Source organism: Oryctolagus cuniculus, chromosome 6, assembly GCF_964237555.1.
Source record: "Oryctolagus cuniculus chromosome 6, mOryCun1.1, whole genome shotgun sequence".
Classification (NCBI taxonomy): Eukaryota; Metazoa; Chordata; class Mammalia; order Lagomorpha; family Leporidae; genus Oryctolagus; species Oryctolagus cuniculus.
This window is the reverse complement of record NC_091437.1, coordinates 1,145,538-1,217,170: the sequence shown is the minus strand read 5'-3', so window position 1 is coordinate 1,217,170 and position 71,633 is coordinate 1,145,538. Positions and strand designations below refer to the sequence as shown.

General features: G+C 46.2%; 4 protein-coding genes and 1 non-coding gene across 5 annotated transcripts; 3 read left to right on the top strand and 2 right to left on the bottom strand.

Annotated features, from left to right (window-relative positions):
• Nucleotides 1–5,684: 5,684 nt before the first annotated feature.
• Nucleotides 5,685–6,623, top strand: LOC100340117 (olfactory receptor 2L8-like). Its single transcript, XM_070075708.1, has one exon. The coding sequence runs from the start codon at nt 5,685–5,687 to the stop codon at nt 6,621–6,623; it is 939 nt and encodes a 312-aa protein (XP_069931809.1).
• Nucleotides 6,624–10,644: 4,021 nt separating this feature from the next.
• Nucleotides 10,645–11,583, bottom strand: LOC127486269 (olfactory receptor 2L13-like). The gene has a single exon (XM_051830049.2). The coding sequence runs from the start codon at nt 11,581–11,583 to the stop codon at nt 10,645–10,647; it is 939 nt and encodes a 312-aa protein (XP_051686009.2).
• A 13,283-nt stretch (nt 11,584–24,866) lies between these two features.
• On the top strand, nt 24,867–26,159 carry LOC127489554 (olfactory receptor 2T33-like). The gene has a single exon (XM_051841113.2). The coding sequence runs from the start codon at nt 24,867–24,869 to the stop codon at nt 25,809–25,811; it is 945 nt and encodes a 314-aa protein (XP_051697073.1). The 3' UTR covers nt 25,812–26,159.
• A 24,840-nt stretch (nt 26,160–50,999) lies between these two features.
• On the bottom strand, nt 51,000–51,106 carry LOC127489558 (U6 spliceosomal RNA). Its single transcript, XR_007917465.1, has one exon. It is a non-coding gene; the product is annotated as a U6 spliceosomal RNA (small nuclear RNA).
• Nucleotides 51,107–57,236: 6,130 nt separating this feature from the next.
• Nucleotides 57,237–58,193, top strand: LOC100339620 (olfactory receptor 2M3-like). The gene has a single exon (XM_017339477.3). The coding sequence runs from the start codon at nt 57,237–57,239 to the stop codon at nt 58,191–58,193; it is 957 nt and encodes a 318-aa protein (XP_017194966.2).
• Nucleotides 58,194–71,633: the final 13,440 nt, after the last annotated feature.

The window sequence follows — 71,633 nt, the reverse complement described above, 5'->3', positions numbered from 1 at the left end:
CTCTCTGTAACTCTGACTTTCAAATACATAAATAAATCTTTTTAAAAAAGAAAGAAAACTACATACTCGATACCATTTTGTTAATAGTAACTACTTGCACTGACTTGGTGTTATATAAAGCATTTGTATCAAAGGCAAGGCTTCACAGACACCGGATTGCCCATATTTCCATGAGATTTTAGTAACAGCCATGTGATTAGCTCTGGGCAGTGAACGCTGGGACAGAGCAAGAGGCATCATTTCCTGTCTCCTCTGTCTTTTCAAACAGTGGAGCCCCTGGAACTCGTGGGGCAGAGGAGGGGCAGACCCAGTGGCATCAGAGTGTGGCTCTGTATGCCAACACCGCCTATTGCCATGGTTAATGCCAGGTGCCCTCACTAGCATGGCCAAGTACACTAGCAGGCTTTTTCTGATGCTCCTTAGGCTCAAGGGGCCACACAGAGCCAAGTTCTGCGGCAAGCACACGCCCTTGTTAACGATTTTGATGATTCCTCTGTACATGTGGAAGCCAACGTTCATGTTTAGAAATATAAAAAACTAGACCAAATCAACACATTTCTAAACTTTCTGGGGCTTCCCAAGACAACAGGAATTTTCCCTGTAGTTAAATACTGGCAGATTATTTGTCTAGACTTCCCTTCATGCCTCGGAGCCGGTGTTTACCAGTGCTGCAAGATTGTCTGTGGTTTCATCTGCCACGGCTGTGTGTTGTGTTGAGGACTTCGCTGGCTTGGTGCCTGTGTTGGGATTTTCCAGGTCTTTGGATTCTGTTCACTTTTATTTCATTCACACTTTGCTTTCTGAAAGGGACCACTATGAATTAGTTTACTGTTTCTCAGTAATTGAATCATCTAATCTCAAAACACTCCACTTTGACTCACAGAATGAAAATGAAGTAGCAAGCTTGCCCCTGCCAGGTGTCTGAAGGCCATCTGGAGGTGTGGTGGGTCGGCACGGGGTGCACACTCGGCCTGTGAGAACTCCTCTGCCCTCCTCTTCTTCCTTCTCCCTGAGACCCAGCAAGGACACGCATGGCTGGAGCGTGCAGATCTCAGGATGGGGACTCTTTGTGGTCTCAGAGCCACCTGGGCAAAGTTATCTAAATAGGAGCATGGGGCCCACTACATGCATAAATTAATGGAAAGGCATCCTAAGTTCATGGATTGGAACACTCACTGTTGTTCAAATGACAACACTACTCAAAATCATTTACAAATTCGATACAATCTGTATAAAAATCTCAATGCTACTTTTTACAGAAATAGAAAATGATATCTTGAAATTAATTTTAAATCTCAATCAAAGCATTAAAGCAAGTTTACAATGATTAAAGTAGGACAGTTTATCCTCCCTGATTTCAAAACTAACTGCAAAGCAACAGTCAAAAATACTCATTGCACTGACTTTAGCAATGATTTCTTGGATTATATCAAAGTCACAGGTCATGAAAGACAAATAGTTAACTTGTAATCCATAAAAATTAAAAATGTTTGTACCTCAAAGAACGCTTTCAACAGATTGAAAAGATGACACATGCAATTGGAGAAAATATTTGTAATTAATACGGACAACATACAAATATCCAAACTATATAAGTAACTCTACCTTAGTACCAACAATGGTCAAAAAGATTTAAATGGGCAGAGGATTTAATTACAGATTTTTCCAAAGAATATACACAGTGGGGCTGGCGCTGTGCCGCAGCAGGTTAATCCTCCGCCTGCATTGCCATCATCCCATATGGGCACTGGTTCTAGTCATGGCTGCTCCTCTTCCGACCAGCTCTCTGCTATGGTCTGGGAAAGCAGTGGAAGATGGCCCAAGTCCTTGGGCCCCTGAACTCTCACGGGAGACCCAGAAGAATCTTCTAACTCCTGGCTTTGGATCAGCACAGCTCCGGCCACCACAGCCTTTGTGGAGTGAACCACAGATGGAAGACCTTTTTATCTGTCTCTCTGTCTCTCACTGTCTGTAACTCTGCCTCTCAAATAAATAAAATCTTTTTAAAAATATACACAGTGGACAAGTTCATGATAAGATGGTCAATTTATGAGCAATTAGGGAAATGCAAATGAAAGCCACAATGAGATAAACCCTCATCCCTTTAGGAAACCTATTATCAAAAAAAAAAAAAAAAAAAAAAAAAAAGAGGAGACAATGAGTGCTGGCACAGGTGACAGGACTTGGACAAATCGGGGTCCTTGTGCATTGTTGATGGGGATTTTAAATGATAGCCACTGTGAAAAACAGCATGGTGTGTCCTCAAAGTGTTAAAACAGAGCTAGTCTATGGCCAGAAATTCTACTTCTGGGTGTAAATGAGACTTGAAAGCCAGTGCTCAAACATACTGTAAACACAGTTCATAGCACTGTGACCCACGGTAGCCCAAGTGTGGACAGGATCCAAGTGCCAGAGGACAACTGGAGAGCATGTGACGAGTCAGTGCTGTGGAGCATTCTGTGGCCGCGTGCTGCCACACAGGCCAGACTGGAGAGCACGTTCCCAAGTGAATGAGTCCTGTTTTGTGTGGAGGAGCGCTCAGAAGAGGTGGTTCCCACAGCTCGGACTGAGGAACAGGGAGCAGGACTGGGGCGGGGGCAGCAGGAGGCCCTGGTTCAGGGCGAGGGGGATGGTGCTGACCAGCACACAGAGGTATGCATCTAATGTCATGGAATAGAACAGCACACACAATTACTGTGCAAACTTATGTGATGTGTGTTTTACCACAGCAAAAAAGCTAGGGAATAGAAAGGTTAAACTGTACCAATAGGCACTTCTCCAAGAAAAACACACCAGTAATTCAATTACTGGAAACCATGGGAAAAATATAAGACCATTCAGGGCATTATCTGTAATAAAAAATGTATAATGTTTGATAGTTTCTAACTAGTATCTCCCAAAGTGATTAATGCTATCCTTTTATTACCTATTTTGAAACTTAAAAAATACTTTAATCGTTTACTAGTGATTTTTGACATAATGAGAATAGTACCTAATTCTTTAATTATTCCCCAACTCAATATTGTAAGAATTTCTGGGAATATATTTGTATTAAATTTATCACATTCACTTTAATGTACTAAACTGGCTAACCAATAAAATCACAGCTGACAAATAAATTAATATATGTAGACACATTCCTGCATGTAATTACTGAATTAAAATGTTACAATATATGACTCCATACAGTTTTGAGATATATTGGAAGACACAGAATAAATATATCAAATTCTCCATTGAGTTCACAGTTAATATGCCTAGGAAACATTTAAGGAAATTAGAAGAACTCAATCCGTGACCTTGGTCTTGTGTTATTACTGACTTATTCTCAGTGGACATTCCTGAGGGAACACACACACACACACACACACACACTCATCTCCACCTGAAAAGTGCTGCAGTAGTGGCTGCTGCGAGTCTTCGTGGGGAAACCTAAGATGTCAAGTACAGGGGTGAGAGGTGAGGACACACATGGGGCTGAAAAAAATATCCAGAGAAATTCAGCGAGAAAAATGACTGTTCGTATGACAGCAGGATGACTTCAGCTATCCAATCCTGTGAGTCTGAAAGTGCAGAGGTACAAAGAAGCATAGGCTAAATGCATTTTTATTTATTACGTAAAAGTTGGGATTTTTTGAAAGAGGTTAAGAGAAGTTTTATTAGAATTAATTAAGTATTGTTATTTACAATTTATTAAGTAGTAGATTAAGCAATTAACTTAACAAGAGAACTTGGAAAGAAAATTATATTTGACTGAGATGAACATAAAAGATAGGTGGATAGATAGATACTTTTCCCATCAAAATTGAAAAAGAAAATGGGCTACTCAAATACTTATAAACCCTTTAAAAAACAGGACACTCATTTTAAACCTAAAGCAAAGATTACTACACAACTCTTTAAAGAGTATCTTTTGGTTCCTTAATGCCCAGGGTGATATAACAACAAAACTGAAAACACAGCAAATGACAGACATTATCTAGACAATTTTTGACTAGTTTTACAGTGAATAAGATCAATGTCTGCACCAAATTATACTACATTCATTTTTTTTAAAAAACAGGCAGAGTGGATAGTGAGAGAGAGAGACAGAGAGAAAGGTCTTCTTTTTGCCATTGGTTCACCCTCCAATGGCCGCCACGGCTGGCGCGCTGCGGCCGGCGCACCGCGCTGATCCGATGGCAGGAGCCAGGAGCCAGGTGCTTCTCCTGGTCTCCCATGGGGTGCAGGGCCCTAGCACTTGGGCCATCCTCCACTGCCTTCCCGGACCACAGCAGAGAGCTGGCCTGGAAGAGGGGCAACTGGGGAAGAATCCGGTGCCCCGACCGGGACTAGAACCCGGTGTGCCGGCGCCACTAGGTGGAGGATTAGCCTATTGAGCCACGGCACCAGCCAAATTATACTACATTCTTAAAACATCGTCCATTTACACATAATAATGAAAATGAGTGAGGATATGTGCTAAAATATTCATGAACTCTAATGGTATTTCAAAATGTGAAAGAATTTATTTAGCCTTAAATGCATGCAAAATACTGAAAGAAAGAATAAAGTTTGGGAGGCAGATGCTGTGCACCATGTCCAGACCTGAGACAGACCCCTGGGCAAGTCACAGTCACCTTCAGATGGGCCGGGGTCGTGGATGATGTCCCCAGGAGTGGGCGCCTCCGTGTCAGTGCAGGGCATGGGAAGACAGGTGCCTGTATCTTTGGTGGATTGCCGTCTGCACTAAAATCATTCCAAACCACAACGATCTGTGCAAGGAAATGCGTATATAACCTGTGTGGCTGTGGTGATGTTCAGAAGCAGATCCGAGCTGGAGTCTGGGTAGGAATGGCTGAGTTTGTACAACAGGAAGAGGTTCAGGAGCTAACCTGTAAAGACACTCCCTGATTAAATGGAGCTGGGTTCTGAGGCGGGTTGGGTCCTAGCAGATGAGGATTTCTATGGTTCCTGTGAAGAGGTTGGAAGCTAAGGTATGAGAGCCCAAATCCTTGGCAGTGGTTGTGGAGGCTGCGACTCCTGCTTCTTCCCTGGAGTTTTGTAGCTTTTTGCTCTGCAGTGAGGGCACAGAAGAGAACAACTTTACATATCTAGAAATTGGCAATCAGAATTCACCATATATTTTTAAAATTATGAGTGAAATAATGCCCCCTGATTTTAAGAGAGGTTGACCCTGCCCTGTTGTGCCAGGAACACCCAAGAAAGGGATTTTATTTTTCAATGTGAGTGATAGGTGGCTGCAGACTTGAGGTAAGCCTTGGCATAAAAACATGGAAGAAAGATCACTCTTAGGGGTTATAAAAATATATTCAGATACGAGTCCATAATTTATTCATTTACATCAATTTCTATGCATATGCTTCTAGTATAAGATGTGATATTGATGACATTTCAATCTGCAGGGAAATAAAATACCCATATCATAATAAAGTCATTTGGAAATATATTATTCTCTAAATTCACAGAATACCATAAAGTCTTGTGGTCATGCACGTTTGCTTCCTCAAAGTTTATTTATGAGGTAGAAAATGGGATGCCTTTTTCAAACTATTCTGTTCTTTATAGAAAAGCTGAACTATTTCATGAATGAGGAAGTCAGCTAAAACAGTGAATTATAAATGGATTAGTGCTTCACGTGTAACTGTGGACTCTGCTTCCAGGGAAACCTGAACAAACGCTTCATGGAACACCACAATCACACGTGCCCTGATTTCATCCTCCTGGGCTTGTTCCCCCGCTCAGGGGCTGGGCTGCTCCTCTTCCTCCTGGCTGCTCTCGCTTTCCTCGTGGCCCTGCTGGGCAACCTGTGCATGGCCCTGCTCATCCTGCTGGATGCTCGTCTCCACTCCCCCATGTATCTCCTCCTCAGTCAGCTCGCCCTCACCGACCTCAGTTACAGCTCCACCATCGTCCCCAAGATGGCTGCAGACTTCCTGTCTGGGAACACGGCTATCTCCTGCACTGGGTGTGGCCTTCAGAGTTTCTTCTTCTTGACTTTAGGCGGTGCAGAAGCCCTGCTCCTGACATGCATGGCCTACGATCGCTACGTGGCCATCTGCTGCCCTCTCCACTACGCCGTCCGCATGAACAGGAGAGTGTGTGCACTGATGGTGACAGCGTCCTGGATGATGGGCTCCCTCAACTCCTGTGCTCACACTGCCTATGCACTGCACATCCCCTACTGCCGGTCCCGGGCCATCGACCACTTCTTCTGCGACGTCCCAGCCATGCTGACCCTGGCCTGCGTGGACACCTGGGCCTACGAGTACACAGTGTTCGTGAGCACCGCCCTCTTCCTGGTGCTGCCTTTCCTCGGCATCGTGTGCTCCTACGGCCGGGTCCTCCTTGCCGTCTCCCGCATGCACGCAGGGGCAGGGCGGAAGAAGGCCTACTCGACCTGCAGCACCCACCTCACCGTGGTCACGTTCTACTATGCACCTTTTGCTTACACCTATCTACGCCCAAAGTCCTTTCGTTCCCCGGCAGAGGACAAGGCCCTGGCTGTCTTCTACACCATCCTCACCCCCATGCTCAACCCCATCATCTACAGCCTCAGGAACAAGGAAGTGACAGGGGCCTTGAGAAGGGCGACTCAGAGAATCTGCCCTGTGAACGTGTAGACCAGGTTCTCGTCCGAGGTTCCCAGGACTGAGTGCAGAGTCTTTCAGAAGTGTGTGTGTATGGAAGCTGTTATTTCCCACCTAGAGTGGAAGGACTAACAACCACATGGAGAAAAAAATACCACTCACCTGGACAAAACAGCCCTATACATGCGTGTCTGCCTCCAGACTTAGCCTTCATCTTCATGGAGTTTTTGTCTGTTGATATCAAATGTATTTATTTACCACTGATACTCCTAAGTTGTCAATGAAGGTTATTTCTTGCCCTGTAGAAATGATAATAGAAATTGCCTAACAGAAGGGGTATTCAGCATCATTTCTGCCTTCCATTTCTTTTCTGATAATTTTCCATTTTGATTTTTAGTAAATCTAAAACAGACTGATGGCTGTTTTCTGAATGACTAAATCTAATTGAAATCATTAAATTCATTGTTTCTTTCCTTGTAGTCATTTAGCTTTCCTGGACCAGTTCCTCCTACCTTCAGTGTAGGCAACTTTTCCTTTTCGCAATTCAGTAGAGTTTGCCAAGATTCTGGAGTTCTTATGCTCTCATGGCTGGGAGAGGACGTGGCTTTGCTTTGTGTGGGGTCATGGATCTTAGTGCTTCGAAGTCTGGTCTGCTCTAGTCAACAACCCCTTCAAAAACATTGCGATAAATTCCTGATAAATTATTTCATTTATTTATTTATTTATTTTTATTATTTTATTTTTGACAGGCAGAGTGGACAGTGAGAGAGAGAGAGAGAGAAAGGTCTTCCTTTGCCGTTGGTTCACCCTCCAATGGCCGCCGCTGCAGCCGGCGCACCGCGCTGATCCGATGGCAGGAGCCAGGAGCCAGGTGCTTTTCCAGGTCTCCCATGGGGTGCAGGGCCCAAGCACCTGGGCCATCCTCCACTGCACTCCCTGGCCATAGCAGAGAGCTGGCCTGGAAGAGGGGCAACCGGGACAGAATCCGGCGCCCCGACCGGGACTAGAACCCGGTGTGCCGGCGCCGCAAGGTGGAGGATTAGCCTATTGAGCCACGGCGCCGGCCCCTGATAAATTATTTCAAAATAAATATTTTAGTACATCTATAGCTGGTAATTCTCAAAAATGAAGCTTTTCTTAAGATATCTAACTTTATACAAATCAATTTCATGCATGCAAACTTGAATTCATTTGAATATAAACTTAATCACTACCATTTCAATGATTTTTTTCACTTTGGGAGTGACTTGGAGAAATCAGACAAAAAAATAGTAGTTGCACGCTTCAGATGCCTTTATGCATTCCATCACTGTATCTTCCATTGCAAGGTAAATTAGTTTACAAAATTTTCTTTGTCATTAACAATTAGTTCACCTGGATCTTAATATGAAAAGCATTATTTTCCATTAAGAAACCTTCAGTTTTAATTGTTTCTTTTGAAAAGGATACGGGCTCTGAGGGAGTTCCCATCTCCTGCCCCCCGCATGCCCACAGCATCCATGACGGGCTGGGCTGAAGCCAAGGGCTGAGAACCCGGTCCTGGCTTCCCATGCAGGTGGCAGGGGCCCAACTCCTTGAGCAACCACCTGCTGCCCCCCAGGCTTTGCATTAGCAGGAAGCTGGAATCCAGAGCACAGCTGGGACCCAAACCCAGGCACTCTGAGTGGAATGCAAGCCTCTTAAATGGGTCTTAACCACTAAGGTAACAATCCACCCTAGTTTTCTTTTGTTAATTTGTAAATATTTTAAAAATTTATTTCTATTTCAGAAGTTGTAGCTATTTCTTTGCAATGCAGTGGATTTTAAAGCCATGGACTTGCAATGAACTCTGAGAGCCTGCCATGCTTTACTACAGTGGTCATGTGCACACTTTCATTTTCTTCTAATTTACAAAATAAATGAAATAGTTATTTTTAATTTTTATCATTTTAATTTTTGATGAAGAAAGTCGAATATCTAAGCTCCCTGGTGTGCCCTGCCTTAGCATTCAGATCAGGGAGTTAATGTTAAAGCAACACTACAGGGATGGGCTCTGGGCAGAAGAGTCATCCTCCCACCAGGAGTCAGTTTGCTGCCCACACGAGCCCTCTTGCATCCCAGCCAGTGCCTCTCCCACCCACTCTGCTACACCTGCTGCTGCCATCACCACTGATCTCACCACAGCCATTCCCTTGGGACCCGTGGTGTCCAGAACTGTTTGTTCCGATGTGGATGTGTGTATGCGCATGTGTGTGCAGTTGGGGAGCCCAGGTGCAGGCACCACAGCTGGACTGCAGCCGTGTGCTGATGCTGCCCTTAAACTGCTCCCGTGCACGCTCAGACATGGAGTGAAGAATTCCAGTCTGGCAACAGCAGAGCCATCAGTCTCATCCGGGTCCCTTCTCACTGCACGTGCACATGTCCCACACTACGGGGACTGCCCCTCATTCTCTAATTGCATCGTGGCCTCAGACAACAAGGTGTGCCGCGTCAGTTTGGATGATTTTGTTGCTGAGTGCAGGTACATGTGTACATTGTGTAAAAAGCCATAACTCAAGGGCGAGGTGCTGAAACAGAGAAAGCAAGTTTATCAGAGTACTGGTAAACCTAGGAGAGGGGGACGAGCATCCTGCTGAGACTGTCTGTCTGTCCTTTATAGCTGGTTTTACATCCCAGTGGCTGGACAGAGAGGGACAAAGCCAAAAGGTGAGAATGGCTGCAGACCCTTAGCAATGGTATCACTGGAACTCTCTGTCCTTCTTGAATTGACTTCAAAGATGGGGTCAGGTGAAATTGCTTCTTCTCGAGGTTCTATGTTGGTGTTTGCTTGGTGTTACGCTAAAGTCACAAATAATTTTAATTAAATGAAACTGATTCATGCCCATGGTACAAATGTCATGTGATTGAAAGATTTTGAAAAAGACAGGAAAAATATTTTAAATCTTAGGACACATAAAACCTTTTAAAACCATGATTAAAAATTCATAATTTAAAACGATGAGGGCAAACACTTAGCACAGCAGTTAAAAAACTGATAACACTTGTGATCCAGCTTAATGCTAACACAAGAGGTAATGTCTCAAATTCTGTGGACCTGCGATCCCCACAAAGACCCGGACACCAGTATGCTTTCTGGAGGGCACCTGGTTTTGCCATGAGAGAAGGCCTGTATATGGTCTGTTCCCTCCAATCAGTTCTATGAGCCACCAGTGGCAGGTCCAGCTCCCTCTAAAGCTAATTCCCAAGCCCATTCTTCCACTCCATGTAGTCGCTTGGATTGTCCTGCAGGGGCCCCCCGATTTGTCTCTGTGTCCTGCTGGAGGCTTTACTCCCTGCGCAGATTGAGAGCTGTCCTCGGTAGAGCTCCAAACCTGTGACCTCTGTGTTACTGCAGATTGTATTTCTCCTGACATTTTTGACAAACTATCATTCAACAGTAATATAGAGTAGGTAGGAATCACTTTCATTTAATTAAAAGTATTGGTTAAATTCGGATGCCAGTTGTACACCACTCTAAAACATGAGGAATGCAAACAGAGTGTCCCGGTACCGTGTCCCAGAACACACTGTCTTTCAGGTCTGTTTCATTTCCACTTGGTATATTTCATGCTTCCACTGAAAAGCCAAGGGAGGGAAAATCAACAATTATGTGTGGATTTATGCTAGTGAGCAGTCGCTTCCATGAACTTGCTCCTGCATTAAACACAACGACCGTGGGTCAGATCAGGGAGCCCCTGAACAGCTGTCTCCATTCCAACCGTGGACAGGGTGTGGGATCAGGTGAGCCGCTGACAGGTCCTCCACAAAATCCAAAGACAGTGTTTCAGCTCAGATAAATCCTGAGAGATATCCCCATTCTGTCCAATAACACTGGGTCAGTTCACATGATGCCAATTGTGTAGCATTCAGAACTTGAGGAACACAAGCTGTTTCTAAAGTTGATTATGTCACATTAACACACTAGAAGCTATAAACTGCATACGTGGCTCATGCAATATTTGGGCTGGGAAGCAACAGTCTGGTCTGTTCAAACACCATGGAGAGGGGCACAGGGGATGGGAGTAGGCAGCCAGGACTACTGCTTCTGGGAAGGGAAAATCCCGAACACTCTGGTCATGGCCCCCAGGACCTCCTTGTTCCTGAGGCTATAGATGATGGGGTTGAGCATGGGAGTGAGGATGGTGTAGAAGACAGCCAGGGCCTTGTCCTCTGCTGGGGAGCGCAGGTTCCTGGGACGCAGATAGGTGTAGACAAAGGGCGCGTAGTAACAGGTCACCACAGTTAGATGAGTGGAACACGTGGTGAAGGCTTTGGTTCTCCCCTGTTGTGAGCGCATTTGGAAGACAGCCAAGAGAACCCTACCATAGGAAGCAGTGATGCCCAGGAAAGGCAGGAGGAGAAAGAGACTGGTGCTCACAAAGACCATGTACTCGTACACCCAGGTGTCCATGCAGGCCAAAGGCAGCATGGCTGGGACGTCGCAGAAGAAGTGGTCAATGGCCCTGGACCTGCAGTAAGGAATGTGCAGGGCGTAGGCTGTGTGTGCCAAGGAGTTGAGAGAGCCCAGGGCCCAGGATCCTAGGATCATCTTAATGCACAGGCGCCTGCTCATGCGCACTGGGTAGTGCAGGGGGTGGCAGATGGCCACGCACCGGTCGTAGGCCATGGAGGCCAGGAGCAAGCCTTCTGAGCATGCCATGGTAAGGAAGAAGAAACTCTGCACCCCACAGCCCAGGAAGGAGATGGCTTTCTGTCCAGAGATGAAGTTGAAGGCCATCTTGGGCACAGTGCTGGAGATGTGCATCAGGTCCATGAGCGAGAGCTGGCTGAGCAGGATGTACATGGGCGTGTGCAGCCGGGTGTCCATGTGGATTAGGTGGATCATGGTTGAGTTGCCCGCCATTGCGAGAAGGAACACCAAGATGATGAGTGACAGGAGCAGGGCACCGGTTGGGTTTTGGGGAAACAGCCCCAACAAAGTGAAGTCACTGGAAGTGTGGTTCCATCTCTCCATGAATGCCAACCCCCTGTCTGCCTGAAAGGAAGAAGAGAAACCAGCGGGAAGCACAGAGGGGTGAGGAACCAGGGAACAGAGCCTTGGCTGTCTTTTCTTGGGGTGAACTTCCCTGTAGCTCTGCAGCCGACTGGGATCTAGTTCATTGTCAGAACCCTTGGCCCAGTCCAACCACCTCTAGCAAGTGCCTCAGCAAGTCAGGGAACCCAGGGGCTTCAAAGGGTTCATGGGAAATGGAGTTGAGAGACAGGTTCATTTTGCTGCAAAAACATGGCCTTCATGCATGGATTTCACAGCACACATTCTCCATGGATCATTTGGTGACCTCTGCTCTGACCTGCCTCTGGGCTCTGTGTCTGACCCGCAGCACCAAGGCTGTCAAGATAAACAGAGAGAGCGTCCTCCTGAGCCTCCTGGCCACGCACAGCCCTCCCACATGCTCTCAGGCCACGGGCACTGAGTGAACCAGGATTGCCCACACTGCCCAACCTCTCCATGTATTCATTCACAGTAGAAGCTGCCATGCGTGACTCGGAAACTTGCTGAAGGTCTAGATCCTAGGTCCTCCATTACCCCACCCTCACCTACATCTGAATTCCTGATCTCCCTCAAAGGCCCCAGGGGCTCCTGCCCAATGACCCTGTGGCTGGCCTCTGAGACTCATCCCTTCCCAAATCCTTTCTTTTTTTTTTTTTTTTTAATTTTTGACAGGCAGAGTGGACAGTGAGAGAGAGAGAGACAGAGAGAAAGGTCTTCCCTTGCCGTTGGTTCACCCTCCAATGGCCGCCGCGGCCGGCGCGCTGCGGCCGGAGCACCGCGCTGATCCGATGGCAGGAGCCAGGAGCCAGGTGCTTCTCCTGGTCTCCCATGGGGTGCAGGGCCCAAGCACCTGGGCCATCCTCCACTGCACTCCCTGGCCACAGCAGAGGGCTGGCCTGGAAGAGGGGCAACCGGGACAGAATCCGGCGCCCCGACCGGGACTAGAACCCGGTGTGCCGGCGCCGCTAGGCGGAGGATTAGCCTAGTGAGCCGCGGCGCCGGCCTCCAAATCCTTTCTTTATGGTCAAGGCCCCATAGTCCAATAAGACTCGGTGGACTCCAGGCCAGTCTTCCATGTGGGTGGAAGGGACCCAGGCACTTAGACCCTCACCTGCTGCCTCCCAGGGGCATTGTCAGGAAGCTGGACATCGTCATACATTGACCTGGGTGCTGCTCGGGTTCTTTATTTCCCAGTTGCAAAGAATAGCGAAGTAACAGCTTGTGGTGATCATTTACTTTCAGAGCCTGAAAATCAACTGGACCCTCCTGTGGCTTTGCTAATTTTGACGGAAACGCTGAGTGAGGGTTTGCCAGAGCTAATGTGGAATTGATATTACAGATGAGTGACGGACAATGCTGTCAATAAAGAGTGCACAAGAAAGGACTGGATGGGGCAGATACCACCGGGCAAGGCTGCCTGCTTGGGTGACAGAGTCCTTGCTTCCTCTACCATTTAAAACTGAAAATGCATCCTCCCTGGGGACAGCGTGTGATGAGCAGGTAAAGTCATTGGTTCAGCTCTCCAGGCCATATGGGAGCTACGCATTGAATTGAACCAAGTACTTGCCTCAGAACTACGTTTGTGTGAGAGTTCTCTCTTATAAAGTGAAAGCAGATCAGTTAAGATTATTCTTGCACATAGAAGCCCTGGAAATAAGCAGAGCAGAGCCTCCTCTGGCTGCTTTCTTCATTGCTTTTTAAACTCAGGTTTAGATTCAAGGGAAGAAAGAGTCCAGCAAGGCTCCCAGCAGGTGTGGGCTCCACAGCAAGCCCTGAGCACAAGGGACTGAAAGTTTCCCTGTTCTCAGGCTTCCTGTTCAGAGGGAGACACAGGTTCACGTCTTGATGTCTGCTGTGCAGACTGGAGCTGGACACCTGATGGCTGTCACTACAGCCCCTGTGTTTCCTAGGCTGAAACCACACACGATGCCGGACAATGGAAGCGTGGTTGTTTTCAGGATCCTGGACTTGCAGCCTCAAGACCTGGGTTCTGGAGCTGGGCTCAGGGTCTATTTCCATTGATACCTCACCACCCTATTGGGCAGGGGCCATGACGTGCTGCACCAGAGTCACAGGAAACACCACCTCCGCGGTCCTACTTGCACCTGGAGAATACTGTTCCTGTGACTGTGGAGTGGGCCCAAGCTTAGTACCTCCCTTGGACATCTAGAAAGTTTATCGCTGAAATTTATGTACATTTTAAAAGAAAGAGATGAAAAGATCCATGAGCTATTATATGTAAGCATAGAAAATGAAGGTCCTGAACTTATTTTCCAGAAGTGAAGAGTGATCCACTCTTTCAAAAAGACTTCCAGACCATCAGCCCAAGACCAACAAGCCATTCGCCCGAGGCTCCGCTCACTTCCTGCCGACAGCTTGGCAGACAGAACTGAGTGAGCTGTGCACACAGCTTGTCCCCAGCAAGGGTCAGTCTCCTTGTCATTCCCTACTTAGCCCCTGAGAGGCCTCTTGCCCAGAGAATTCAGTTCTGAGCCTGGCTTCGCAGGCGAGAGCAGGTGCACCTTAGACTCACTTTTGGCGTCGGCAGTTTTTCATGGAGCTGCCTGTTTCCTGGACAGCACAGCCATTTCCTTGTGCTAGAGAAACTGCATCTCCATCATAACTCCTTGGGTTAAAGCTAACCCAGGTGTCAGGATTCAGCAGTGTTACTGGGACCTGCTTTGTCTCAGGTCCAGAGCGTATGTACTGGAAGAAGGAGCAGTTTTAGTGTGACACACTTCGTGCTGACAGCCCATTGAAATTTTACAATGTCCCAGTGCCACACGGTGCTCACACAGCGTGTCACCAAGGCAAAGATGAACGGACGTGTCACTGATCGATGGGCCCCTCATCAAACCAAAATCTGCTACAACTGTGAGAATCTCATAATCTGAAAAAAAATCCATGGAAGGGAAGTCCTGAGAAACGGTGTCATGCCTCCTTCCCCCACCCCAGCCCTTCTCCTTACATTAAAATCAGAAAACACCTCCGCCGCCCCTTGTGCACTCTTCCTCTTCCGCGTGTGCCATGCTGAGTGAACCCATCTCCCTCTCCTTCCACCTTGCTCCTAGAAAACAGACAGATGTTTCTCACGCAGCTTGCTCAGGTCCTGCGTGGAGCCCGGGGGCGTGAGGTGCTGTGCTTTACGTGCAGGGCCTCACCCCATCACCTCGACACATTCCTCCCTCTCCGCTAATTGATCCCCAATGTCCAAGTCCATGGGGACCCACGCCTCAGCCTTTCCACCTGCCCTGCTGGGCTGCAGATCAGCGCAGTCCTAGACTTGGATGGGTCAGCACCCCAGCTCCTCTGCTGCATTTGGCTGCTGCTCAGAGTGAGATGAAGAGAGGACACGGCTACCGCCTGAGCACGTGACCGCAGTGCTTGCGGGGCTTCGTCTGTCAGGGACTCAGGGTTACAGATGCAGAAAGTGTGTGTCCAAGTGCTCAACTGAGCGAAGTGGAGCTGGAACCATGGATAATTTCCTGACCCCTCTCTGCCGGGTTTGCAGAGGAATTACTGGGAATGGCGACTAAATAAATGTTGTTATGACAGAAGTGCTTTCTCCCATTTGTACTAGGGCAAACGGGGACCCATGAAAACAGGGATCAGCTGGTTGCAATATGTGGTGCCATCCAGCACGCTCCCACTCCAGATTGGCGCACCGTGGACAGGGAAGCAATGCAGGCAGGGAGACTGGAGACTTCACGTCTTTACAACAGGGGCTTCAGGGCACTGTAGGAACTAAGGGAGACAGCACAGTGTCTTCTTCCCAGGCAGGGATCAGCAGGCTCCATGAAGTCGAACCATCTCACACAGCCATCGAAAGGATATCCAGTGACACATACAAGTCTGTCTTCTGGATCGTGGCTTGTGCCCTAGGGTCTTGTAACATGTTCTCGGTAATATCAGTGCCGATTAAGACACAATGCCACACAGGACAAAACTGGCCAAAGGAGCTCTGCTGCTTGACACGTGGGATTGGAGGAGCTATGCACAGGCAGAGGTCTCATGGCCACTGTTGTCTTCTACTGGCACCCTCGGCAGTGCTGTCCCTGCATCTACCTGGAAGACTCCAGCTCAGTGAAGGCCACCTCAGCCTGGCAGTAGCCCTGCCCCACACAGGAAGTGAAACTCACCTCAGGGAACCCCAAACCCCGACACAGGCTCTCTGCCAGGTCACAGTCACTAAAAATAGTAATCCAGGCCTCCCCCACGCCCCCCTAAACACCAGCCCACTTTCACAGTCCTTAGAATCAACCGGGAGAAGAAAATGCAGGGGCTGGTGCTGTGGTGTAGTGGGTAAAGCTGCTGTCTGCAGTGCCGGCATCCCATATGGGCATGGGTTCAAGTCCCAGCTGCTCCACTTCTGATCCAGCTCTCCGCAATGTCCTAGGAAAGTTGCGGAACATGGCCCCAGTGCTTGGGCCCCTGCATCTGTGTGGGAGACCTGGAGGAAACTCCAAGCTCCTGGCTTTGGATGGGCTCAGCTCCAACCATTTCTACCATCTGGGAAGTAAACCAGCAGATGGAAGATCTCTCCTCTCTCTCCCTCTTTGCCTCTGCCTCTCTGTAATTCTACCTTTCAGGGGCTTGCACCATGGTGCAGTAGGTTAATCCTCCACCTGTGGCTCCAGCATCCCATATGGGCACTGGCTCTAGTCCCAGCTGCTCCTCTTCCAATCCAGCTCTCAGCAATGGCCTGGGAAACCAGCGAAGGATGTCCTAAGTGCTTGGGCCCCTGCACCTTCGTGGGAAACTCGGGAGAAGCTTCTGGTTCCTGGTTTCAGATCAGCTCAGTTCCGGCCACTGGGACCATTTGGGGAGTGAACCAGAGGATGGAAGGCCTTTCTCTCTACCTTTCCTTCTCTCTGTCTGAAAATCTACCTCTCAAATAAATGAATACATTCTTTAAAAAAAAAAAAAGAAGGAAAGTGCATCCAGAATTCAAATTCTCTTGGACTGAGCATCCAGCCGCCCTCCCTCCAGGCCTCACCCTTGGCCTTGCTTCCGTGGGTGAGCATGGAGGGACTTGCTCTGCCCACAGCTACCCTCTGTAGGGTCCACTCCTCCTGAGCCTCTCCTCACTCCACTCTGTGCTGCACCATCCTCATCCTCATCCACACAGGGACATGAATTCCCAGGAGAACTGTCTGTGCTGCTGAAACTGGTGTGAAGTCGGAGCCCCTGCCCAGAGGCTGAGACTCAGCCATAGCAGTGGGAGTTGTGGTCAGGAAGGGGGGTGCTGGGGGCAGGAAAGGGGTTTCCAGAGTCTCAACTATGAGGAGCCCGAGGGTGAGTGAGTTGCTGCTGTGGCATCTCCATAAGCCCACTCCGTAAGGAATAACCACAGTTGGGTTAACCATGGTGAAGAGGCTTTCTGAGAAGAAAGGAAGGAAGGAGGGAAGGAGGGAAGGAGGGAAGGAGGGAAGGAGGGAAGGAAAGAAAGAAAAAAGAAGAGAGAAGGAGAGGGAGAGATGATGAGGGAAGTATCATTATATTCTTGGAATTGCACCTATGGACTGTATGGAATGTATTCTGTCTGTATTAATAGCATTTTAACAAGAGAATTGGTGAGAACTGTGTTGTAGTAATTATCCCGCATTTTATGTGACCCTGAGAATCTAATATATTAATAAATTTCTTTTTTTTTTTTTGACAGGCAGAGTGGACAGTGAGAGAGAGAGAGACAGAGAGAAAGGTCTTCCTTTGCCGTTGGTTCACCCTGCAATTTCCGCCATGGCCGGCGCGCTGTGGCTGGTGCACCGCACTGATCCAATAGCAGGAGCCAGGTACTTATCCTGGTCTCCCATGGGGTGCAGGGCCCAAGTACTTGGGCCATCCTCCACTGCACTCCCTGGCCACAGCAGAGGGCTGGCCTGGAAGAGGGGCATCCGGGACAGAATCCAGCGCCCCGACCGGGACTAGAACCCGGTGTGCTGGCGCCGCAAGGCAGAGGATTAGCCTAGTGAGCCGGGGCGCCAGCCAATAAATTTCTTTTAAAAATAGAAGAAATCCAGGACAAAAGGGAAATATCGTTCTGAGACTCTACTTTCAACCAAGAAGTACAGTGACTAGCTCAGAAGGTCATTGAATTTTTAACTTTTTGAACTAGTTGCACACTATTTTTCACAGTGGCTTTATCATTTTGCATTTCTTTCTTTGGGTCTTTTTTTGATAGGTAATGAGAGAGAGAGAGAGAGAGAGAGAGAGAGAGAGAGAGAGAGAGAAACTTCCATCTGCTGGTTCACTTTCCAAAAGCCTGCAACAGTCAAGTCTGGGTCAGGCCAAAGCCAGGAGCCTGAAGCTCCATTCTGGTCTCCCACATAGGTGGTAGGGGCCAAGCTCCCAGGCTATCTTCCATTGCCTTCCCATGGTGAATAAGCAGGAAGCTGCACTTGAACCAGCACTCTGATATGGGCATGAACACTGCAGTAGCCTGTTACTCCACATGCAGTCCTTCCATCCACTTTTACATTTCTACCTGAGGTCCCAGACCTCACCAGCACTTGCTCTGTCTCTTCTTCGCACAGTGGCATCCCTGACGCTTGTGAGATCTTGTGATGGCTGTGATTTGCATGTCCCCCATGACTCATGGTGCTCAGTGCTGTGGTTGGACGGAGTTTCCCTCCCGAGATTCCTTGAAGCCCTAAAGTTTGACATGAATGGTTAATGAATTAATATTAATTGCTGACAGACTAAGCATGGCGTCTGCAGGCACTGGACGAGACACCAGCTTCTCTTGCTACTGCCTCCCATTCCACATGGAAGTCGGGAGACTGTGTTCCCTATCTCAGTGCTTCTGGGCTGACCACATGATCCTCTTCGGCTCCTGCCATACCTCAACGGGGGTTCAACACTGTAAATCTCCCTCCCTAGGAAGCTCCTCTCACACACTTAGGGGCGTAAAAAATCTGCCTAATGATCCCTGTAGACCGAGGTTTCTATCAGTTTGTAAATCTGTATATCTGATCTGGATACCAGCAGGCTCTGGTCTCTCAGACTCCTTCCCTTGCCTTGGGGTTTCTTTGTCCTGCTTGGGTGATTGCAAGTCAGCTTCCTGACCCAGCAGCCCACAGTGTCCCCACCACAGGGCTCATGAGGTCAGCTGTCTCCTCCACAGCTAACAGCTCCATGTTAGCTCCTGGATTAAGGATTTTTTTTTCTTTCCACAGGAATCCCAGGCCCTGAAAACAAAAGACAGCAGCCTACAGGTAGCCCCCAAGGAAACCAAAGCCTATTTGCCATTGCTGAAATTCCCAAATGAATGCAATGTCAATGTCACTAACCAGTCACAGGAGGGCCCCACACACAGCAGAGCAACCAGAGCCCCACACAGGAGCGGAGCACGTGCCCATCCACGCCACTTTCCACATGCACAACCCCTCGCTCCTCAGGAAACCTAGGAACTCGGAGACAGCTGTCTGGTTTCTGACTCTGAGCTTTAGAAAATAAATACCTCCTTCCTTCCACCAGCTGCTCAGCTGTGATTAGCTCCACGGTGGGACAGGGGGCTCAGGAAGAGACATGAGACTCATTTAGAATGGCTATTCTGGGTCACGGAATGGGTAAGGGATGGAAGCAAGATTAAAAGCAAAGCAAAACGGAAGGAAAACTAATCACACAGATTTGAGACTTGATTATCAAAGCATTGAAAAGCAGCTCAGGATTCACTCAAAGTTCACTTTTAGGTAGTTCATTTTTTACAAAAAGATTTTATTTGCTTATTTGAGACGTAGAGCTACAGATAGAGAGCGGGGAGAGACATGCCTTCTACAGGCCTTTCATCTGCTAGTTCACTCCCCAAATGGCTGCAATGACCAGAGATGGGCCAATCCAAAGCCAAGAGCCAGGAACTTCTTCTGGGTCTCCCATGCGGGCGCAGGGGCCCAAGTGCTTGGGCCATCTTCTACTGCTTTTCCAGGCCACAGCAGAGAGCTGGATCAGAAGAGGAGCAGCCAGGACTAGAACTGGCACCCATAAGGCAGGCCAGCACCCCAGGCAATCTTAGCCTACTACACCACAGCACCAGCCCCTAGCTAGTTCATTTAAGGTGATGTTTCTCAGCATGCAAAGAACAAGGCTTCAAAGGGTTCCTGGTGTTCCCCTGAAGTTTGAGAACCAGAAAACTAAAGTGATCTGAGCACTGGATTCTTCTATGGTGCTGGTTCTGAGCACCACGGACCTGCTTGCATTGCTATAAGATGGAGACACTGACACGTACAAGGGCTGTTTCGAAAATCAAGTCAAGCGCATGCAAGTTCTAAAATGCCCGGTGTTCTCACTCGCACCTGGAAATGATTGACAGGTAAAACCTATCCGTGTCATCACGACACTTAAGAAGTTGAGCAGTGTCTATTTCAGGCAATCTGGTGACACCCACGGAGGGTCCAGGTCTGCACTTGCCTGCCCCTTGCTCTGCCATTCTCACCTGGCGGGCCTCTTCTGCTTCCCACACAATCTGGGAGCTAAATCAGCTCACCACATTAGTTTCTGCTAGACAACAATTAAATACCTGATCCCCTGACAATGCTGTTTGCCTTTTAAAGTGGCTTTGCTCCAGGGAAGTCGTTCTGGAGGTGCAGGGAGTTAGGAGCAGCCAGAGAGGATTTTAAATAAGGCCTGAGGCCAAGGGCATGAGCAGTGTGAACCGCAGCCACCCTGTGGGAAGACGCCAGGGGAATCCATGGCTCACCGACCTGGGCTGCTCACAGGTGGGTGTGATCAGAAAGCAGTTAGGGTCAGATGTGCTGCTCCATGAACAACACAAGTGTCTCCCTTTCTCTCTCTGAAGGATGCACATCTAGGTGGACAGCTGTCCATCTCCTATTCCTGGAAGAGGGCAGTTTCTCCCACTTCTGGGAAAACAGCGTGTGTGTGTATGTGTGTGTGTGTGTGTACATGCCCATACATATACTCTAAACTGTTTCTAAAAAGTGTCTATATGGTTTTAACTTTTCCTCTCATTTGCAGGCATCTTAATGAATATCAGAATACAGCAGCATCCACATTCTCATGAATTTATTACACAGCCTTTTAGTTAAGGAATAAATATTTCTCTAAAAGCATGAGTGCAGCTGTTTATCCATAATGCCCCAAACACTTCATTTAAAATAGACTTGAATGAATTTTAGCAAGATGATCAAGCTGCATTACATGAAAGAAAAATTAAGTAGTAAATTTAAATTGATTTTTGTATACAATTATTTGATTGCTCCAGCACCCTGAAAAGTCTAATTTATTACATATTACACACAGGGTTTTATCAGTGTAAGAGAACAGAGTCAGTTGTTTGTTATGTTACCTATGTTACCAGTGAATGGCAGGGTTCTTGTCTTCGCGCAAGAAAGAATTCAGGCATGAGACAGAGAGTAGTGGAAAGTAAAATAGCAAGGTTTATTAGGGCAGGGACATCCGTAAGAACGGATGGGCACCTCTCCAGACAGAGCCTGAGAGAGAGTGCCCAGTCGCTCAGATTAGGGGAGAGCGGGGTTACATGGTTGAGTGGAATACACCTGGCCAGGCCAGGCAGGAGGCTCAGCAGAGAGGCACAGTCCAGTTGAGGCTCGGTTTTTTTAAGGAGATGGGTCTTTGTCTTCACAGATCTCCTCCTGAAACAAAAGACTTTATGGATGTAAATACTAAAACTCCTATCTGAGTTTTCCCTTGAAGGTATCAGACAGGAGGAAACCTGGCTGGCACCACCCTGAGTTAGAAGAAGGGTGAGCAAGACCCCCTGGAGAATCAGGATCTGGAGCAGGGTATTTGAAATGCAGATGCTGCACTGCATCTGGAAGATTATCAGGCAGAAGGGGCGGGGACCCCCAGCTGGCAGGTTATTGGGTAGAAGGGGGCAGGGCAGGATGCAGATACTGGACTCCCCCCCCCCAAAAAAAAAAAACGTTATCAGGATGACTTTGAGATGCATAGATGTCTTCTCTTTAGGCCTTTATGTCACACACTCATATCTGACTTCCTACCTAACAGTTACATTTCTGCTTTACAGAGTCACAGTTCCAAATGAAAGTGATAGAGTTAGCTGGAGACACACTTGTGTCTCTCTGTATTGTGTCGGATGCTCCCCTCTCTCTCTCCTGTCCCACTTGTACCTCTAGTCTTGGAATATTTAATTCTGAAAAGGTTATAACCATCTGCAATGCAGAATTTATTCTTTTCAAATCTTTAGATCTTACCTTCTCATTGCAACAGCCTTAGAGCAAATCATCAAATTGCCATTGTGTGCTGTGACTTTTAAGCTTGTGGTATGTAAAAAATAAAAGGCAACATAGGATATAGACTTAAAAAAAGTTGAAATTAAAATAAACTGAGAATATGCTAAATGATTTTTTGCAACTATTAAAAAAATCTTCCATGTGCAAGACATTTATCTCTTCGAATAATCTGTTTAGAAGATTTATAATTTGAAACATACAAATCAACAAAGAAGTAAAAAATAACTTAAAGCAACTTGTTCTGCATTCCACAGAGAATGACAGCCATGATTCTTTGCTTTCCCATGATTTAATGTTTGACTTCTAGCACACAATGTGTATTTCATATGCAGTACTCAGAAAATATCATTCCGTGTTCTTTGCAAGTCCTGTCACAAAGCACAGTTGTGAACCTGCTGTACTTGGAATGCCATGACTCCTAACCAAGCCCTGTCTTCCCAAGTCCCCTGTTCTTTTATAGCAATCAAAGGAGTGGGAAGGTGGCTTCAAGTTATGGTGGAGGCAAAGGAAGCTACAGCCAAGGAGTCAGCGGCTGTGGCAATAAGGAGAGAAAGATGCTTTCAATGCTGTTTGTGTGAGCACCAAAAACATAAAACAAGGGGCTGCGCAGGCTAGACAGAAGGCTGAGAAAGTCAAGAAGACTGGACAAAACATTAGGTGAAGTCTTGGCCTGTTTTGCCTGTTTCCCTTCACTTCACTTCAGCAAGCCACCCCAAAGACACTGGTGGTTTTTTGTTAATTAACAGATAAGTTTATTTTGAAACCATGTGTGGCCTTTCTTTTTCATAAAGTGCATTTTCCACACATTTTTTTCCTGATAACTTACTTTTTCCATGTTATGAGTGTTAGATCTGCTTGCATCTGAATGTACTTGTGGCACACACAGCAATTTTTAAAAAGATTTATTTGATTTATTTGAAAGGCAGAGTTACAGAGAGAGAGAGAGAGAGAGAGAGAGAGAATCTTCCATCTGCTGGTTCCTGCACCAAATGGCCACAATGGTCAGGGCTGAATTATCCTGAAGCTAGGAGCCAGGAGCTTCTTCCGGGTCTTCCACACGGGTGCAGGGGCCCAAACACTTGGGCCATCTGCTGCTGCTTTCCCAGGCACAGTAATAGAGAGCTGGGTTGGAAGTGGAGCAGCAGGGACATGAATGGGTACCCATGTGGGACGCCGGTGCCACAGGCTGTGGCTTAACCTGCAACGCCATATCACCTGCCCCACAGCAACTCACTGAGCCACAGACACTGCCCTTCTGCAGCCCCCGGCTGGGAGGCAGCTGTGCAGAAGCGGGGCTCCAGCTGCCCCAAGCTCCCGAGCTCCCGGCATCAGGGGAGTCACAGCATCAAGCCAGAGACAGCACAGTCCTGGCTTTGTGCAAATGCAGAGCCTCGGGGCATTGTTTGCCTCAGAGAGGAGCTGACTTTTTGCAGCTCTGTGCTCTTCTGTTCCTGCAAGTTTGCAGGTCATGTTCTTACTACGCAGCTCAAAAACCATAAAGAGCTGGTGGGGAGCACTTAGCCTGGCAGCTAAGACGCTGCTTGGGAGACCCGTGTTCCGCAGAGCAGTGCTGGGACTGAGTCCTCCTCCTCTTCAAGTCCAGCTTCTTCTCATGCACACCCTGGGAGGCAGCAGGTGATGGTTCTAGTAGTTGGGTCCCTGCCACATACATGGGAGAACCAGATGGAGTTCTGGGCTCCTGGCTTCAGCCCTGGCCCAGCCCAGCTGTTGCTGGCATTGGGATTGAACCAGCAGATGTCTGTCATCTATCCTCTATCTATCATCTCTCAATCATCTATCTCTGTTTCTCAAAATAAGTAAATTAATAACTTAAGAAAATTATAAACTTCAGAAATGCTTTTCTTATGCTCAATGTATTACAGCCTGCAAGCTGTGAGCCAATGGAACTGTGCTCATCTTTGTGGGCTCAGTAACTTTGCATATCCTTAAACACATGAATAGTTGATGAAATACTGAGATCTTTTTAAAGTATAGGCCTAGTATCAATTTAGGTATTTCTTTTTAAATGCACTTGTTTTTCTTTCTGAATCTGCTCTTCCTCTGTGAGTAACAACAGTGCTCCCTGGAGCTGTGTCCCGCACTCCTCACCATCTCCCTCCTGCCACCGGCAGACAGCCCCGTGCTCCCCTGCTCTGCTGCCAGGCTTCCAGGTCTCCGTGGTGCTGCACTTTGGCACGAGACTGCGCAGCATTTCTCTACAAACCCCTGTAGGCTTGGGAAGAAATCCTGCTTCTTCTGTGAAGTGTGGGCCAGGTGCTGAAGGGTTCAGAGCAGGAAGCATCAGACAAGAATGTCTGCGTCTTAACGATCTGGTTAAAGAGCCGGTTAGTGAGCGATCAGAGAATTTTCATCAATTACTTAGGAAACTATTACAGCTTAAAGGAAGATGCTCTTTTATTTACATGCATATATTTCATTCTGTGAGCATTCTGATTCACATGAAAACAAGTAACTTCTCTTGTTTATTTTTCTGAGGACCCTAATTTAAGTTTCCAAACACTGAAGACAAATCATCTGTGACTCAAACAAATATAAGCAGCATTTTTCCAAGTGACTTTTTTTTCTCAGCTGGTTAATTTTGGTTTAAGCATAGTAAAAACTCAATAATAGCAGTACAAGCAATATAAAAATGGCAAACGTGATCCTCGGCCATTATTTAATCCTGGACAGAGTGGAGTACATTCTCGACATCTGTTAAAACATTATAAAACTGAGTTAGAAGGGTATTCACAAAGTTCTGGAAAAACGGAATTTAAAACTAAGCTTATTTTGGTGCAAAAACTTTTGATATCCATGCATTTTTCACCAGAATATGTGTTTCCACGAACTTTTTGAAGGCCTCTTGTACGTGCAAGGCCAGATGGTGGCGAGTGGGTGGGAAGCCCCCGGGCCTTGCAGTCCACGGCCAGTGCAAGTCCAGCAGTTATGTAAGCACAGTCAGTGCGTCCAGACAGTGACCCTGCCTCTCTGCTCCTCCCATTTGCAGACATCATGGAGAAGAGAAACGCCACCTCAGACTTCATTCTCCTGGGGTTCTTCAACCACACAAGACTCCACCGCTTTCTCTTCACAGTGGTGCTGGCAGTAGCCACTGCCTCCGTGGTGGGCAATGCACTCATGCTGCTCCTGATTGCCCGGGACCGCCGGCTCCACACGCCCATGTACTTCCTCCTGAGCCAGCTCTCCCTCATGGACGTCATGCTGGTTTCCACCACGGTGCCCAAAATGGCTGCCGACTACTTGACCGGAAGGAAGTCCATCTCCCGCACGGGGTGTGGGTCGCAGATTTTCTTCTTCCTGACCCTGGCCGGCGGGGAGAGCTTCCTCCTGGCGGCCATGTCCTACGACCGCTATGTGGCAATTTGCCACCCACTGCGCTACCTGGTTCTCATGAGCTGGCGCTTATGTCTGCAAGTGACTGTGGGGTCGTGGATCCTGGGGGCTGCTGACGGCCTCCTGCAGGCTGCCGTCACCCTGAGCTTCCCGTTTTGCAGGTCACGTGAGATCAACCACTTCTTCTGCGAGGCTCCCGAACTGATGCGCCTGGCCTGTGCCCGCTCGTCTGTCTTTGAGTATGCCATGTACATCTGCTGCGTGTTGATGCTCCTGGTCCCCTTCTCCCTCATCCTGATCTCCTACAGCCTCATCCTGGCTGCTGTTCTCCACATGCGCTCCACAGAAGCCTGCAAGAAGGCCTTGGCCACCTGCTCTTCCCACCTGACTGTGGTGGGCCTCTTCTATGGAGCCGCCATGTTTGTCTACATGAGACCCAGGTCCTCCAGGTCAGCCAGCCATGACAAGGCTGTGTCGGCCTTCTACACCATCTTCACACCCATGCTGAACCCCCTCATCTACAGCCTGAGGAACAGCGAGGTCAAGGGCGCCCTGGAGAGATGGTTTGCGATATCCGTAACTCCAAAATGCCAGCACACTTAGGCCCATTGTTTAAGATGAGCTTAACTGCCTGAACTGAACATTTTAAATGTGACATTTTCTCTATTTTAATAATGAATTAGGCGAAAGTAAAGCTTATGAATCAGCATGAAAAGTTGCTAAGAACTGAGTCAATTGTATAGAGAAATTTAATGTCTGAGCATTTATTTTTATTTATTTGTTTGAGAGACAGAGAGAGAGTCAGAAAAAAAAGAGAAAAAATACAGATAGATCAGTGGTAGCCAGGTAGACATGAACCTATGTCTGTATGAAGGGGCCAAAGAAAAAAAATAAAAATTTCTGTGTGGTAGAATGATGAAAAATGTAGAAACATGTCAGAATTCATGGATCAAAAGCCTTGTCTTTGTTCAGTAGCTGGTTGGGTGGATCCCAGCCCTCTCTCTGAGGGAAGCTTCGAGGAATCTCATCTATCCTTCACCAAGGGGGCTATTATGAAGTTCTGGGAGGGATTCCATATCCAGTAAGCCCTGCACCCAGAGGGATTCTACAGAGAGGTACAGGGATTGTTGTGTCCGGTATGAGACCCTCCTCAAAACAACTCACAAATGGCAGACTGATGCAACAGCAAGAGGATTTATTACCAGCTTCTTACCAGCACAAACAACGTAGCACAGAGCTGAGGTGAAAAGCCCCATCCCTCTCCCTCCCAGCATTTTTATGCACTCGAGTAAACAAGTACATAGGTCACTACACAGGTAGGTGAGTTCCTTATTATCTATGCATTTCATTGGTGCATTTGAGCAACTCAGGGGCTAGGTGTCACACAGGAATGCAGAAGAATCTAAATTCCAGGAATAGTTTCACTCCCATACTCTTAGGCCTGTCTTTTTCTGGCTTAAAATAAAGCCTGTCATGGAGGAACGGTGGTTCTCCCAACAGGTCCTAAAAGCTCCTGAGACCAAGATTTAGCTTGACTTTAATATGTTGCCCCATATTTTATATCACTTAATCTTAACATACTGCACACTATTAAGTCTTCACTCCAAATGTACTTAATCTAAGCTAACTTAGGGTTTGAATTAATTACTCATACCTGAACTCCACAGGAGCAGAACTAGAAGACCCTGCCCCAGCCATGGAAACTGCAGTGAATGCAGACTGGGCTCTTGGTTCTTTACCAAGAGGTCTGCCTGGTCTGTCAGGTGTACTCTCTTCATCATACGTGGCTAGCATGCTTACTGCTTTAAAAAAAAAGAAATACAGATAGAGCTTCCATCCACTGGTTCATTCTCCAAATGCCCACAATGGTCAAGAGTGGACCAGGGCTGAAAGCAGGAGCCAGGTCCTTCAACCTGTTGGTGTCAGAGGTCCACCCACATAAGCAATTATCTGCTGCCTTCCAGGGTGCTTGTTAGCAGGAAACTGGAATGGGGAGTGGAGTCAGGACTCGAACCCAGACACTTCATAAAGATTTTCAGCATCCCAACTAGTGTCTGAACCATCTGGCCAAACACTCCACTCCACGGCAGACCCCGACTGCATCATCAAGCACCCACACTCTGCTCCATGTTAAACAATGTCTGTGTCCTCTGCAGAATGTGGTTTCCTGTGTGTATATTCTTTGAATTTTTGAGAACTGCATTCAGGGACTCTTCCAAGGAAAAATAAGAAAATCTCTCATTAGCTATAATCTAAAATAAAGGCAGGTGATGTCGGCAAGACGGCAGAATAAGGAAGTCAGCCACTGCTGTCCACACATGAACAAGAATCCTGCACGTACACAGCCAATTCTGTTTGTGGGAACCTCAAAAGTTGGGTAGGGGACAGTGAAACCTCAGTGGAGTCCAAGATGTGGGCAGGCTGTTCTGAGGGTGCAGACCCCAGCAGAGGTGGATAGACTAACTGCTGTCAACTTCCAATGCAGAAACAACCCTGCTCCCCAGGCAGTTTGGCTGCGGCTCTTTTGGCCTTGAGCCTGGGGCCAAAATCTTCCACCAAGGGGTGGAGGAGGAACCACGAACGTCAGAGCAGAAAGGCTCATCTATCCGTCAGTGCTGGCAGCTGGCAGTGGAGCTGAGTTGCTCGCACCCAGGCCCCACCCCCTGGGCCATGATCACTCACTTACCCAGGCTTCACAGCAAGGGAGCATCCAGGGCAGGCTCACTGGGCCCCACTCCACAGCAGACCCCGAACTGCATCATCTGCATTGAGCCATCTGGGTGCCTCCAGTGATGCTTCAAGAAGAAAACAACATTCCCCGAGTCATTTATGTCTCCATACATTAACAGTGAAAAATAAGCACACATAGTTTGAAAATCTCTGCTTACACTTGGACCCCTAAATACCTAAAACACTCAGGAGTTATGTCTTGTAAGTTGCATGTGATCCCAATTCTGGAAATTAAAAAAAAGCAGCTGGTAGAAACTTAATGAATACGTACATTGAGAAAGAGTTTCAGCAGTATCACTCTCAGTCTCAGGCTGAACACAGCTGATCTTAATTTCTGTACACCACTTTTCCCAAAAGTTAGCATGACCACTGGAAGAATTATTTTACATACACATCAAGAAATTTCAAGAGGATAATTAGTTTTTCAACAAATTTATACTTTTGATACTGGAGAAATTGCAGGGTTCTTGTCTTCGCACAAGAAAGAATTCATGTGTGAGACAGAGAGTAGTGGGAGGTAAAATAGCAAGGTTTATTAGGGAAGGGACATCCGTAAGGATGGATGGGGAGAGACTGGGTGGGGGGGGAGGGTGGAGGTTACATGGTTGAGTGGAGAGATTACACCTGGCCAGACCAGGCGGGCGGCTCAGCAGAGAGGCAGAGGGCTGAACGCGCAGTCCGGTTGAGGCCGGGGGGGTTTTTAAGGAGATGGGTCTTTGTCTTCACACATCTCCTCCTGAAACAAAGGATTTTATGGCTGTAAATATTAAGAAACTCCTATCTGAGTTTTCCCTTGAAGGTATGAGACAGGAGGAAACCTAGCTGGTGCCATCCTGGGTTCAGAGGAAGGGTGAGCAGGACCCCCTAGAGAATGGGGATCTGGAGCAGGGTGTTTGAAATGCAGATACTGGGCTGCATCTGGGAGATTGTGGAAGATTTGTCAGGCAGAAGGGGCGGGGACCTCCACCTGGCAGCTTATCAGGTAGAAGGGGGCAGGGCAGGATTCGAAGACCGGGCTGCACCTGAAACATTGTCAGGATGACTTTGAGATGCAGCATATGCTGGACATAGATGTCTTCTCTTTAGGCCTTTATGTCACACACACATAAGCTCATAACTGACTTCCTACCTAACACTTTGACTTCTACTTAATAAAATACATGACAATGAATTTTTGAGATGAGTTCTGCCCCTAATCCAAAAGTTATACTCTATCTTTCAGAAAATAAACAGAAAAACAAGCCAAAAAGAACATACAGGATCTTCATGACTTGGGGTAAAGCAATCTATGAAAGAGAGCAGAAAACAAAAACCACGAAAGAAAAGGCTCTAAATTGCACTTTACTAGTATTTGAAACATTGTAATAATCCACAAAGGTCATCACAATATAGGTCATGGGCTAGGGAAAAAGGTTTTCAAAGCAGGTATCTGAGAAAGGACCTACTAAAGAATGCAGAAATAAACTCTGAAAACTTAACACCAAAAATACAAACACAAATTTTAATGGTATATACTTTGAAAAGTCTCATAGAAAATGAAATGATATGCATATGGCCCAGAATCACTTTTAAATAATTAGAATGGAAATGCAACTTGAAGCCAAACTGAGATACTACTGGACATCAACAAACAGGCTTGGCATTTGGATGGGTTCAAGTTCTAGCTCTACTTCCAAGACCAGCTTCCTGCTAATGCACACCTTAGGAGGCAGCAGGAGATGACTCCAGGACTGAAGTCTCTTCCACCCACATGCAGGATTGAGTTTCTGACTCCCAGCTTTGGCCTGGCCTGACCTAGACCTGCCTGTTTGTGGGCATTTGGGGGAGTGAACCAGCAGATGGGAGATCTCTCTGTCTGACTGGCTCTCTCTGGCTCTCTCCCTATCAAATCAATAAAATAAATGCATAAAATTTTTTTTAAAGATTTATTTATTTATTTGAAAGGCAGAGTTACAGAGAGGCAGCGGCAGAGAGAGAGAAAAAGATGTCTTCCATCCACTGGTTCACTCCCCAAATGGCCTCAACAGCCAGAGCTGGGCCAATCTGAAGCCAGGAGTCTGGAGCTTCTTCTGGGTCTCCCACAAGGGTACAGGGGCCCAAGGACTTGGGCCATCTTCCACTGTTTTCCCAGGCCATAGCAGAGAGTTGTATGAGAAGAGGAGCAGCCGGGGCTTGAACCAGCACCCATATGGGATGCCAGCACTGCAGGTGGCAACTTTTCCTGCTTTGTCACAGTGCTGACCCCTGTATAAAGATTTTTAAAACTAACATAAAATATTATAAAAACATGGAGTGGTCAGGGATCTTACTTATTGATGTGAGATAGATGTACAGCCACTTTGGAAAATAGTTGGCTGAAGAAGTAATTTTACTCCAGGATATCCAAGAAAAATAAAATGAAAACATGCTTGCAAATGTACTTGCTAATGAATTTTTATTGCAAGTACTTCATTGGAAAGAGCTCATTAACATGGGACTGAATCAGCCAGTATAGTCACATGGATACAATGGAATCATGCTCTTAAATAAAGCCAGACCCGGGATCTGCACATTCCCCTGTTTCCTGCCCCATCAGTACTGTTTTCAGTCAGTGTTGAGTTCTCTCCATCCCCATGAATGAACGTGGAGAGAAGCCAAGCATTCCCCTGTTGGTGACAAATGCACTTCTTCCTTTCACCAGGCAGCCCAGCTGTGGAAGTACCAGTATTTTGTGGCTAGTGCGGAAAATATTTTTTTCTTTTCTTTCTGGAACTGTCTGATAAGAACTCGGAGTACGTTTGGAGACCAGTGGGACTGCCCAGCTGTGGTTTCTCTTTGAGGAGGTGACATTTGAGCATAGATGTTCAGTAAGTGAGGTGAGGAAACACATTGTGGAGAGAGTTCCAATAGAGAAGAAACCCGAGGCCTGGAGACAGAGCTTTGCATGTGGAAACTCCTGCTTGGCGTGGTAGAAGGGTGTGCACAGCAGGGGACTGTGGGTACAGGGAGAGCCCTGGGGCACCAGCCAGGCAACTTGCTGGAGCAGGCAGTGGCTGTGGGGTTGGTTTGTATTTCCTGAATGTGACAGAAATGTACTGGACAGTAGAGAGTAAGGAAGCGTGCACTCTGCATTAAATCAAATGCTAACCAACACCCTCAGCCTTCTCCCAGGAGGCCAGAATTTTCACAAAGTGACCTTCAGTAAGCCAGGCTCTTGAATGCTGTCTAGCAGATTCCACTTCTGTGAGGGTGGAAGGCAGTCTTTCTCCTTGTTCCAGAGATTTTTAGCCAGGAAAAAACTTCATCTCGATGTGCGTCTTGCCTTTGATATTTAAGTGTGCTTGTAATTTTCTTGCATGCATCAAAACTAATTACTGGTATTGCCCAGCATGAAGAGATGTCAGGAGGTTGCTGTTTGGGTACTGAAGGGTGTTTACTGTTCCTACGGTGCTTAATATGCCTTCGGGAAAGTACCTGAAATGATTTTAAGGATTACAAGAACAAAGAATAAGAAGTTTAATTGGTTGTGTGTCCCATAGTTACTTATTGTAAAAAGCAATCAAAACCAAAGGGAAAATATCCAAATTAATAATGGAGCCCAAGAAGGTAACTGGATCCCCTCACAAAACTTGCTGACTTCACTAATTAATCAGCTAAAAAAAAAACAACAAACAACAACAACAACAAAAAAAAAAAAAAAAAAAAAAAACAAGATGACATTGTCCAAAGAAAGCATCTTTACAAGCTCAAATTAGATGGAGGGCACATCCAGGGGCCTCATTCCCTGGAGTCAGCCGAAAGGAGGCTGTGCCCTCTCCGAGCTGCCACTGCTGGAGGATCTTCCAGCCCCCACATCAGGAAGTTAGAGGACAGACAGCCTCATCAGCAGCCAAGGCACTTCCCAGACCCCCTCCCCATCTCACCCCAGGGATAGGTCCCAGTCTCCTGCCCTCTCCTGGAGGAAGTGTGTCCCTGCAGCGAATATCCCAGAGTTTACCTCTCCCACCCAAGGAACTGCAACCTAAGACACCTGCCCCAGGGAACCGGCATTAAAGCAATACACAGGTATTTCTAGGGGTCACTCCCCAAGACTGGGATCGAGAAGGGGCTAAAATGCTCACATCCCAGTCTCTCCCTGGAAGGTGCGCCTGCATTTTCCCAGCTACTGTTCAGAGCTGGGCTCTGGTCTATGCTGCATACAGGCGCCAACCAGACAAGCATAGCCCTCTGGGGTCCTGACGGGTGTCCCTGCCCCTGCGCATGCCAGCGCTGAAACCAGGTCCGCAGATTTTCCCTGGGAGGAGTCTGTGTACATTTCCAGTGCCACGACTGCCGGGGCCAAGGGTTGGTTTCCTTGGTCTCCTGGCTCTGCAGGCTGCCAGTGGTCTGCACCCCCAGCCCTCCTTGACTGGGAAACTGAGAGGTGGCCTCCAAGGGCCCCTCCAGAGCTTTCCCGGGCAGGACCAGGGGCGAGAGCAGGCAGTAGGCATTTGCTGGAGGTCCTTCCCCAGCTTGGTGCTGGGATAGCAAGGGAGGCACCGGCTGTTGCTCGACCTGAGGACAGAAGGAAGTGGGACACTGAGCCAGCATCCACGCCGTTCCAGCTGGACAGACAGGCCGCAGCTCTGCCTCTGGGAACACTGGCAGTGCTCGGCACAGCACCATCTCCTGGGACCCCTCACAGCAGAGACAGAGTTCTAGAAGCACAGCAACACTCCTCCTGCAATGAGTGATGGGATCCTTTCCTGACAGGTTTGGGAGATGCTGTTTATATTTTATCTCACACGCAGAAATCAACACGGGGAGACGAGCAGAGTGAAGAAACAGGGCATGTGTGCCAAATACAAGAGAAACTGAATTTGTGGAAGCCGTCCTTAATGAAATGGAGGTGTGGGGTTCCTCTGACAGGGAGCTCCATGGACGGGCGCACCAAGCTCAGGGAGGTCAGAAGTGCAGGGCGAACAAATCGAATGTCAGAGACGGAGTGCATGACAAAAAGTGGGGCAGGCATTTGGCCTGGGGGTTACGTAGCGGCTTAAGATGCAACAGCTCATGCAGAGGGCCTGGGTTTGGGTCCTGGCTCTGCTCCCTTCTTCAGCTACATGCTGATGCGCCCTGCACCCTGGGAGGTGACAGGTGACACGAGTGAGTAGGTTTCTAAATCCGTATGGGAAACCTGGTCCCTGGCTTCAGCTTGGCCCAGTCCCAGGCATTGCATTGACAAGTGAACCAATGGGAGCACCCCCCCGCCCCATAAAACCCCATGTGTATGTGTGTCTCCCAAATAAATAAGTAAAATTTAAAAATAAAATATATGCCAGAAATTATGGAGCTGAAGAATACACTAACTGAAAGACCAGCACAAGCTGAGAAGAGTGAGACTGAAGCTAAGTCATCAGGAGTCATGGCGTGGGGCAGACTGATGGGCCAGGGACTATGGGACACCACCAAGTGGAATCCCACATGCATTCCAGAGCTCCAGAGGCCACATGTGAAGAAGCAGCAGCAGAGCACATCCCGCAAGTGGAGAGACAGAAACACATCCAGGAAGCCAGAAGGACACAGGGTGGGATGGATCCAGAGACCCACACTGGGAAACATCAAAATCAAACTGTCGGAGTGCTGTGGCATAGCAGGTAAAGCCTTTGCCTTCAGTGCTGGCATCGCCTATGGGCACTGGTTCGAGTCCCGGCTGCTCGACTTTTGATCCAGCTCTCTGCTGTAGCCTGGGAAAGCAGTAGAAGACCCCTGCACCTGCATGGGAGACCTAAAAGAAGCTCCTGGCTCCTGGCTTCAGTTTGGCCCATCTCCAGGCACTGTGACCATCTGGGGATTGAACCAGCAGATGGAAGACACCCCCCTCTCGGCCTTTCAAGTAAATAAATACAAATCAAACTGTCAGAACCTACAGGGAAAGGGTTTTGAAACAGCGAGAAAAGAAACTTGCTACGCACAAGGGAACTCCACAGACTGCAGCTGGTGTCTCAGCACGAGCTTTGCAGGCTAGAAAGAACCAGGAAAATACACTCAAAATTCTAGAAACTCAACAACCTGCCTTTCAAAACCATAGTGCAGATAGACTTTTTCAGACAAATAGAATCTGAGGTAGCACAGACACAGCACCTGCCTTATTAGCAGTGATAAATAGTTCTTCACAATGAACGAGAGGGATGCCAATCTAACACAAAACTACAAGAAGCATAAAATGCCCTGGTAAAAGCCAATACATCATCAACTTCTTAATATCTCAGCACTGAAATGGTAACAGGTAAATCAACTGGATTCCTAGGATGAGGGCTGGAAGACACAGCTACAAAAAACAACACAGCCACAATAATTTGTAAAGAGGGGAAACTATAAAACAATAAACTGTAACCTCCAAAGCACAAAACAAGGCAGGGAAGTAGAACCGTAGGATTTGTGTGCAAAGTCCACTTGTTTTCAGCCTGAAATCCTCACATACACACATAAGATGTTTTATGAGAGCCTGGGGGTGTCCACAAATGACCGACCTATGGTATACAAACAAGGATTTAAAAAAGACACAGATCATGTTGCTACAGAAGAGCATCAGGCCCTGAAGGAAGACACGAGAGGAAAGAAAGCAGGTACAACACCACCAGGAAGCCAGTGTAATGAGGTGGCACAAGCGAGTGCTTGTTTCTCGCTGCTGACTGCGTGTAGATGGACTTACTCCCCTGATCAAAGATGCAGTCCCAGGGCAGGCCTTCAGCCCAGCAGCCAAGATGCCCCCTGAAGTGCCTGGTTCCAGTCAGGACTCCTCCACTTCAGGTTCAGCATCCTGGTAATTCATGCCCTGGGATGCAGCACCCAGGGGCTCAAGTACTTGGGTCCCAGACAACCATGGAGGGAGATGTAGACTGAGTTCAGGACTCCTGGCTTCACAGCTGTGGTGGGCATTTGAGGAGTGAGCCTGTGTCTTTCAAGTAAAATGAAAATAAATTTTTAGAAAATTTTAAGATGCAATTATAATGTATCCTGATGTTGTGGGACAATGAGGGCAATCTGCTCCTGTCTCATGCCTAAGAATTTCTACATGGATGAGGCAGTGAGCAAAGTGAGATCTGAAAGGAAGAAACAGTCTGCTCCAATCAGTGAGGAGGGGAGTATAAGGCAGGCACTGCCCAAGGGAGCCTGCAAGTGCTGCTCTTTTATACACAAAGTGGCTCTCTCTGATTGGCCCCCTTTTGAGAAATGAGTACAGATTTAACCAATCAGGAAGAGGCCAGAATAACAGCCAGTCAGCAGGCAGGAATTGGTAACTGTATCTTAGCTTGCTTTCACTCACTCCTCCAGCGATCCCCAGGTGAGCCTCCATAGGTTGTGGAGTTCTGGAGCCATTGATACAGGAGCAGTGGCAGGAGGAGCTTGCAGCTCTAGTGGTTCAGGTCTGTACTTTGTCTCTGCGGCAGATCCTTCTTGCCAGATTCTTCAGGAGCAGCACAGCCCTCAGTACCACAGCTCTCAGAGCTCAGTGTCACAGCCCTTAGTGCCACAGCTGTCAGACCTCCATGTCACAGCTCTGTCACAGGCTTCAGTGTCAGTCACAGCTCTCAGTGCCACAGCTCTGAGTGTGATTACCCTCTCCTTCTTGTTGAGTCACTGCTTCTCGCCCCTGCCAGGCATGTAGACCGTTGCCACCTTCTGGGTCACAGTGTCTCTTCTCTGCTGACTCCACAGAGTGATGCTGCTGTCTCTGGGCTGCTACGTATCCTTCAGTGAACAGACAAGGAGTGACAAGGCCCTCTCGCAGCCCATAGGACCTGAAGGACTGGCTGCCCTGAGGTGCTTTGCAAGACTGCCTTATTCAGACTTTTATGCGTTTCTAAAGCTGGAATGTCTCCCTGATTGGTCGATCTGCTAATGAGGCATACTAGGTGAACCAATCAGGGAACTGATATTGGAGTAGCCGGTTTTGCACAGAAGTTTGGGGAATTCTCAATTAGGTCCGTTCAGCAGACTCAACAACTTCTGAAGAGCACATTGCATTTGTTTCTCCAGTCCCTGTCTGCCTTTCCTCAGATCCCAAGAGTTCCATCATGTCTTTTCTTTCCTATGTTTCCTATGTTTCTCTTTCCTTTCCAGGGGCCCCTGGAGTCCTAGCACCATGAGAGTTACTCCACCGCTAAGGACACACACAGATGAAATTCAGGGGCTGAACAAAGATCTGCGAATGAAAGCCAGACAGATCAAACAAAACAGACATTTGGGTAAAAAGACCTAAGAAAGACCACTAAATAATGATGGCTGGGTTGATTTCCCAAGATGATATAACAATTTGGAATGTATATGCTCCCAACAGTGTAACAACTAAATGTATAAAGCAAATATGAATAGATCTGAACAGAGAGATGGGCTGCGAACCATCACAATCATCGTAGACTTCAACATTACACTTCAAGTAACAGGTCATCCAGCAGGAAGATCAATAAGGAAATAAGGGATTTGAATGCACTTTAGACAAAACAAACCCAGCAGACATTCACACACCAAAACTTATGGGATGCAACAAAAGCAGCTCACAGACAGAAGTTCATAGCAAGAAATGCCTAGATCAAATATGAACAAAGAACTTCGAGGAACTAGAAAGAAAAGAAGTAAACTAACAGAAGGAAGAAAGCAACAAAAACTAGAGCAGAAATAAATATATTAAAGAATAGAAAAACAACAGAAACAATTAAATAGTCATTTTTAAAAAGGTAAACAAACACAGAAAATGCTTACCTACACTGAGAAAACAAAACAGAAGATTCAAGTAAACAAACCAGAAATGAAAGAAAATAAATCACAAATGATAAAGATCATCAAAGATGTTTACAAACAATGTAAGTCTAAAAATCAGATAAATTTGAGTAAATCAATAAATGATCAGAAAAAATCTACCAAGATTGAATCATGGAGAAATGGAAAGTGTAAAGAAACCAGTAATGACTAAAGAGACTAAAACAATAATAAAAATCTTCCATTGACAAAAGGCCTAGACTTTATGGCTCCATGGCTGAATTATTTTTAAAAATTATTTATTTATTTATTTATTTTAAAGGGAAAGAGACAGAGAGAAAGAAAGAGAGATCTTCAACTGTTGGTTGACTCCCCAAATGGCTACAACAGCCCAAGCTGAGCCAGGACAAATCCAGGAGCCAGGAACTTCATTCAGGTTGCCCCTGTGGGCTGCAGGGACTCAAGTACTTCAGCCACCATCTGCTGCTTTCCAGGTTCACTAGCTCAGGGCCTGGACTGGAAGCACAGTAGCCAGGACTCAGACTGTCAAAACAACATGAGTGCAGACACCCCAGGCAGTGGCTTAACCTGCTGTGCCACAATGCCAACCCCACAGATGGCCGAATTCTACCAAATAGTTCAATAAGTACCAGCACCAATGTTTCTTTTTTCTTTTTTTTCTTTTCTTTTCTTTTCTTTTTTTTTACAGAGAGAAAGGTCTTCCTTCCGTTGCTTCACCTCACAAATGACTGCTACAGCCAGTGCTGCGCAGATCCGAAGCCAGGAGCCAGGTGCTTCTTCCTGGTCTCCCACACAGGTGCAGGCGCCCAAGTGCTTGGGCCATCCTCCACTGCACTCCCGGGCCACAGCAGAAAGCTGGACTGGAAGAGGAGCAGCCGGAACTAGAACCTGGCACCCATATGGGATGACAGCACTGCAGGCAGAGGATTAGCCAATTGAGCCATGGCACTGGCCCCCCAATGTTTCTCAAACAGTCCCAAAAATTGAGCAGGAAGAAATCTTTGCAAATTAATTTTGCTAGGCCAACACAGCCCTGACACCAAAACCAGAAATGGGCAATACAAGAAAATAAAATTATGGACCAATATTCCTAATGAAGATAAATGCAAAAATGTTTGACAAAATACCAGCAAGCTGAATTTAGCAGAGTATCCAAGGGTCATTGCCAAAATCAGGTGGGATTTCTCCCTGTGATGTAGGATGGTACATCACAAGTAAGTCTGTAAATATAATTTACCATTTTAACAAAATGAAAGGGAAAACAACTTCATATCACTCCAGTAGCTGCAGAACAATGCTTTGCCAATATTCAACATTCATCATGATAAATATTATAAACAAATTATTTCTAGAAGGAATATACTTCGACACAACAAAGGTCATATATGACAAGCCCACAGCCAGCTTCATAAATGAAAATAGGAAGCTGAATGTTTCCTTTAAGTCAGGGAAAATGTAAGGCTGTCCACTCTCATCATTTCAGTTCAACACAGGACTGTAAATCTTAGCAAGGCAATCTTGAACAAAAGCAGCTAAGCTAGAGGGCATCATGCTACTGATTTCAAACTATATACCAAAGCTATACTAGTTAAAGTAGCATGGCACTGGCATAAAATTAAACATAATTACAACAGGGTGTCCAAAAATGAACCCACAAGCTTATGGTCAATTGATTTTTGATGAAGAAGGTGCAAGGACACCTAACATACAAAAATTGCCTCATGTAAGACCTGCAATTGTAAAGCTACAGAAGAAAGTGGGGGTCTGACACTGGGGCAGCTGGTCAAGCCACCACTTGAGATGCTGGCATCCCCTAGTAGAGGGCCTCTCCACTCCTGATCCAGCTCCATGCTGATGTGCCTGGGAAGGCCGCAGACGATGGCCCTGCCTCCTACATGGGAGACATGGATGGAGTTCTTAGAGGCTGCAACCAGCCTGGCCCAGTCCAAGTTGTGACCACTGGGCAGTGAACCAGCAGATGAAAGAATGCTCTCTTTCTCACTCTCTCTCTCTCTCTTTGTTTGTGCCTTCCTCTGACACTCTGCCTTACAAAAAATAAATAAATAAACCTTAAAAACAATAGAAAAAATAGAAAAACAACAGGACATTGGAATAGGTATAAAATACTTGAGAATAAAATAACGGCAAGCCAAGCATGGGATAAAGGATTAATATTCAAAACACACAAGGAATTTAAACAAACCATTATCAAAGAAAATCCCCAATGACCCAACATAAAAATGGGAAATAAGGGCCTGGCACATGGCACAGCTATGCCGGCATTCCGTGCGGACACGGGTTCAAGTCCTGGCTGTTATCACCTGTACAGGAGCAGGGAAGCGAGGGAGCTGATGGGGCGCTGCTGTGTTGAGTGAGGAAAAGCGTACTCAGACAGGTGGGGACTGTCCACTATTGTCCCGAGGCTACTGTCACTGCCCCAGCAGTAGACAGAGGAAAGCAAAGCAGGATTAGGACAGGCCCTGGGCCCTGCTGCTGCCTGCGTCTCAGGCATCTAATAAAGAAGTAGCCCGGGGAGACACGTTGTAGACCACGTGCTAGGTGTCCACGTACTCATGATGTCACCCCCACTCCTCTCTGTGTGTTTCAAACATTCTCAAACTAAGGACTTCTTCCTTTTTTTACATAATTCTGTGCAGCTGATGGGATTGCTAAAATGCTCAAAATCCAGGACAATCATGCTGGATTCTCAGTCTCCGATGCCCTGTGCAACGTGAGCTGGGGAACACACCCCTTGGGAATGCGTGGGAAACAGGCTCTCAGTGTGCAGGGGGCCACCACACTTCTTACGGTAGATGCTACATCTATGACATCTGCAAGGGAAATCTGTGCTTTTCTGTAACAGTGATACACTAGCCTAATTTTCTCTGCACTTGTGAGTCTGAATTAACTTCCTGCCACTCCAGTAGCACTGTGGCTGAAAGCATTTTGCTGTTACAAGCTTGTCCTGTGGCTGGTAACTTTCCTATGCAGGCACAGGCTGGCAGCCGCTGACCAGTTTGGCGCAGAATTCAGAGAGCAGGGACTTCACAGCTCCCAGACTCCTTTCCCTGCCAAGTGTCACCACAGCAACCTCTCAACTTTGTCTCCTGTGCATTTTTGCTCCAAGGATCCCCATGGATCCCTGGGAACTTCCCTAAATCTTCCAATATGTTAAGGCTCCAATTAATCCCAAATCCCAAAGGGACAAATAAAGTTGCAACTCTTGCTAATTGGGAGGCTCTAACAGCCCTGTGTGCTCTGCCTTGCCAACCTCATTAAAAGTTTTCCACTGCAGTCCCCAGCGCCTGACTTAATGAGACTCCATCACTGCTCTCCCAATTAAGGCCCTTCCCACCCCAGAGGAGCAGGGACACAGCACTGGCGGCTTTGCGCCTTTCTTTCCTTGTTAGTCAATGTCCCCAGTCCCGCAGGTGTGGGGAAAGTGAAGCCACTTTTGTGATTACGTCGGCTTGACTTTCAACTTCCTTTCACCAGCTGTTGCTCATGATCTGTTGAGTCTCTCAGACACGTTACCCTGCACAGAAACCAAAACAGACATGTATGGAGGACAGCACAGTACATCCCACACACCCAGGAGTGGCTGGGAGGGACGGGGTGGCAGCCTGGCGGTCAGTGGGACCCTGGGACGTCCAGCCTGTCTTCTTCTTGATACTTCAACATGCAGGCATTGAGGACACTGCGCCTGAAGCCTCTCATTTCACCTGTTCTACATCTACAGAGGGCTGAGGCCCTGTCCAAGGGGCAGCAGGCATCACTGGCATTCTCTCAGGGACAGGCAGGCATCCTGGTGTGGGGGGCACTGTGGGTTCCTAAATCCTGAGACCCCAGATCCAAGAATTCAGGTCCCCAGCTTTCCCGCTTTGACTTCCTGTAGCCCCCGGTCAGCCACGCGGTGCTGGGGGCAGGGCAGAGGGCCCTCTCTAAACACTCGCATTTCCCCAGTCCTGACGAAGCCTCTGGGGCATGCTGTGCCATCCCAGGGACCACTCCTGTTCTTGCAGCACCCTGAGAGGCAGGGAATGTGTCTCCTGGCGCCAGAGGTGAGTGGAGGAACGCCTCTCTGTGAAAGGTTTTGTTGGTTTGGAGACTTGGATTTGAGCTATGCCGTTAGGTCTGTTGGTCACCATGCAACTCTATGGCCCTCATAACAGAATGCAAAACAGGTGGGGACATCTCTCCCTGCAGTCTTGCTCTGGGATCTCTTCCACGGCCATTCCTGAGGGAGGGGCATGAGGTAAGATGCGCTTCTTCCCATGGGCCTCGGTTGTGAATATCTGGCTGCCTCGTGCCTGCTCCGGCAGGCATGCCATGGCCTGCCCGGCACTGGCACCCAGGCAGAAGCACAAGATCTCCCCGTCCTTCTGCTCACCTGAAGGTCTGTCTTCCAGATCCAGAGACTGTGCCACTGCCCAGCCCAGGGCAACCTGCTGTTCTCCATCTGGGGAGTCTGGGAGCCAAGTTCTAATGGCCCTCGAGGCCACATATCCTGACTTTTGCTGCATTTCTCATGAGCTGCTGGGCATTTGTCTCCAGGGCTGTAAAGAGCTATGGCCTGAGGCTGTGATAGGAAATCAGAAGAGAATTGGCAGCCCCGTTCTCACTTCTCTATGGTCTGCACATTCTCACCTGCAGCCTGAACCAACAGGATTTGAAGGCGGTGGGTGAAAGCAGTGGCTGTTTCCAGACTGCGGTGCTTGTGAACAATGATCCAGGAAGGGTCTCCTGCAAGCCCGCAGGGTGCACCTCCGTGGGGCCTGTTTCTGGTTACAGCTGGAGGCTGAGCTGTGGGTCTGTTTATTCATGCACTCTGTCTCACTGCCTAGAGCCAAGCTGCTTTCTCAGAGGGCTGCACCCATCAGGCATCCACCCTCCCAGACCAGCATTCTCTGAGCTTGCCTCTTCACACCAACACAGTAAGCGGCACGCAGAACTGCTGACTGCGTGTGTGCCGTTCAAAAGCGTGGAAGCAGATGAGCTCCCATGGGCAATTTCTCCTCTTTCCTATCTCCCCTGAGGAGGACAGTGCACGGGTCTTCTGAAATCACACCACTAGTGACCTGGTGGTGGCGGGCTAGGGCCACATCTCTTCCCTTCCTTCCCTGGCCGCACCCTTGGAGGGTCCTCTCTGCTGATGTGGCGGAGCCTGAGCCAATGTTTCAGGCTTCACCTTCTGCAGTCCTGGGACAGGGATGCTTACAGGAGGCGTGCTCTGGGAGAAGGTCCTCAAGACGGGATGGGTGTGCCACTGCTGATGGGGGTGTGGTGTCGATGCCCATGGAATGCAGGGGTGCTGAGCTTGGGGGAACGACATAAGAAGCACTGGAAACACAAGGATCTGGGATACGGCATCACTGCCCTCTGATCAGAAGGGAAACAGGAGCACTGCTATGCTGACTGTAATCATCTCTGTGTTAATTTCCCATAGGACACAGCAATGGAATCCACAGAAATGCTTCACACTGTCGCTGTCATCCCGTTGGTCCCCTGAGCTGTGCAGTTAGGGCCAGTGGGATAAGGAAGTGGAAGCTTTCATTACCCTCCCCACGGGCAACAGTGAAATCAGAAGCAACAGTGCATTCCAGGAGGGGCATTTCAGAGACTGTTGTTGTGACATCGGAGCCCTGCTCAATCATAGCAGCATAGCATGGTCCCCACGGGGGAGAGCGGAGTGAGGCAAATGGAGTTGGCAGGGGCTTAATTGCTGATGCCTTGCTGGGTACGGTGCTCTTACTGCAGCAGGAAGAAGTTTGCGTGGGGCTCGGTGCGTGGCCAGCTGCATGTAAACACAAGTGGACGTGAGTCGGCAAGAGAAAGACTCAACTTCTCCCATGCTCTGCCCTCAGGTGCTGATGAGAAACCGGTTTCACCCTTAGCTTCCAGTGACGCCTCTTTTTTCTAAATGGGATTCCTAACCTTAATGTATGGGTGTATCTTTAAATAGTAATATGTCACCTTGGATATTGCCTTACAACAAATGTTATTGTCACACAGCATAGGTGGACTTCCATTATCAATTGGAAATGCACTGTCATTTATGTTCTAGCACTTCATTGTATTTAAGTTGTTAAAATTAGCAACAAATGTATATATCTTCATTGTGCCTATTTCAGATCTGGCCCTGCATGTTCTCAGAGTTGTGTCTATGCGGAACACCTGTCCTCCAGCTGCCTGCCTGGTCTGTGGTGTTGATGTGTGGCAGTGTGGTCAGTCTTGGATGAGAACCACGAGCACTAAGTCATGCATGGACTCCTGGGGCAGAGTCGTGGCACCTGTGTTGGTGCACACGCATTGTGTGGGGGAACAGTGTACTCAGCACGAGCACGCACCAGGGGAGAGAGCGTGAGGAATTCTGCACATGGATTCCTCAGGATTCTTTCCCCTGTGGCCCCCTTGTACATCCTCACTGTTTCCTTGTGGTAAACTTTAATGTGAATAAAGCCACACACGGAGGCTTGTGTGCCTTCCTTGTGAATGTGTGGGTAGTTTGGGGAACCTGCAAAGCAGGTGACTATGGAAACGGCCCCCAAATAAGAAAGCCAAGAACCTGTCCCATCAGCCAGCACTCAGGGACAGAAGTGGACAGAATCAACATGGTCATTGGCCCAGCAGGTGCAGGACAATGAGACTGGAAATAAAAGGTTTGGATATTGGATCATTGTTACCAGAGAAATTGCAGGGTTCTTGTCTTCGCACAAGAAATAATTCAAGCATGAGACAGAGAGTAGTGGGAGGTAAAATAGCAAGGTTTATTAGGGAAGGGACATCCGTAAGGATGGATGGGGAGAGACTGGGGGGGGGGTGGCTGGAGGTTACATGGTTGAGTGGAGAGAATACACCTGGCCAGACCAGGTGGGCGGCTCAGCAGAAAGGCAGAGGGCTGAGCGCACAGTCTGGTTGAGGCGGGGTGGGGGGGGGGGGGTGGGGGGGGTGGGGTGGGGTGGGGGGGAGGGTTAAGGAGATGGGATGGGTCTTTGTCTTCACACATCTCCTCCTGAAACAAAGGATTTTATGGCTGTAAATACTAAGAAGCTCCTATCTGAGTTTTCCCTTGAAGGTATCAGACAGGAGGAAGCCTAACTGGTGCCATCCTGGGTTCAGAGGAAGGGTGAGCAGGACCCCCTAGAGAATGGGGATCTGGAGCAGAGTGTTTGAAATGCAGATACTGGGCTGCATCTGGGAGATTGTGGAAGATTTCTCAGGCAGAAGGGGTGGGGACCTCCACCTGGCAGGTTATCATGTAGAAGGGGGCAGGGCAGGATGCGAACACTGGGCTGCCCCTGAAGCATTATCGGGATGACATCAAGTCTTCTCCAGAGGCCTTTGTCACACACACATAAGCTCATACCTAACTTCCTGCCTAACAGTCATGAGTACTAAACTGACAATGGAAGGAAGTTAAATCATGAGGGCTGATAAACACAGGTTGTTAGAGAAATCCTCATGAAATTAAAGAAAATGTGTAACATGAGGAAGAATCATTTTTAGTTGTCACAAGTAAGTCACAGGCTAGCTCCTCCTTCTCTAGGATGTTTTATTTCCTTTTACATATGCTTGAATCTGTGCAAGAAGTGTGAGTATTTCAGAATTTTCCTCATTCGGGCAGTTCCCTACACCTACAAGAGGAGGCTGGATTCAGGTCATATGGAAAAGCATGGACCAAAGGTTAGCTAGAAGCAGATTCCACCTTCTTGCTGGTGCGCACCCTGGAAGACAGGTGTGATGATTCAGGTTGCTGGGTCCCTGCCACCCATGTGAGAGACTTGGGTTCAGTTCTCCTAGCCACAGGTTTTGCAGGCACTTGGAGAGTGAACCAGTGGGTATGAGATTTCTCTCTCCCTTTCTAAACTCAGCCAACCCTCAGCCTTTCATATATAAAGTAATTTTTTAAGTCAAAAAATGTTCCTTGTGATTAGGTTAGGTATAAATTGTGCTCTCGGTACCCTCAGGTCCCCTGATCTGTGACCTTAGTTACATCTGCAAAGTAAATTTGTTAAATTGAATCAAGTGTGGCAAAACACTGCCTCCACAGGGAGTGAGCCAAAGCCCTACAATGTATAAGCCAGCTGTAACCCAAGGGTACACTCCTGTACCAGTCAGGTGATGCTCCACCAACTGCAGCTGCCAAAACTCAGCCAGTCAGAGGCTGGAGGCTACCAAACTAGACCAAGCATGGCGAACACCACGCTGCAGCGACTCAGACTCTGCACTGCTTCTCCAGCTGTGAACACAGCCTGCACCCTGGTAGTTTGGAACATTCTCAACCACTTTGCCCCTGAGTGCTGCCTGCTGAATGAAACCTTTTGCTGCTCTCAGTTCAACTCTGTGGAATATAACTTGTATAACTTTTAGCAATATTCAAGTCCAGTTTTTGCATTCATAGATGATGAATTAAAAATGTGTAAGACAAGAATGATACAAATCTCTCTAGAATATGTGGAAGATTATTTTCCAAAGTTTACTTATCAGGACAGTCAACTAAGCATTTGTCAAAGAAGCACTACAAGTTAACCCAAGTGAGGGTTCTACAAGGGAACCTGACAGGTGACTTCATCGACACAAATAGTGAAAACATAGATTTAGTATTGAATTACTTGATTACTAAATGAACCATCTCCATAAAGATGATTATAAAAATACAGAAAGGTCATAAAAAAGGATGTGAAAGAATCAGACATAGGTCAGAACTACCAACAAATGTAGCATCATCTGCTAGTCAACAAATAACACTGACACTAACAATGAGCAATCAAAACACAAATTTAGGAAAACAAGCCCATTTATAACAGAATCAGCATAAGTAAAACATGTGACACTCCAATAATAACATTTTGTAATATATATACCACAAAACTACAAAATATTCAAGAAAGAAAGGCTGAAATGAAAAAACACAAAGATATCTGGTATCTGTTAATTAGCAGAGTTATTGTTAAAGTAAAAATAGTCCCCAAATTGATCAGCACATGGAATAGCGTCCCTATCATTTTTTCAGAAACAGAAAGCTGATCCCAATGTTTATATGAGAATTCAAGAGGCCCAGAATAGCAGAAACAGACAGCCAAGAATAAAAAGTAAGAGGACCCACTATAATACCCAAGGCTGGCTGGCCGCGGCTCACTAGGCTAATCCTCTGCCTTGCAGCACCGGCACACCGGGTTCTAGTCCCGGTCGGGGTGCTGGATTCTGTCCCGGTTACCCCTCTTCCAGGCCAGCTCTCTGCTGTGGCCCGGAGTGCAGTGGAGGATGTCCCAAGTGCTTGGGCCCTGCACCCCATGGGAGACCAGGATAAGTACCTGGCTCCTGCCTTCGGATCAGCGCGGTGCACCGGCCGCAGTGCACCGGCCGTGGTGGCCATTGGAGGGTGAACCAACGGCAAAGGAAGACCTTTCTCTCTGTCTCTCTCTCTCACTGTCCACTCTGCCTGTCAAAAAAAAAAAAAAACCCAAGGCCGTATAATATTAACATAAGATAGATATACAGATCCGTGAAACAGAATTCAGAGTCCAGAAATATATATATATATATATATATAGTCAATTGATCACTGAGAGGAGCATAGAGAATTCAGTAGGGAAAACATGAACTCTGAACTAGTGGTGCAGTGACAACCAGATCCATGCCAGAGTGGAGCTGAACACCTGCCTCATGGCAGGTGCACAAGGAAATCACATCAACACGGACTAGCGACATACACAGGAGATAAAACCGTAGCACTCTTAGAAGGAAACATAGGCTTAAATCTTTCTGATTTATTTGGGTCTAGATTCCAGAGAATATAAAGAGCTCTCATAAATCAACACCAAAGAGACAAATAATCCAATTTAAATGGCCTGAGTAGGCATTTCTTCAAGGAAGATACACAAATGATCAACAATAAATGAAAAAAAAATGCCAAGCATCATTAGTCAGGAAGTACAAATCAACAAGGACCAGATACAGTGGCTGCAATCCAAAAGTGGGAAGTGACAAACGTTGGTGAGAATATGGAGAAACTGGGTCTTTCTGCACTGCTGGTGCAAATGTCAGAGTTTGCAGTCACCGTGGAAAACAATTGGGCAGCTTCTCAAAAATCTTAACAGTGACAGCGGCAGGAATTTGGTGGTTAAGGTGCTAGGTGGAGTACCTGCAGCCTGTGTCCGGGGCCTGGGTTCACTCCCTGCCAATGCACACCTGGGAGGCTGTGCTGATGGCTCAAGTAGCTGGCTCCCTGACTGGAGCTGAGTTCTGTTTCCTGGCTTTTGCCGGCTGCAGCCCTTGCAGCTGAGATCATTTGAGGAATAAACCAATGGATTGGACATCTCCCTCATTTCCTTCTGTCTCTCTGCCTTTCAAGTAAATTAAATTTAAAAATTAGAAAGAATTACCGTATGACTGAGCAATTTCACTTCTGTGTAAACCCAAGAGATTTGAACACACTGCACACACAGATTTATATGGGTACGCATAGTACTTATTATTCATAATAGCCAATAAGTGAAAATACCCCAAATGACTATCAATGGTTGAGTGAATAAAGAAAATGTGGCACAGCCTTTCAAAGGAATGCTATGATTTGCACCAAGCAAATGAACTGATGCACTTCATCAAGAATGAATGATTAACAAGGATTCTTTTAGTGGCCACAAGAGGCAAAATCGCAGACAAAAGCAGTGGCTGCCTGGAAAAGCAGTGGGAGGGAGAGGGGAAGTGCTTACGCTTGCGAGTTTTCTTTATGGAGAACAAAAATGTTTGTAATTAGATAGCTTGATATTCACACTAAAATCCACTGAATTGTGCATATTAATCCACTGACTTTTATGGCACGTGAATTTCATCTGAAGGACGTATTGGGGACATTCTACTTAGTGCCTTCAAGGATGAGGCAGATCATAATATGTGGTTATGTCATTAAAACATAAAATCCAGGTTTATTTCAAACAGTAAAACTAAATCAACTTACTCAGAGCAGTAAAATATTCCACGGCAGAGACTGAATGAGCAGCATGTGACAGAAACCAGTGCTGTCTCCTTGGAGCAGGCAACGATTGTCCTCAATTCTCAGGGATGCAGAGGGCTCGGACCCGCAGTCTGCAATCTGCTAAGAATCCCTGTGTAGACAGAGGATTAGACACGCTGTCTGCAATCTGCTAACGATCCCTGTGTAGACAGAGGATTACACACACAGTCTGCAATCTGCTAACAATATCTGTGTAGACAGAGGATTAGACACACTGTCTGCAATCTGCTAACAATATCTGTGTAGACAGAGGATTAGACACGCTGTCTGCAATCTGCTAACAATATCTGTGTAGACAGAGGATTAGACACGCTGTCTGCAATCTGCTAACAATATCTGTGTAGACAGAGGATTAGACACGAGTCAGCAATCTGCTAACGATCCCTGTGTAGACAGAGGATTAGACACGCTGTCAGCAATCTGCTAACAATATCTGTGTAGACAGAGGATTAGACACGCTGTCTACAATCTGCTAACGATCCCTGTGTAGACAGAGGATTAGACACGAGTCTGCAATCTGCTAACGATCCCTGTGTAGACAGAGGATTAGACATGAGTCTGCAATCAGCTAACGATCTCTGTGTAGACAGAGGATTAGACACACTGTCTGCAATCTGCTAACAATCCCTGTGTAGACAGAGGATTAGACACACTGTCTGCAATCTGCTAACAATCCCTGTGTAGACAGGATTAGACACACTGTCTGCAATCTGCTAACGATCCCTGTGTAGACAGAGGATTAAACACGCTGTCTGCAATCTGCTAATGATCCCTGTGTAGACAGAGGATTAGACACGCTGTCTGTAATCTGCTAACAATCCCTGTGTAGACAGAGGATTACACACACAGTCTGCAAGCTGCTAACAATATATGTGTAGACAGAGGATTAGACACACTGTCTGCAATCTGCTAACAATATCTGTGTAGACAGAGGATTAGACATGAGTCTGTAATCTGCTAACAATATCTGTGTAGACAGAGGATTAGACACGCTGTCTGCAATCTGCTAAGGATCCCTGTGTAGACAGAGGATTAGACACACTGCTGCAATCTGCTAACGATCCCTGTGTAGACAGAGGATTAAACACGCTGTCTGCAATCTGCTAACGATCCCTGTGTAGACAGGATTAAACACACTGTCTGCAATCTGCTAACGATCCCTGTGTAGACAGGATTAGACACACTGTCTGCAATCTGCTAACAATATCTGTGTAGACAGAGGTTTAGACACACTGTCTGCAATCTGCTAACGATCCCTGTGTAGACAGAGGATTAAACACGCTGTCTGCAATCTGCTAACAATATATGTGTAGACAGAGGATTAGACACGCTGTCTGCAATCTGCTAACAATATCTGTGTAGACAGAGGATTAGACACGAGTCAGCAATCTGCTAACGATCCCTGTGTAGACAGAGGATTAGACACGCTGTCTGCAATCTGCTAACAATATCTGTGTAGACAGAGGATTACACACACAGTCTGCAATCTGCTAACAATATCTGTGTAGACAGAGGATTAGACACGCTGTCTGCAATCTGCTAACAATATCTGTGTAGACAGAGGATTAGACACGAGTCTGCAATCTGCTAACGATCCCTGTGTAGACAGAGGATTAGACACGAGTCAGCAATCTGCTAACAATATCTGTGTAGACAGAGGATTAGACACACTGTCTGCAATCTGCTAACGATCCCTGTGTAGACAGAGGATTAAACACGCTGTCTGCAATCTGCTAACAATATATGTGTAGACAGAGGATTAGACACACTGTCTGCAATCTGCTAACAATATCTGTGTAGACAGAGGATTAGACACGCTGTCTGCAATCTGCTAACGATCCCTGTGTAGACAGAGGATTAGACACGCTGTCTGTAATCTGCTAACGATCCCTGTGTAGACAGAGGATTAGACACGCTGTCTGCAATCTGCTAACAATCCCTGTGTAGACAGAGGATTAGACACACTGTCTGCAATCTGCTAACAATCCCTGTGTAGACAGGATTAGACACACTGTCTGCAATCTGCTCCATCAGTGTCCAGATCAGTGGCAGACACAGCAGTGCAGACTGTAACAAATGGGATCAAGATCCTGAAGGAGACAAAAATACTTTAATTGTATGAATGTTTTTTAATAACATGCATTATCCATGAACTTTTTAAATACCCCTCAAATGCATGGATTTAAAAATGTTTGCATCAAATAATTTTATCTTTGATTCGTTTATCCCGTGAATGTTTTGAAGTACATCATATTTATTGGTTCACTTCCTGATGCACTCAGAGAGATCGTTCATTCAGCTATAAGCTATCAATACACCTGCCAAAGGAAATTGAGGCTATCCAGAGGGATATCTTAAGCCATTTTTTCAGAGAATCATCAGATCTGGAAAAATTATTACTATTAAACATAAATAAGCATATTAATTTTCAGGCTTTATGGAATGTAAAGAAATAGAAGAGTATACAATAGGTTGAAAAAGAATGGTATGAGGCTGGTGCTGTGACATAGCTGGCAAAGCCACCACTTGTAGGGCCGGCATCCCAAATGGGTGCTGGTTTGAGTCCTGGCTGCTCCATTTCCAATCCAGCTCTATGCTATGGCCTGGGAAAGCAGTAGAAGGGGGCCCAAGTCCTTGGGCCCCTGTACCCGCGTGGAAGCTCCAGCCATCTGGGAAGTGAACCAGCAGATGGAAGACCTCTCTCTCTCTCTCTCTCCCTCTCTCTCTCTCTCTCTCTCTCTCATATTGTCATCAAAACTTCTGGAATGTTAGCAGGAGATTACTGCATCCAAATCTTATCCCATTATTTTGTCCTTCCTTTGCTTAATTATGTGTGAATTATTTGTGAAACCAATTAACTGATATCTGACTGGAGGAAGGAAAATAATGCTTTATTTTATGAAAAGTGAGAGTAAGAGAAGTATTCAGGAATGAAATAAAAATTATATTTAAGAGTGAAAATACTTTACATGATTTTCATATTTGTGAAGGAAAAGGTAAAACCATCACATACAGACTTTAAAAATAATTATGTGGAACCACAATGACTAAGAATTCAAGGAGATAGTCCACGACTATTTTATCTAACTGTGCAATTTCAATGTTTCTTTGGTTATTCCTCTTGATAATAATGAGAAATCATCAAGAATGGCTTTAAAATACCCTGCATTCTATTAAAAAAAAAATGAGACTCTAACTGTCTGAACACAGAATCCTGGCAGGTGCCCTAGTGGGGTGTGCAGGTGTAGGGCCCTGGGACGAGGTGAACTCTTTTTTTTTTTTTTTTCCACAAAAGCACTTTAAAAAATATGGAACGCTTCACGAATTTGCGTGTCATCCTTGCGCAGGGGCCATGCTAATCTTCTCTGTATCGTTCCAATTTTAGTATATGTGCTGCCGAAGTGAGCACGAGGTGAACTCTTAAGAATGCTGATTCCAGCCAGTGCCACAGCTCAATAGGCTAATCTTCCGCCTGCAGTGCTGGCACCTGGGGTTCTAGTCCCAGTTGCAGCACCAGATTCTGTCCCGGTTGCTCTTCTTCCAGTCCAGCTCTCTGCTGTGGCCCGGGAAAGCAGTGGAGGATGCCCAAGTCATTGGGCCCTGTACCCGCATGGGAGACCAGGAGGAAGCACCTGGCTCCTGGCTTTGGATCAGCACAGCGCTGGTCGCAACGCGCCAGCCGTAGCGGCCACTTGGGGGGTGAACCAATGGAAAAAGGAAGACCTTTCTCTTTGCTCTCCCTTTCTCTCTGTCTCTCTCTCTCTCTCACTGTCTAACTCTGCCTGTCAAAAATAAAATAAAATAAAATAAGAGTGCTGATTCCAGGTAACTAATGGCAAAGCACCGTGATGATGTTATTTCATCTAAAAAATGGGAAATCCAGCAGCCTGTTTTTCCTTCATGCCTGTGGAGTAAATAAGACAAAAGTCTGAAAGGATGAGAGATAAAAAAAAAAAAGGCAAGGACAGGCATTTGGCCTAGTGATTAAGATACTGGTTTGGGCCGGCGCCGCGGCTCACTAGGCTAATCCTCCGCCTTGCGGCACTGGCACACCGGGTTCTAGTCCTGGTCAGGGCGCCGGATTCTGTCCCGGTTGCCCCTCTTCCAGGCCAGCTCTCTGCTGCGGCCAGGGAGTGCAGTGGAGGATGGCCCAAGTGCTTGGGCCCTGCACCCCATGGGAGACCAGGATAAGTACCTGGTTCCTGCCATCGGATCAGCATGGTGTGCCGGCCGCAGCACGCTGGCCGCGGTGGCCATTGGAGGGTGAACCAACAGCAAAGGAAGACCTTTCTCTCTGTCTCTCTCTCTCTCACTGTCCACTCTGTCAAAAAAAAAAAAGATACTGGTTTGGACACCTGTGTCCCATATTGGAGTGCTTGGGTGCAAATCTCCAGTGCTCACTTCCAAATTCCTGCTAATGTGGACCCAGGGAGGCATCAGGGTTTTAGCTCCTGTCACTCATGGGGGAGGCCTGGATTTATTTCCTGGCTCCTGGCTTCAGCCCACCCAGCCCTCTGCTGTGGCCAGCATTTAGAGAATGAGCCAGCAGATGGGAATGTCTCTCTCTCACTCTCTCTCTCTCCTCTCAAATAAATAGAATAACACCCTCTCAAAGGATTTTTTTTAAAGCACAGTGAAAATGGGGTCATTAAATCAGGAATGAGCCAGGAAACACACAGAAATTTTTATTCTAAATAGAGAGTTTGTATTTGTTAATCTAGGAGCAGAATCCTTCATTTGATCTTAAATGTCAGTGAAATTCACATTTTCAGGATAGGTAGCTAACTTAGTCTCAAACCCTAGGAGGCCAACATGTCTGATAGCGTGCAGCGTTTAATTAAAGACAAGGGACAGGATAACCCTGTGGGGTTGCAGATTTAAGCCACACATGACCTGCTCCCTTGGCTTTCTCTAGAAAGGCACAGCTCTTGGGCTGCTCACCAGGAGGGAAGTCAGGGAGACTGCACTCATCACCCAGGTCGACAAGTGGAAACCCACTTTAGTCAGCAGCTGTCATAGGAGATTTTGGTATTTCGGAGTCCAGCACACACGGACATCGTTTTTCGTGGTGCTCTATTCCTTCACATCATCTATAAATTAGAGCGTTTTCTTGCTTTATTTACCACAGATGCTCTGAGCTTCAGCGACGCAGCAGCTCTGCTGTGCTAAGTGGATGCAGGGCGTTACTTAGAGCAGTGGAACAGCAGCTGGGTGAAGCATCGCCAGCACCACGGGACGCTGTACTGGGTCTGTCTCCTTGTTTCTGGTTTCAGTCTCTACGGGAAACTTGTAGACTCCACGTGTATGTCACACTCGCTTGTTTGATCAAGTGCGTATAAGAAACAAGCACACAGCTGACCAGTCAGGAGCCAGCAATCTGATAAGAAAACATTTCCAAGAGTCATTGCGGGTAAGTAACAGCGGCACTCACTGCAGCGGTATTTAAAAAGTGTGGCAGGACTGCAGAGTGATAACGCATATCTGAAAATGAATACTGTGAGGTGCGCTTCGATGTGGCATTGATGAAAGTTAACTTGTTCTGTCTACACTGCAGGAAATGACTACATCTCAGAGAGATTTATCATTTTGGTGACCGAGTGCTTGGCGGAGGCTTCAGACATAAACTAGTCTTTGCCGTTTATGTAACAGAGGTAGGATCACACGTGTTCTGTGAGCTCAGCACACACAGAGCTCAGGCCGCACCGAGTGAAGAAGGAGGCACAGAGAGAGGCGCACGCGTGTGTGCTGCAACCTGCAGGAGGTGAGGAGGTGACGCACAGGTTAAGAATGGTGGGAGGGAAGACGCTACATGTGGGGAACACCTCCTGCACCTGCGTGTGGCAGAGGCCTGAGAGGAGATGCCTGGGTGTGCACTGGGTAGCAGAGAGCAGATGACCTGAAATCCGCACAGAGACTAGAACAACTTCCTGCAGCACCTTGCAAGTAAAATCTGCAAGGAGACAAGGCCCCTTCTGCAGAAACCTGAGTCTCTGGAGCGCTGAGCCTCTGCGAGGAGCAGTGCCAGCTCTTTGTCTTTGGAGGTTGGAACGTGATTTGTGCGCTGGCAGAACGCAGCACCTTGAGGGCAGACGTGGGATTCAGCCATCCCACTGACATTCTCTCGCCTCACTGTTCTCTCGGTTATTCTCTACTGATAACAGTTCCTGTACAACTTCTTTCTGTGATTACGACCTCCTCGCTGTATTCTGTTGATTTTCCCTTTCTCTACTCAGCCACCAAAACTCCTTCTATCTCCTGTCTCCAACCCTACTTTCCTCAGTTTCCCGTTTAGCCCATAAATATAGAAGCACAAGTTAGCCGTTCAGCTACAGTGTATTGCAGGGTGCATTAAAGATATCAAGGCATACAAATACTCTTAATTCATACTACAGGAGGTTTGATGAGAATTTGCAAGCTTGTGGATAATCTTATAGGGGAATGATGGAATATTTATCAAGCCACCTCGTGATGTGCATTACGTTTTGAAGCACATAGCTCTAACATCTTCCGCAGCGTCTCATGTTACTGCATCTATGATTAAACTTCTTCTTGGTCTCACACAGGTGACTCCTACTAAGGCTTTGCTTATGTCAGTCGCATGCCTGAGTTGATAGTGTTTAGAAAAAAGTGCTCGGACAACATGAACCATGTTTACGGTGGCCTCTCTTTACTCTGACCAAGTGAGAGTTTGTAGCAGGTAATGATGTAGTTCAGGGGCCACTTGGAAGAAGCCAGGAGTCTGATGTCCTGTGTGCGGGTTGGACACAGCACATGGAGCTGACACCTGAGCTCACAGAACCACACACAGAGACACATTTTCAGCAGCTCACCTGCTGTAGGTTGAACTGTCCAAGAACCTTGAGCACAAATTACGTTTCAAACCAAGGAGAGGGAGAATTTTACATGTGCCTAACAACGTAAGAGAAGACAAAGCAGAAAGCACAGGACACTTCCAGGGGCTGGTGATGTTCCGAGCCCAGTGAGGTGGTGATTTCCTGCTGCACTCTTTCAGTCAGCAAGCTGAAAATATTCCGGGGCTTTTTTCACCCTGAACTCCTGTCTCAGGCGCTGTGCTGGTTGCTGGTTTTGGGAAGATCGGCATTGGCTGACAGTGTTGCTTGAGGATGAATAAGGCAGGCAGCTTAGGAGAGCTCTGACTGCGACTGTGCAGGAACAGTGTGGAAGGTCAAAGTCCCTGCAGAAAGCTCAGGCATCCTCTAGAGCCGTGCTCACGGAGGCGGTCGAGTTTCTGCGCAAGCTTGTCAATGCGTGGACAGTTTCAGGAACTTAGAGCTGACTAGGAATGTGGGGTGGAACATCTGAGTTACAGTGTGGTGTTGTATTCGCAGAGTTGAGTTTGAGCAGACCAGGGTGGGAGACTCAGTGTGAGCTTACAGTGTGTTCAGAGGTGAGTGGAGGATGCCTCTGAGACAACGGATGACACTGACACAAGCAAGCGCAGGAGCAGGGCCAGGCTCTCACTTCCTGTCTGTGGTCCCGGTGCCCGCCAATGCGAAGAGGAGACGACTTCATTGTGACAATAACTAATCAGCAGGTTAGGAATCAGCACATAGGAGGATGCGGGAAAGCAGGGGAAGCAGGTAAATAAATGAAACAACGCCCCAAGGAAGCCCAAAGGCACTCCAAAGGCAATGTGGAAAACAGGGCTGAAAGGGGAGCTCCGTGGAGCGTGCTTCACGATATCCATCTCCCACGAGCTGTGGAAGACCCCTCACGTGAATGAAAGCCAGCCTGCCCACACTGTGGCCGGGGAGCCCCTGAACTCTCCAGGGCAGAGCCGAAGGTGCAAGCTGCCTCGCGGTGAAGGATGAAGTGGCCACTGCTGTGGGCAGAGCTGCACCTCTGCACTCTGCCTCTTCCCTCCCCCGCCTCTGAAGGCACTGAAGGCGCAAAGGAGACGTGCACTAGAAAGGAGGAAATACCAAACCAAACAGGAAATGAGTGTTGCAGGCATCACTTTTGGAGAGAAAGGCAGGAGAGCCTTGTGAAGCAGGACGGGGCTACGAGGGACTTGCTGTAAGGGCTGGAGGATATCCCCCTTGGTCCAGTTCCCAGCGCCACTGCTCCAGATCAAGCGGCTGAGAGAGCAGGAGCTGGGCTCCTGAGGCAGGAAGCAAAGGGGGTGAGGGCAGGGATTGGAGGACCCATTTCTTTGCACAACAGAGAGAGCAAGAGCGAGAGTGAGAGAGAGAGAGAACACTGATGCGTGAAAGTCCCACAGCAGGCAACAGGTCGGCATAGGAGACAGATACTACACTGCAGGTAATTCTGGGGTGATCTGAGGGAGCCCTCACTGTGATGATATGGTGTTCACATCGGTTTAGATCCATATACAATTCCCACCCATGACACTCAACACACATTTCAGTTGTGTTTCAGACCCATAAAAAGTAAATAAACACACACATATATTCCCACTGAAAATATTAGAAGAAAATAGTTTAATAGTACCATATTAAACCGAAGCCATCCCTGACTGAAACTATAATTGGATTTTTAATTGATTATTTTAAAAGATGAGGAGAAATAAAGTATGCAATACTCACTCCATAGACATTTAATCATTGTGATTTACATTAGAACAATTCACATAATTCTCTCACACACAAAACCATGCCTGGATACTATTTTGCAATAATTTGGGGGTATGGAATAAAAACCCTGCTCTCTTACAGGGTATACACATTGGTTGAAATAGTATTGAATGTATTAAGAATCAGTGATGTTTTCTTGAAATGTTTTATATGTATTTGCATGATAACATTTTCATTCAAGCTTAATTGATTTTCAATTTAACATTGTGGGTGTATGAAACAGTAATAGGCTAAACATACATTTCTCCCTATAGACATTAGTATAAGATTTGTAAAACAATGCAGAGGTTTTGTTAATCAAATGCACCAAATTTTGATAAATTTGGCCAAAACTTTCATGACTTGCTCAGACTCTACATTTCCTCCCCAACAATTAGTTTCTGAACTCGTGTTTTACATATTTCCGTGGCAGCTCAGCACTGTTGGCAATAAAGATCACTCCTGGGCTTCTGAGTGCTGCTTTCTTGGTTCCTGGCGTCTGGCTCACTGCCCCATGTCCTCCAGTCCTGGCTCCCCTTCCCTTTGGAAGACAGGACTGTTATTGGCGTCACAGAGTGTTGTGCTTATTTGAGTGGAGAAAGAGAACAGAGTATGTCACTGGCGCCCCAGAATTTGTCAGTCCTCTGGCTCTCAGTTTAACTGTGGAAGGAAAACACACTACACACTTGACTTCTTGCTCAAAGGAGGCTGTCCTCCTCTTGAGAAACCTCCTGGGTCTGTAAGCCGTGCAAGTACCTTACATCTGAAAATCATTTCAACCTAAAAAGCAAGATGCCTGACTCCTAGTTCACTGATGAAGAAACTATACCTCACATAAATCACTTTTCCAGGCAGAGGGAGTTCTGTAGATCTCACACTCAAGTTCTTCATATTTCTAGGACACGAACTTGGCCATTCCTTGCGTGTTCTGTCTCCACAGGGAACATGTTCCTCATGTCCTACAATAATCAGACCTTCACCTCTGACTTCATCCTGCTGGGAATCTTCGACCACAGCCCCGCCCACACCTTCCTCTTCACCCTCGTCCTAACCATCTTCTCGGTGACCTGCATGGGGAACTCTGCCATGGTGCTTCTCATCCAGCTGGATCCCCAGCTGCACACGCCCATGTACATCCTCCTCAGCCAGCTCTCCCTCATGGACCTCATGCTCAGCTGCACCATCGTGCCCAAGATGGCTCTCAGCTACCTGTCTGGCAGGAGGACCATCTCGCTGGCTGGTTGTGGAACCCAGATCTTCTTCTATGTCTCCCTACTCGGAGCAGAATGCTTCCTGCTGGCTGCCATGGCCTATGATCGCTATGTGGCCATTTGCCACCCACTGAGATACCAGATTCTCATGAGCCAGAAAATCTGTGGGCTCCTGGCAGCTGCTTCCTGGCTCCTTGGCTCCTCTGATGGTGTAATTGTCCTTGCAGTTGCACTGTCCTTTCAGTACTGTGGTGCCCGGGAAATACCCCACTTTTTCTGTGACATGCCTTCCGTCCTCACTGTCTCTTGCACTAGTACCTCGACCTTTGAAAGGATAATGTTCACCTGCTGTGTGGTTATGCTTCTATTGCCTGTAGCAGTCATCATTACTTCCTATGTGCGGGTTATTCGGGCTGTCATTCACATGGGCTCTGGGGAGGGGCGCCGCAAAGCGTTTGCCACCTGCTCCTCCCATCTCATGGTGGTGGTAATGTACTATGGAGCGGCCATCTTCATATACATGCGGCCCACTTCCCACCGTTCCCCCACACTGGACAAGGTGGTGTCGACCTTCTACACCATCCTCACTCCCATGCTGAATCCCCTCATCTATAGCCTACGCAACAAGGAGGTAGCCAGAGCCCTCAGGAAGGTGCTGGTGAAGCGCAAGTCTGGACATCAGGTTGGTTGATTATCTGTATGCTTTGCTTTCTTCCTTATACTTTATGCTTAAAAATGTAAAGATTGGACCAACATATCCCAGCACCCAATATTTACCCATTTCAGCCATCACTAAGGTTAATGAACTGAGAAGTAAATATATAGCCAAACTCAATTATGTCTCTCATATGAAGGATAAAATTGAAAGTTATGAAAATAATAGCTAAAATAACTTGTTAATAAAAAATGTAAAACATGAGTTCAAAAACAAATTGTTGGGGAGGAAATGTAGAGTTTGAGCAAGTGATCAAAGTTAAGTTGATATCTGTGTTCCATAGCCTAATGTTTTATGTGAGCCTCATGGTAACCAGAGTGAAAACACTTAGTAGATAGAAATATGTGGAATAAACCATCAGATCACAGAGGAATAAAGAGGAGAAGAAAGGAACAAAAAAGTCTACAATCAGAAAAAAAGTAATAAGATCATAAGGGTAAATCCTTATTTATCAAGCATCACTTGAAATGCAAATGGAGTAAATTCCCCATTCAAAAGACATGGAAGGCCTGACTGTATTTTTTAAAAGATGAAATTATATGATGCCTACAAGATGCTCAGTTCACATTAAAAGAGATATATAGACTGGATGCGAAGGGAAGGAAAAGTTACTCCATGCAAATGAAAACCAAGAGACCAGAGGTAATTATATTTATTTCAGATAAAATTGACTTTAAGGCAAAACTTTCAAAAGAGACTATGGTCATTATAAATGATAAATAGGTCAATTCATAATAAGCATATAATAGTTATAAATATATATGGTTACACCCAACATTAGGGCACCAAACTCATTACAGATGGACTTGATAGCAGAGATAGACTGCAATACAGTCACAGTAGGAGATAGCAACACTCTACTTTTAACAACAGACATATGATCTAGACAGAAAATCCCTAAGGAAGCTTTGTGCTTCACCAATTGGACCCCATAGATACTTGCTTCCATCATAGCAATTGAATAGGAATTTTTCTCAAGTGCATTTGGGACATAATCCATGATAGAGCATATGTTAGGCCACAAAGCAAGTCTTAACAAATTTTAAAATATTGAAATTGTTTTATCATTTCTTTTTTAAGTATTTATTTATTTATTTATTTGAAAGGCGGCAGAGTTACAGAAAGAGAGAGAGAGAGACAGATAGAGAGATGGGGAGAGAAGGAGAGAGAGAGATATCTTCCATCTGCTGGTTCACTCTCCAAATGGCCACAACAGCAGAGACTGAATCATGATGCAACCAGGAGCCAGGAGCTCCATCTAGGTCTCTCACATGGGTGTCAGGGTCCATCATCAGCTGCTTTCCTAAGCACATTAGCAGGGAGCTGGACCAGAAATGGAGCGTCTGGGACTCCAACTGGCACTTGTAGGGGATCCTGGTGTTGCAGGCAGCAGTTTAACTGCTGTATAACAACGCCAGCCCTGAGTCTCTTTTCTGATCACAATAAGATGAAAGTGGAAATCAATGTCAGGAGGAATATTAGAAAACCCAGAAATAGGTGGAAATTAAACACTATTCTCTTGACAAACCAACAGCTCAAAGAAAAAATTAAGAGGAAATTAAAAATATGATGAAACAAATAAAAATGGAAACACTACATACCAACACTAAGTATATTCGGCAAAGACAGTCCTGAGAGGAACGTCTGTTGTAATAAGCTTCTGCCTTAAAAATGAGTAAATGTCACAAATAAGTGAGCTAGACCCATACCTCAACAAAACAGAACGAAAGAGGAGCAGGGTGGCAGAGGAGGTTAAGCCACCACATGGGACACCTGCACGCCTGGCTTTAAGTCCAGCTTCCTGCTAATGCAAGCCCCGGGAAGCAGATGGCAGCTCAAGTACTTGAGCTCCTGCTACGCACATGGGAAACCCAGATGGAGTTTCTGGCTCTTGGCTTCAGGCTGGCCCAGTCCATCTGGGGAGCAAAGCAACTGATGGAAGATCTCTCTCTTTGTCTAGTTCTGTCTCCTTGTCTCTCTCTCTCTGACTCTTTCTGTCTCTGTCTCTCTGTGTGTGTGTGTGTGTGTCTCTGTATGTGTGTAGGTGTTATTCTGCCTTTGAAATAAATATACATAGTGGGCTGGCGCTATGTCAGAGTGGGTTAATGCACTGGCCTGAAGTGCACCATCCCATATGGGTGCCGGTTCAAGACCCGGTTGCTCCACTTCCGATCCAGCTCTCTGCTGTGGCCTGGGAAAGCAGTAGAAGATGGCCCAAGTCCTTGGGCCCCTGCACCCATGTAGGAGACCCGGAAGAAACTCCTGGCTCCTGGTTTCGGATCAGTGCAGCACTGGCCGTTGTGGCCAATTTGGGAGTGAACCAGCAGTTGGAAGACCTCTCTCTCTCTCTCTCTCTCTCTGCCTCTCTTCTCTCTGTGTAACTCTGACTTGCCAAATAAATAAATAAATCTTTTTAAAAAAGAAATAAATACACAAAATAAAGAAATAGAAGAAGAACAAAGTAAAACTTATGAGAAAAGAGAAATAATAAAGATCATAGCAGAAATAAAATGGAGACTAGAAAAACTACAGGAAAGACTAACAAAACTAAAAGTTAGTCTTTTGAAAAAGTAAGCAAAATTGACAAACATTTAGCTAGACTGAGAAAGGAAAGGGAAAGAAGAACCAGGTAGACAAACCACAGATGAAAGGGAGAGGAGGGAGGATCGGGCAAAATTGCAGAATAGGTTCTCCAGCAGCCATCCTTCTGCAGAAATGTCAATCTGAACAACTATCTGCCAATGAAATACAATCACAGGAGCTATGGTAACTAAATGAGAGATAAACAACAAGTGAGAGTGTTTGGCACACTGGTTACGATGTCACATGGGATGCCGACATCCCATATCGAAGTGCCTGTAATCAATTCCCAACTCCGCTTTCAACTCCAAGTTCCTGGTAATGTGTGTGGTGGGAGGCAGCAGTGATAGCTAAGTGCTTGGGTCCCCACCACCCACATGTGAAATCTAGAATGAGTTCTTGGCTCCTGGCATTGGCTTAACCCAGCCCCAGCTGCTGTGGACATTAGGGGAGTAAATCATTGGTGGGGGATTTTTCCAGCCTTAAAGCACACAAGGCCCAACCTCCAGAGAGGCCACCTTGCCCAGAAAGGCTCCATGCTGCACACTTCAACTCAGCAATAGCCTTTGATAAGGATTGCATGGTTCACACATTTCCAGTGAGCTCTACCCTACACAAGAGTGCTAATTTTCCAAAGTGTCCTATAGATAGCAATTATTCTTTTAAGACAAATACAGCAAGTAAACCAAACATGACTTAATTAAAAAGTGTCTGTGTTGGTTTCACCACACACACCTGCATCAAGATGGCCTCCCTTTCCTGGCTCAGCGGCGGACTCTCTGGAGTCCTGCACACAGCCACCACCTTCTCCATGCCCGTTGTGGTGTCCAGCGTGGTTCACCAGTTCTTCTATGAGATCCCTCAGCTGCTCAGACTCTCTTGTTCAGATGACTACTGGGCTGAGGTTGGGGCAGTCGCCGTCACGTCCTCACTGGGTTTTGTCTGCTTTCTCTCCATTGCTCTCTTCTACACTCACATCTTCTCTACCGTGTTGAGGATTCCCTCCACCGAGGGTCAGTCCAGGGCCTTCTCCATCTATGTCCCTCACCTTGCCATGGTAACTCTTTTCCTCGGTGGTGCTGCGATGGCCTACCTGAAGCCAGCAGGAGATGCATCCTCGACTTTTGACCTGTTGGTGTCTGTGTTCTATACAGTAGTCCCCCCAACCCTTAATCCCGTCATCTACAGCCTAAGGAGTAAGGACGTGAATGTTGCTGTGAGGAAATACTTAAAGATCCTGTCGTTTGATTCTATCACCTGCTGAAGGGATAGAAGTCTAGGATAGCCAATTGAAATTATTGGTATAGCACCTGTTAATTCCCTTGGGTGATATTCTTAATAGCCTACCTTATCTAGAGTTCTCCCTGCTTGTATTCCAGTTGCCTCAATTTCCTCCAGCTCAGTATTATCTCCAATTTTCATCCAACTCCATCTTTCCAGTTTTACATTTTTGATTTCTCCCTTTTAACAGCAAATAGAAAACATGTGTAAGTAATTTTCAAAGCTAGGAAAATTTGTGTGTGGTCCTCAATGACCTGTTATATGCCACGACATTCACTGGTATGTGCCACAGTTATTCAAGGTCTCGGGACACTTCACTGAACAGGATGGGGAGCTGATCTCCCACCAGGGAAGGCTGAAGTAAACTGAGTTCTGTGACTTCAGGGATGTTACAGAATAAACAGAAAACCCACAAGGTACAGTGCTACGGGGGCTCTTAGAGGGCTGTACTTTTCAAGTGGGGCCTCCAGAGCAAGTGATGTTTCAGCAGAAAGTCGGAGGTGGGGATGTGGCCCCTGCACAGACGTGTGTGGGGAGGGTATCCTGGCAGGGAGGACATTCAGATGGAAGGGAGGGTGTAACATCTGCTCTGCTTAAGGACAGCAAGGCAGGCAGAGAAAAGATGTGGCCTGATCCAGAGAGTAGGAGATCAAAGGCAAGACACCGTGAACACAGCAGGTTAGCCATGTCCTGCCTGTGTAGACTGTTGTGAGGGCTGTGAGGAACAAGGGGGTGTCTGTAGCACGGTGAGCAGAGGGTGAGTCCTGCCTGGGTGTGAACAGAGGGGGCACTGACTGCATTTTTGTCAACAGATGGGAGTGGAGCAAGGATCTAGGAGGTGAGAGGCTGCAGAGCCCGCCCCAGGGGACGTTTGCAGGGTAATGGGACAAGGATCCCCATCTTAGTAGACAGGCATGTTATTAGAAACTTCAAATTGGGCTGTTGTGTAACAAAGCTGGACTTCAAAAGTGATACCCAGAAAAAGAGACTTAAATTGAGGGTATGTGGCCTAGTGATGGTAAGAAAGAGCCAGCTTATGAGCTAAGCAAAAGTAAGCCTGGAAAAAAAATAACAATAAAAAAAATTTAAAAAAAAAAAAAAAGAAAGCCATCCCCAAAAAAGAAAGCCTGGCCGTGAAGGAAGAAAACACCAAATTCTGGGATGTTAAGAAGCTGGAAGAGGAGGAGGAATTTGCAATAAGAAAAATGAGCCCACATGGAAGAAATCATAAAACCAAATCTTGCAACTTAAGCAGAACATGGAGTAGTCAGATTGAGGAAAGGGTAATAGATTTATTAAGAGTAGAATGGAAAAAAGTAGTCATCCCTGGGTTTAAAAACCTGGTGTTTTATTAAATGTGGGTAGAAAGATATTCTAATCAAATAAAAAGTTAAATGAAAATTATATCCAGTAGATGTATATTAGAGGCCAGCGGATGAAACTCTGTATTAAGTAGCAGATGCCAGAATTACTTTCATATATTGTCAAGGAGAACAAAATAGTTCACTGTCAAGTGCACAGATTTACTCACCAATGACTTCCCTGAATGCATTCTGAAGACATAGGGCCTCAGCGTGAATTACACATGCCATAATCTCCTGTAAGAAGTCTGAGCACCCATCCAGAGGAGAGGCTGCATACCCCTCTGATGAAAGCTGTGCAGATGGAAGGAAGAATGAGCACAATCCTAATGTAATTCTCAGGTGCACGACCAATATGACAGGTGACATATTTACTTTTCATAGGAGCTAAAGAAAATATGGGCTAAAAATAATAAGTTTTCAATTAATGAATCTACTCACAATTCATTTTCAAAACACTTTCTATTATAAAGAAAAGTACATGTGTAAACTCTATCAGTTAAAACAGCAAAATCTGAGACATTATCGCAGGTAATTAGAAGCTGGAAATCTTACTTTCCTCAGAAACTGACTTCTTAGAATTGTATCTCCAAATCACACCGAATCTGTTAAAAGTAATTAAAAATCAAAATAAAAATTATATATACATATATACATATATATATATATATATATGAAAAAAGAAAGAAATTGAGGAACACAGTGGGATCTAGCACCCTCCAGAGGACAGTGGGAAAAATAACAAAGTCAAGAACTCATAAATCTCAATTTTAAGATGCAGTAAAGATCTTCACAATCCATTCAATGGGTTATTCGTAAATGGATAGACAAGCAAATAAGCAGAACGGAATTGAGACTCCTGAGGAAAAACATCCTAGAGTTATAGCCAATAGATTTTCAACAAGGGTGCTTAGGCATTTCAACAAGAAAAGAGTGCTTGGGGCTGTCACTGTGGTTTAGCAGGTAAAGCCACCACCTGCGATGGCAGTATCCCCTATGGACACTGGTTTGAGTCCTGGCTGCCCCACTTCCTATCCAGCTCTCTGATAATGCACATGGGAAGGCAGTGGAAGATGGCCCAAGTCTTTGGATCCCTGCACCCATGTGGTAGACCCAGGAAAAGCTCTTGACTCCTGGCTTCCACCTGGTCCAGCCTGTCCATTGCAGCCAACTGATGGAAGACCAGCAGATGGAAGATCTTCCTCTCTCTCTGTCTCTCCCATCTCTCTCTCTAACTCTGACTTTCAAATAAATACATAGACTTTAAAATAAAAGGCTGAAATGCTATTGGAAATTTATTCCACCCTAGGTACTTTAGAAAAATTAACAAATTCATTCTCAACTGGAACAACAGAACTCCAAGGCTGGACATAATGGAGGAGAGGGGGTGTACTGTAGGTCATACCTAGCCCATTGCGGGTGTGAACCTTTCTGAGTGCCTTTGTTGCTGTCTGCTCCGGCTCCCCTGCTCTGACAGCTTCAGCAGTGGGCTCTTACTTCTGCTCTCCATCGTGCTGGTTGGTGGCAGCTGAATCCTGTTGTCTACCATCTTCCAAACCAACGGATAAAGCGAACTGTAAGGAAAACAATACTAGGAAAGTTTTATTCAAGAATGTTATAAAGACATGTTATACCACTACCCAGATTTCCCTTGGAGGAATTCAGTTATCCAAAATGCAGTTCCTTGCTGGATTTACAAAATAGTCTTTCTACTGCAATATCATCATATTGAGACTTGGGAAATTAGCCCAAGAAATAGCTTTGTGTCTCCTTTTTTCCTTTATTTTTATCCTCCACAAGATGTGTAAGAAATTTTCAGAACTGCATGATTTAATGAATGGTTGTACACTTCAAGATAATTTCTTAGAATCATTCTAGATTTGATGTTTCTGTCTCAACAAATATTTAGGAAATGTCAATGTAAATGTCTTGGAGGAGACCCTAATGGTCAAATGCAGAAATAATTTCCAGGTCACATTATCTGATCATGTCCAATAACATGTGAAATTGGTATTCAAATATTAAGATATAAAATTAAATGGATTAAATTACCTTACAATTAAACAATAATTAAATCTGTAGGAGATTATAAATATAACCCATAATTATTCAAAAACTGCACGGAATAAGAGGAGTTCAGGACCAGGACAAGGAGACCTGGGTTCGAGCAGGGTGTGCTTCGGAAGCCTCAGACTTTGCTCTTCTCCAAAATCAGAGTCTGTGTCTTCCACAACACACAGACGACAGCAGCAGCGCAAAAGACTCAGTGGTCCTGGTCCTGCTGATTTTTCTCCACTGTCTCACACAATTACATGGCACATTTCAGAAGGGCTGAGGCTTACCAGTAGACACAGACCCTGCAAATTTCCTTGAACCAGAAAACAGATAACTTCATGGTGGGTCGACTTGAATCACATTCCAAACAAATTTCCTTGAGTTTGGTAGGGTATTTGGATGCTTTTGTTTGGGTACATTTAAGTATGTCATCACATATGTAACATACATAATGTTCTGCTTTGTTTCTGTATTTCTAATAAAGATATATGCTTCAAAAGTCTAAACTATGTCATATTCTTTAAACTTTTTCATTGTTTTTTATTGTTAGTCCATTTCAATGCCATTGGGCATGGAATTCATTTCAATGTATTTTATAATTTGATTTTGCTTTTTCATCACTTCAATACTTTTATACCACTCGTCGTTTTCTTTTACTCTTTCAAAAAACATCTAAGTCATAAAATTCTTGAGCATAAGATTAAGAAAATTCTACAATTCTGATTAACTAAATGATTTTCCTATACCACATTAAATTTTAAAGTCACTTTAAATGTTTCTCTAAGAGTATAGCTACTGTACATGTTATGAGTTATTTTTCTGATCTTTATATTTTACCTACATAATCTTAAGCACAATTTTATTTTATTTTTGTAAGTTTCTTTATTTTTCACTGACACAGAGGTTGTGCATACCCATCTTATTATACAAGGTATTAAAGGTAAGACTGTGCACCAACATGTAACACCAGCTCCTTGGTGGAGTGTCGTGGTTTTGATAGTTTTAATTACTTTCACTTACTCTAAATTTGGAAAGTCACGAGAAAAGTTCATTCCAGACCTGTGAGTCTGATTTTCCTGGAGAGAAATTGAGCACAGTGAAGCTTTCTGATTGACTATATTAATTTTTACTTCTTTGAGGTAGAGTCTTTGCATAAGGATTTTCCATACCTCTCAATTTCTCTAAAATGCATTGTTGCCTTAGAAATAAAGCAGAAGCTTATTTTCCCAAATGGAAGTGATGTGTTCCTCACGTAATAAGAATCCTCAACCCGGGTACTTTTCAACATGTTGATCTCTGATCGTGTGTTCAGAAAGGTTTGATAGCAATTATTTAACAGTTTCCATAAACTGGATCTCTGCAGTTATCAATCAATCTGTGCAGCCGATACATGCCTAAATATAGTTTCTTAGCAGATTCTTTGATATATTTACTAAATTGGTGATTACATTTACTCAGTGCCATTTAGTTAATGACTGTTTATTGGAAAGTTGTGCCAAGGGGGGAGGCTGGTGCTGTGGTATAGCAGATAAAGCCTCTGCATGCAGTGCTGACATCGCCTCTGGGTGCCGGTTCGATTACCCGCTGCTCCACTTCCCATCCAGCTCCGTACTGATGCATCTGGGAAGGCAGTAGGAGACGGCCCACATGCCTGGACCCTGCACCCACGTGGGAGACCCGGGAGAAGCTCCTGGCTTCAGATCAGCCCAGCTCTGGCTGTTGTGGCCATTTGAGGAGTGAACCAGCAGGTGGAAGACCTCTCTCGCTCGCTCGCTCGCTTGCTCTCTCTCTGCCTCTGCCTCTCCCTCTCTATAACTCTGACTTACAAATAAATAAATGAATCTTAAAAAACAGAAGGCAAGGAGGCGGATGGGAATTGAGCTCACACTTGTTGCTGCAGTGAGGAATTAAAGACCACACGAAGAACGGCTCTTCCCTTCCTTTGGCTGTGTTCCTGATTTTACTAATTTGCCCCCTTGGGGCAAGAGGGACATAAGGAGTGTGGCCATGGAACATCCATTCAACAGTTGTTCTCAAATCATTAATTAAAACCAGACCTGGGGAGGAGATTGCGCAGCCCTGGTTGGAGCCTGTTCGGTGCTTGCCACCCAGAGGTGGGGAGCAAGGCTGTCACAGCCGCCTGGGGACAGCTTCACTGCATGCCGGCTCAGGGAGGGGCCTCTTCTGTCACTCACCAGGGCTTTAAACTTGGCTGTGCTCTGCTGTGTGCCCCAGTGTGCAGTGTTGCAGTGTGAATCCCAGGCCTGCATTTCAGTGGTCATCTTGGAACACTTCTAACACTCTCTTTTTTTAACTTTTGTGCCTTTCCTCGTGAATGTCCTTTTTTTCAGGGAAAAGAAGAGACTAAAATGGAGACATGAAACAGGAAGACGAGGAGGTCGGCTTTTCTCTCCAGTTCCTAAGATCTGCCCTCGGGTGAAAATTTCTGTGAACAACTTCGCCTCTGACCAGCATTCCTCCTCCTGGAGAGACACTGTACACCGTGAGGGGTCTGCTGTCTTCAGCTGCCATCTCCAGTGTCAGGGTAAGGGAAATGCTTGTTCTCTTGTGTGCCGGGTTTCGGTGAGAGGAAAACGGGCAAGGAAGGGTAATGCTTTCAGATAACTCACGTTTTGTGCATGTTCAGTTCCCACACGCCTAATGTGAGCTAGACGTGCAGGGTCTGGGGGAGAGGAGAAAATCAGTTGGAAAGCAGGACGGCCATGGAGATGTGAGTAGCGAGGACACTGCCCTGAGAAGACAAGGTTGGAAAATATGAAGCACAAACCAGCTGTGACCGCAGAGTGAGCTAAACTTGGACAGGACTGAAGCATCGGTTACCAGAGTATTCATTTAGCACATTTCAGGATGCGTGTCAGGTGAGAGTGAAATGTTGGCAAGTTAGTGGAGTGGAGCAGCAAGAGTCATGGAAACACTTGGTGAAGTTGGCTGTATTTCTGGCTTTTGTGTACAAAACTTCCACTCATTGATGAGGGTCATCACTTCCTGGCCCTGGTGTCCAGATCAGAGATGACCAAACAATAAATCCTATTTCCAGCCTTGCACAAGGCCACCAATGTTCAGTGAACTGATTTCATCCACTGTTTCCTATGACCTGCTCTGGACACATCAGGAGGCAGCGCGTGGAAGATAGGAACTTGCTCCCGTAGCTGTGGCCGTGGCTGGCCAGGCAGGGTCAGCCAGGCTGCGCTGGGTGTGAGGCTGCAGGGCACTGGACAGCCTGCATGTTCCTCTGCACTTCTGGCCCCTGCCTTTCACTTTCCTTCTTTTCAGACACGAGGCTCCCTCCCACCCCCGTGGTCTTCAGAATTATCCTGGGGGACAGGGTGACACCTTGAGGATATCAAAGCAATAATCGCACACATTTGCAATGGAAAAAGACTGAGAGTCAAAGTCATTCAGTTTTAGGGGCACTTTAGGAAGGTGCTGCAAATTCTGTGAAAAATGGAATGAAAACGTAAGTTTATTTTGGTGCAAAGATTTTAAATCCCACATACATGGGACCCTCAAAACGTTCACATAAAATGTGCATTGTAAGACTCTATGCATGTGTCTCAGCCAGTTTTTTGCACCCAGATAAACATGTTTTAATTTCATTTTGTCCTGAACTGAATGAAGTGTCCTTGTACACACTGACTGTTCAGAGGACTTTCACCCTCAACTCTCTGTAACTTGAGAAGACAGAAACACACAGCAGACAAACCCAGGCAGACCAGCCTGGGTGCAAGCTGGAGGTGATGATGGGAGGGGGCCGTGTGGGACTCGCAGTGGTCAGAAGCTAGGGGCATCACGGACACCGGTCTCTGGTAACCACCAGAGTCTAATCCACCTCATGTGAAAAGGCAGGAAATAAACAGTTCTGCGTGTATGCCAGGTGAGGTGAGGTGCACGGGGCACTCCTGATCCTGCAGCCTCCACACAGAGGCCAGCTCCTGGATACCCAGTCTCCCTACATTAGAATCCACGTGTGTACACCTCTTATTTGAATTTATTAGGTGCATGTTTTCATAACTTATTAGGTTGGATCTTTTATTCTATCACATCTTTCTTCTGTAACAGTTACGTTGCAAAGTGCAATAATAAAACATTTTCTGGGTAGCCTTTGGCTCCCTACATAATATTCCTGCTGTGGCGCAGCTTTGAGCTTCCTTTACTTAAGCAGTGTTTTCATTCTACTCCGAGTACGTGTAAGTCTGCTCTTGTTTTGTATTTCTTACTGGCTCAGTGATACGGACCAATGGAATAGATTAAAGATATAACGCAATTTCTCTTAAAATCTACATTATAAAATGATTTCCTTGCTCCATTTCACTATTTCCTTAAATAATATTCTGCACACACTCAAATCACTCTGTTTTTGCATCTTTTAAAATTTTTTCAAAATGTTTTTTTTTAACTTTTATTTAGTGAATATAAATTTCCAAAGTACGGCTTATGGATTACAATGGCTTCCCCCCCATATCGTCTCTCCCACCCGCATCCCTCCCCTTTCCCACTCCCTCTCCCCTTCCATTCACATGAGGATTCATTTTCGATTCTCTTTATATACAGAAGATCAGTTCAGCATACATTAAGTAAAGATTTCAACAGTTTGCTCCCACACAAACATAAAGTGAAAAATAATAGATGATTTTTTAAATGATGATGAAATCAGATCAGACCTATTGTCATGTTTAATCCCAGTGAGAGTCAAGTTGGGAATTGATAATTTCTTCTTCTTTTTTTTTTATACAGAAGATCAGTTTAGTATACATTAAGTAAAGATTTCAACAGTTTGCACCCCCATAGAAACACAAAGCGAAATATACTGTTTGAGTACTCATTATAGCATTAGGTCTCAATGTACAGCACATTAAGGACAGAGATCCTACATGAGGAGTAAGTGCACAGTGACTCCTGTACATCTCTTCCCTCTCTTATTCCTACTCTTATGTTTAACAGGGATCACATTTCAGTTAAATTTCAACACTTAAGAATAACTGTGTATTAATTACAGTTAATTGCCACTTAGTAATTATGCACATTTATGGGGTATATTGTGACATTTCAATACATGTATATAATAGGTATGGATTGTAATTTGTGTCTTTTAATTCTATCTTTTTGTTTTTGCACTTTCTTTCTTTAAAGAGTAAATCCATGCTTTTAAAAGGGGGTGTTTGTCCTGCAGAATTTTGTAACTCTAATTAACATTCTTATCTAATCTAATTAATAGTTTTAAGAATCTTCTTTGCTGTTACATTATACATTTTTCTTCCATGTTTTCTGGTATTTTAGAATACACACATATTATTAATAACAATTCTGCTAGTGCTTTTCAGAATTGTCCTCACCCTTGTAGTTGTCTTTGTTGGAGCCATCTGTAAATGTCTATCTTTTCTGGCTCATCTACATGTTAGCCTTGTGACAATTGCAAACAAATGCATTCATTGCCAGTCCCTTCACTGGGTGCTGCACACAGGGGGGTATTGTGACAATGTCTTCAGCTCCTGGGGCAACGCACGCACGGGATTCACTTACTGGTGCTTCCTAATTCCCCAATTCCATGGAACGTGATCTGTGTTATGCAGAAAATCGGCATTCCGCTTTTAGAGAGATAGGTAAGTAGATAGATCTGTTCCTGTGAATTGCTTGGAATTCTATGCAATTTTTCAATCACGTGATTGGTAAACATGGATATTAAAACTGAATTAATGTTTACTATTAGTGATATTGCATGGTTTCTTCCATATTCTTAGTCTCAGTTTTGTTTCATCTACATAAACAGTGGAGTGTATTTTAGTGTTTGTCAGACCTAAATATGTCTCAGAACGTCTTCCTGCTTGATTGACACATTACTGGCTCCTCCAGTGGATCTGAGTATCATCAGTAACTTTTACTGAGCACAGAGCAGTTTTCAACACCAGTCTAAAAAACTTCCGTGGACTAATGAAGTTGCCCTGGAAACCTGTGTCCTTCATATTTTTACAGAGAAAATGGGGAAACTGATGCAAAACAAATTGCCTGCGATCACACATTTGGAAATGGAAACCAAACCCAAGAAAATGCTGGTTCTAACTCCCAAATTCTGTTTTGGTTTTGCAGATTTCTTCACTCTTGGTGGATGTTATCATCTGAG

Bases quoted from the DNA above. Each gene is read 5' to 3' on its own strand.
- LOC100340117 (XM_070075708.1), top strand. From the start codon at position 5,685: ATGGAACACCACAATCACACGTGCCCTGATTTCATCCTCCTGGGCTTG.
- LOC127486269 (XM_051830049.2), bottom strand. From the start codon at position 11,583: ATGGAGAGATGGAACCACACTTCCAGTGACTTCACTTTGTTGGGGCTG.
- LOC127489554 (XM_051841113.2), top strand. From the start codon at position 24,867: ATGGAGAAGAGAAACGCCACCTCAGACTTCATTCTCCTGGGGTTCTTC.
- LOC100339620 (XM_017339477.3), top strand. From the start codon at position 57,237: ATGTTCCTCATGTCCTACAATAATCAGACCTTCACCTCTGACTTCATC.